This window comes from Amblyomma maculatum, chromosome 1, assembly GCF_055883805.1.
Source record: "Amblyomma maculatum isolate TAMU_Amacu chromosome 1, ASM5588380v1, whole genome shotgun sequence".
NCBI lineage: Eukaryota > Metazoa > Arthropoda > Arachnida > Ixodida > Ixodidae > Amblyomma > Amblyomma maculatum.
The window spans coordinates 435,778,170-435,850,258 of NC_139344.1; the positions used below are offsets into that span (position 1 = coordinate 435,778,170).

General features: G+C 47.5%; 1 protein-coding gene and 1 pseudogene across 1 annotated transcript; both read right to left on the minus strand.

The window, feature by feature from the left end:
* Nucleotides 1-30,815: 30,815 nt before the first annotated feature.
* LOC146209466 (uncharacterized) lies at nucleotides 30,816-31,599 on the minus strand (annotated as a pseudogene).
* Nucleotides 31,600-34,594: 2,995 nt separating this feature from the next.
* Nucleotides 34,595-46,590, minus strand: LOC146209467 (uncharacterized). Its single transcript, XM_084580387.1, has 5 exons — nucleotides 46,566-46,590; nucleotides 42,395-42,498; nucleotides 39,246-39,431; nucleotides 35,799-35,885; nucleotides 34,595-34,681 (listed from the first exon to the last, which is right to left on the minus strand). The coding sequence occupies exons 1-5, from the start codon at nucleotides 46,588-46,590 to the stop codon at nucleotides 34,595-34,597; spliced, it is 489 nt and encodes a 162-aa protein (XP_084436513.1).
* Nucleotides 46,591-72,089: the final 25,499 nt, after the last annotated feature.

The window sequence follows — 72,089 nt, forward strand, 5'->3', positions numbered from 1 at the left end:
ACAGGACACGCTGGAACATAGTAGGAAAAATTGAACCTGTCCGGACTGACAAGCATTCGGATAAGGCTAATCTGATTTAATAAATATAGAAAAATATTTCTACCTTTTTTTCATAGCTTGCGACAAATTGTTCTGAATCGCACTCGGAGCGAGGTTCCCTGGTTGTACAATCAGAAAGTATTTTACGTGACAGACCGAACATACTTTGTCTGGTTTGGGGATAAAAATTACGAGAGCACTGTGGAACATACACTGCAGATATGCGAAAGCCTCAGCGTTTCTGCTGCACTGGGTGCATCACGTTTGTACTCATGATCATTGTCAACGTAATGCACCGGCATTATCATTGCTAACGTCATCATTGTCATTATCACTAACTGGAGCTTAACTGTCATCGCTACTATCATCCTCCAGGTAGACAACGAGCGTTACGACGTGCGTTTCACTATCCCGGTCATGGCGCATTTAGTTATTCACTCGGTAGGGATGGAGGGTCGATTTCTCTTGGAGAGAAAATTTGTTTTAATCCACCTTTCTGACGGCACAAAATGAGAATTGTGATGTGCATTCTGGTTGATGACGTTATCTGATTGACAGCGATAGTGGGACAGGATACCCGACGTCGTAAGTATGAGGAATTAAATGCTTTCGTCTTAATATTCTGCACATTCATTCTGGCTGGTCTTCCCGAGAAGTAAAAAGCTGTAGTGTGTCTGTATCCCGTCTAGCTGGATTTCAAGAGTTTTGCGTTTTAACAGGCGCTGTTTAAATATGTCACACATTCTTTATTTGCTTAGCTAAGAAATAATTCGCAACTTATTTTACGCATATCTGCTTTACAGCTGCGTAGTTGCTGCACAGTAATTGATATTTGTATTGTAATCGCAAAAACGTCCATCGGGCTTTCCACTGCCTAAACCGATTAGGGCGCTCCTAAGCAATGTTTGGAACATTTAATTTCCGCTTGCTGGTTTAGCATCCTGAGTTTGCCAAAAGGTTGGCAAAGTGATATTAAATATTTTTATTTTGTTTGGGTTTGGAGGAACTCAAAGCTGCGTTGCAAGACTCACTTTTCGGTGGATGCCTACACTTGCGATTATTGGCAAATGATTGGATGTACGTATGTCGTCGGTTCAAATCCTTGCCGTAAGCTATGCCCCAGCTTGGCTAGCAGATAGATGTTAAAGTGGAAACTAAATATACGACAGCACCTGGACGCGGCACAAAGGGTGCTTGGGTGAGAGTTTTGAATGCAATCACGCGATATATTTATCACACATGCAAGCATTGAACTACTTAGCTAAGCTCTGAAGGTAACGGTTAGTGCTCTGCTGCTGAATAATGTGCAGCAATGGTGCAGTTCTTGAACAACATTTGACCTGGCATCCATATTCCACAGAGAGACTAGCTGTCCAGTGAGCAGAACAGATGCGGCGATTTCTTAGTCAATGCAGAATTGGAAAATTGAAATGCACAGCAGCCCGAATGTTTTAGCGATATTTTTATTCTAGATTATATTCGTCTATCTAATGCTAATTCTTATATCGGTGAAGTTCGCAGGGCTAAATGTACCGTCATTACACGAACGTGAAGTCACAGTGTACACTGCAAATCACGCCTCTATACATACGTTCCTAACAGTGGTTACAAGGTTTCATAACATGCACATCCAATTGATCGAGGTGTCTAAGTTTAGTACAGTCGTCTCAGTCACACGCGCTGCTTGTGTATCCAATAGCACTGCCCTGACTAAGTGTAGGGTAGGTAAACTTGAAGACAGTTCATTGTTTTTTCCGATTAAATGGCTCACCTGCTCAAAGGCGACCAGGATTTGAGCTTTTTGTGCCAAAAGATGGCAACATCTACGCCCCATAAGGAGAATACTTCTATTTCACTCAATTTCTGTAAATAGCACCATGACTCGAAAGCATTATTTCTTCTGATTGTTCAAATGTGGGCTGCCAAACTGGTCCCATCTGTTCAGTGTGAAAGTTGATGAACACCCGGACATTGTGAGCATCCACGTGTTTACGAATGCGACAGCAGACGCAATTGCAATAGGGTCAGCGAAAATCGGTTCCATTTTCTTCAACTAGCCACCTCCTCTTGGCATCGGGATTTCGCGCATGCGCACTAGCAAATAAATACTCTTTTAAATGAGGCTAGTCCGCGCTAGAAGAGCGCATTGCATTATTACGCTAGAGACTCATAATGCGCTTGATGTGGTTGAGAACACCATTGATTAGTTTGCTTGACAGGTACTTTTCCGCAAATGGGCACTGTTGTGCCTGGCCGAAGCTGCCCAGAAATTCAGCCGGACGCCAAACTTCTGCGGCTAACGCCTCCTTCACAAAATACGGATACTTCGGTGCAAAGCACCAGTGGACTGGAGGCGAGCCGTGCCAAAGGGAGAGAAGCGACGTGCTTCAACATGAGCTGAACATCCAGACAGCACGGCGCCGTGGCCCAGACGGTGAACCCCTTCTCGCCCCGCGGCATATTTGAAGCGAGAGCGCAGCAAGCTCTCCCATTGGCCCTGCGAAAGTGCTGCCGTCGGATTGGACCATTTTGAGCGTCATCGGTTCTCGGCGACGGAGTCTCAAGTGCTTCCGTTCGAGACTCCGAGTGTGAGTTCGTCACTAGCGTGCATCGGGAGCAGTTCGCCCCCTGACAGTGCGGACGCGGCGGAATCTCCCCGGCCGTCGCTGCGCGAGAACAGTCGCGTACGGCTATGTTAGGTTTCGGCCCCAGAGCCGAACACGTTGTTTAAATGCCTGTAAATAGTGTATAAAGCTTTTTCTTCATCTCACCAACGCCGACTCGTATTCATCGCTACCGCCCAGGGAGCTGACAGCCCTCGTTCACGAAACGGGTGACGAGCGCTGCGTTAGCAACTCCTTGGCACAACCCTGTTGACGGTGGGGTACTGTGTGATAACCCCACCGGCACAACATTGGTGGCAGCTGCGGGATCCACTGGAACAAGAGCACTTTATAAACTGATAATATAAACTACAGAGTGCGGTACAATGATTTTATAGACCGTTTTACCGACAGCAAGCAGGAGAGAAGAAAAATACTCTCTAACCAGATTCCTTGCGCCGGCCCATTGTTGCCAGTTAAGAGTGGGCTGTGCATTCGCACGCTTTATGCATAGCAGAGCTGCCTTGAACCTCAGTATATTGTCGTTTGAGAGACCTAAATATATTTCTTAGCACCCCTTTTAGTGGTAATGTCAGCGAAACAGTGATGTACGATCGTAGACTGCACAAAATATTTAAGAAATCGCAAGGTGAGAACCAAGATGACTCACAAATATGATGCCCATTTTACTCCCTCCGCTCTTGTAAACACGCACGCCGGGCAGGCCGTGCCTCCCGAAAGCACTCTGTGCCAACGATACGATGGATCTCTTCCGCCAGCGCAAGAACGTCCTAAAATCTGTTAAAACTTCAACACTAAGCCGACAGCAAAACGAATTCTTTCTTGCGGATTTGTGACCTGTACCGTGTTACTGATAATTGCAATACCAACAGGTTCTGCCACATAACTGCCGCTAGTGCAGCGAACGGCTCATCGTCTGCACGCCGGCGCCGCTGCTAAGGTGTCACCGAAAGGTACATCTTTTATTTTTTTCACTGACACAAGGGGGTCAGCAGTAAAACAGTTGTATGAGAGACTAGTTACTCTAGCGCTGAGCAAATTACAAAGCGCCGTCGGATGTGCCTTCACAATATAGGCCTAGCTACGACTAGGGAGTAGCGCTCGGCGAGAGTGCCGTTTTCCGCCACGCCAGCGGGCGACGCAGCTTTCGTAAGCGCCGCTGTATGTGCTGTGAGTTGGTCGTCTTCATTCATGGTAGAGCTGAGAGCGCTTTTTTCGATGTTTTGCTCAACAATACTTCACGCAAACGATGCTGTTACGACGTGCGGGACAGGGATACGATGTTTTTGTGCCGCAGCACGAACACTAAGGCTGCATAAAAACGTGGACAGACGGTACTTTAGACATTACTTCTATTATGTGCTGTTTTTGAACAGTGATTTAACTTGAGAGTATATATTATTGTTGAAGCAGGACAGTTCGATCGTATAGAGAAATGGGTCGCACTTCATGTTCAATCAATGTGGCGATGACTGGAAAGCATCTTTCATAGTATCTGTATTCGGCTTTCGGTAGATGTTCGTACGTTTCATTCGCTCTGTGCTTGTGTGTCAATTACCATTGCCATTATGAAATATAATTGAAAATACGTGCATTATGAAAGATACAACAGATACATCTTCACTGCTGAAGCGGTGCACAGTGGCCCGGTCGCAGACGCCACACCAAACAGCTGCCGCCATGCCAAACGGATGGTATACGGTTTGTTGGCGCGCTCGAACAAAGTACAAAACAGCACTAAGGGGTCGGATAGCGTTCAAGAGCACCGCGAAACAACACTTTTACACTTCCGCACCGCAGCATCAACACGCACAGCACAGCCCAAGATGGCGTCAAGAGGAGCGGGAGCGGGTTTTCGCAGTTTGGCCCATACAGGGCGCCACCATAAAAATAAGATGGCTGCTGCGAAACTAAAATCGCCTATTATTGGTGTGCAAAAGAAGTAATTGCTAGAGCAGCCTTCGAGAAAAATATTGTAACCAGTAGAAGGTGGAAACCCTTGAACGGATCAGTCTCACACACTTAGCTTCGTCCTCATTTTTTCTCGGTTCCGAGAGGCACGCGACATTGCTTCGTCCTCTTTTTTCCTCGGTTCCGAGAGGCACGCAGCAATGCTCCCCCGCCCCCCTCTTCAAAAGCGGCGACTCGACGCTGCGAGTGTCCTCAAACTAGATGCACAGAGGAGGAGGTGGGGTCACAAAGCCGCACAAGCACAAAAGATCACTGCCTCTCATAACAGGGTTTCATCCGCACTACTTGAGCAGTTTCAGCACTTGAGCGCCGCCGTATTGAGGGTCGTTGACACCGAGGAACAACTTCGTATTTCACGTTACTAAGACGCCAAATGCCCTCGTATGGCCCAAAGTAACGGCGAAGTAGCTTCTCGGAGAGTCATCGACGACGCACTGGTGTCCTCACCAATACAAGATCGCCAGGCTGGTAGTGAACGTCTCGGTGTCGGAGGTTGTACCGATTGGCATCGCGGTGTTGATGTTGAATACGGCACCGTTCGAGCTGGCGCGCTTCTTCGGCCCGCTGCATAAATATGTCGGCGTCCGCATGGGCGCCACGTCACCACGCATTTGACACCGGTCCACCGCAGTACCAGCCACCGCCTCCGAGGTGAGTCGCCAGAGTTCGGGCCTCTGTCCTGGACGCTTGTGACCACCATGCATAGATCGAACACGAACATTGTCGCTAACGGAGAGAGTTCACCCCAGTTTGTCGTCCTCCAGTCTGGAACGCCACCGTCCTTCCATGCTGAGCTTTATGAGGACGCTGATGACTGGCTGGACCAATTCGAACGGGTCACCAACTACAACGGCTGGGATGAGCAAAGCAAGCTGCACAATGTGCACTTTGCTCTCGAAGATTCGGCGCGGACGTGGTTCGTCAACCACGAAACGACGCTACCATCATGGGATCTCTTACGTCGCCAGCTGTTGGCGACCTACACCGCCAACGACCGAAGAGAGCATACAGAGTCAGCACTGCGATCTCGCTGCCAAGCCGCGAACGAAAGAGTTGGATTGTAATACGAGGACATGATCCGCCTTTTTAGGCGTGCTGATACAAATATGTTTCAGGAGAAGAAAGTGCGCCATTTAATGCGCGGGGTGAAACGAGACGTATTTGCTGGGCTTGTGCGCTATCCACACGGCACATCAGATTTTCTAGCGGAGGCCACCACGTTGGAACAAATACTTCAACAAGGGCACAGTACTATAAACGTGACGTGTCCGCTATGTAACAGGCAGTCTATGCTTCCGGCTTCAACGGTTCTGGTGACACCTTAAAGGAGCTTGTTCGATCCGTGGTCAGAGAAGAGCCGAAATGCATTCAGCTACAAGATCTAACCTCGCCTTCGAGGCTTCCGTCACTCGCGGAGGTCGTTCGTCAGGAAGTTAGGCAAGTCGTCCCGGAGCCGTCTGTGCCTGCTGTGCAGCCGCCGCCACCGAGTGAGTCTACGTAAGCGTCCGTACTTTAGCAGAATACCCTGTGCTATTCTCCGCGTCCATTTAGGATTGCTATTGCAATGCATCGCCCCGACGGAACAATCCGGTTACCACCTGCCTTGCGAATCAGCGGGCCATCCCAAGCGGTCGTTACATTTCTGAGCTAGGAGGCTAGCGGTCCGCTGATGACCGAATAGAAGGCTCTGGTGTCAACTAAGGTGGTAGCCGTGTGATCGTCGACAGATGCTTCGAACCCACTTCTTCGTGTTGTCGTATTGCATGCTGGCTTCTGTGTTCGATCTGGGCGTCGCCAGGAGTCGACGTCTTGGCTGGGGCAAGCCGTTGTGGTGGTGCTGGACACTTTTAAGTCTGGAAGCGTGATCGTCGTGATCGTCTTCATACGGGGCGTCGGCTAAAAATGGCGTCATTGTCACTCATGGTCTGCAGGGGAGGATCTTTGTGTTTTCGCCGTGAAGCAACTTCAGCTCCAAACGTTGCTACCTTTAATTTCCCCTACGAAGGGTAGAGGACCTTCATCGCACACTGTAAGCATAGTCGCTGTCTAGCTACGAAAAGCGGGTCCTGTACGGCGATGGAGACTTGAATCGCGGCTTTATGGCACACAAAAACTCTCCGCTGCGCAGATAGCTCTCAAGTTTTGCAGTCGTTCACCCGGGCGGGGCCGTAGGGTGTCAACGACGAAATCTCGGTAGCCAATTTGTCGGCACTGGCAGTGACGGAGTATGTGTCGAGACTCCCTACAGTGGAAACTGACTGGGCGGATGTTGATCTTTCACACCGCGCATCAACAGGTTTACCTTGGTCTTTTCAGTTATGCCGGGATCGGCACGGTTGGAGATACTCTTCATCTCTTCAACCTAAACCAGGACAGGGTCATTGGGAGCTGAATTCTTAATTGAAGGAGTGACGGACTGGGACATTTCTTTTCTGGCAGAAAGTGCAAAGTCCGTCAAAAACTTTGCTTTGAATGCATCCCAATCCTTCAATAAAGTCTCATGATATTCAAACCAGATTTGGGCAGGTCCTTGAAGAGCAAGTAGACTTGCTTGAGTCTCGCTGCATCGTTCCGGCCAATGGATTCTGCAACGCGGTCGAAGAGATTCATCCAGACTTCCGCATTTTCATTGGGAGTCCTTGGAAGAAGGGAGGCTCCCGGGGATGCACGAAGACAACCGTTGCTATAGGCTGGGCCATTGTCGATGTTGACGCCTTCCGGGGTCGAACGGCGCCCTGTAGAATGTTCGGGTTGGACCCCTTGAAGTCGGCGGCTGGTTCGGTGGCCTGTTGGCTGGTACCTAAGGGCGACAGGAACGGTGTTTTGGTCTTGGCTTGAAGGGGTAAACCTGAATGCGAAGGACAACACCTCCACCAGATGTCGCGTAGTGGTGGAGATGAATAAGTGCGAGTTGGCGGGCTAGTTGGTTTTGCATGGTGAAGGAACAGTGCAAAGTACGGGACACCTAAACACAAGGAAGCACAAACACAAGAGGCTGACTATCAATTGAGGTTTATTGCAAAAAGACAGCGATTATATAGCGAAGAGAACAGGGGGTGGCACATCGATAACGATTGTGCTCTGTCACCGGCCATCGTAATATAGTCACGTCAGGAAGGTAAAACATTGCTAATGATTGAAATTGTGGTGAAAAGCAGCCGTCGATGAAAATCAGGATTGAAGGCTCCGCCTTCTAGAATACGGGCTCGCGAGCGGTGGTCTCGCCCGACTAGTGAAAACCAAGTCTTTCTTAAAAGCACCGGTTTATTCCGGATCAACAGAAAAGTATAAAATAGAAAAGAAACAGCATTGGTCAAAACTGCGCTGGAAACATGCCGTCGAAGTTCGCGACAATGGACTATGAGAATAAAACGGAACAAGGGTCAGGGCTTCACAGCTACAACACAAAACACACTGCGGCGCGATGGGCGAGTAATAGGGCCAAAGCGTTGATCACGGTACAAAAACATTGCTACTCGCGTGGCAGCACTCACGCTAACACTCCTAAGGCTTCCTTGAAGGCGCCGCTTCCGTCTTCGCCTCGCAGGACTTCGCTCCGTCGTCCGTGTACATCCCGCCGGCTTGGGACGCTGCCACGCCGCCCTTCTGTAGCCGGCCTCCCGGCGAAAAAGCCCCGAGCCTTGCTTCCAACGCGCTTATCTACCCTCTGTCTCGCGCCGATAACATGCCGCCCCCGCTCCGGGCAGCTCGCTCATGCGTACTCGCGCTGCCCGGGCGGACACCAATACAAACAGAAAAAAGCACGCGCGGTTCGAAACGCTAAAAGGGGCTGTGGGGCCCCACAGGATAAACAATAGATTAACATTGTTGGCAGAAAAAGAGGAAATGCATAAACGGGAACATCTATAAAACGTAAAAGGTAAAAATCGAGGGGTATAAACTTAATGCCAGAAGCAATCGTAGGCGCCTTAATGAGGGTAAAATGTTAAAACGTCTTTTAAAAGTTTGGTTTCCAATCTTTTAAAAGTGTGACATTATGAGGCGCAAAATGCCTAGGGGTGAAGAAGCAATTAAAACCAGAAAACATGTAAATACAGCAAAGAGTCAGGCGATGAACAAAAGTAAAGGGACGGCTGTTTTTCACCACAGTTTCGATTTTTACCTTTTACGTTTTATAGATTTTACGGCTAATGCATTTCTTCTTCCATTATTGTTATTCTATGGTTTACCTTGAGTTCTATCGACGGCTGTTTTTCACCCCAATTTCAATCATTAGCAATGTTTGAACTTACTGACGGGACTATCCTTCAGTGGCCGGTGACAGAGTACTATCGTTATCGATGTGCCACCCCTTGTTCTCTTCGCTATATAATCTCTGCCTTTTTGCAGTAAACCTCAGTTGATAGTCAGCGCCTTGTGTTTGTGCTTCCTTGTCTCTCTGCGTCCCGTCCCTAGCGCTGTTCCTTCACCATGAAGAGGAAGTACGCATCACAAAAGAAGGAATGCACTGAAATTTTCTTTGACTGACTTGCGCCCGCAAAAGAACTAAGAAACTCGGCGACGGCGATAGCAACAATTGTGCTCTTTGGTCGTCGAACAAAGAAAGCCCATTTCATAAGTCAGCGCTCCATATAAAAATGGCGAAGAAAGATCGAGATGCAGCAACAAACAACGACTTGCGTACCCTAAAACATTGTAGAAACCCACACACGTGGTTCCAATCTTTCGAGATACATTTCAAAGCAACTTCAGCAACAAAGGCAAAAATAAAGCCGCTATTCGTGACAAGAAGCATGAGCATATAGTATATAATCGATCCGCGCGTACCATCACGGTGATAAGGTCACATGCAGGCGGCTGTCGAAAAAGAACAAAAATTTGAGTGGTTCGTAACGATACGCACCTCATCGTCCGTACATTTTAAAGCGAAAGTCTTAAATCTTTCAAGGTCATGTGGTGAAGTACAGAAAATTTAAGCGTGAGGTCTCTACCGAGGATGTGCCTTTTCATCTTGTAAAGAATTGTGAATTGATTCGCAGGAAACAAAAAAAGCGCGGTCTTTTTCACGCTATATCGCAAGAAAGAAAAGCGCGGTCTTTTTCGCACTTTGTAATGGAAGGGAAGAAAGTGCGAGTGAAAGCGGAAAGAGGAAAAGGCTTGTGTAGTGGAGGGTTCCAGTATAATTTCCATCGTGGGATATTTACCGCGCACTAACAACACACAGCACAAGACCGCCTTTACGTTTCGCCTCTATCAACATGCGGCCGTGAGACATCGTTTATATGTTCGCCTTCGTATTCCCAAGTAGCACACATTACATGGCCCACCGGGGGCCCGTATGGGCAAGTTGGGCTTGGGCAACCACAATAACACCCACAAGGGCCCGTTTTAGGGATCAAGCGGGCAAGCCCCCTGCTTTTTCCATTTGGGCATTATATAGGCGTGGAAAGGGCTAACTGAGTACATATTCCCACATCTGGCCCTCAAGGGTCCCGCTTGGGAAATTTTAGGGCCGAAGCAAATGAAATTTGGGCTTTGTGTAGGAAACGCATGGGCTGATCTAATTGGGGCTCCCCACTCAAAAGCCGAATAGGTCCCGCATGGGCCGCGGTGGGGCTAAATACGGGTATGCCCGCACATGGCCTACATGGGACCCTTGAGGGGTACTTGAGGGAAGGTCAGACGAAAATCTGGAATTCATGCAGAAAATTCCTGGGCTGCCCCAAATTGGACCACCAGCAAAAAACCTAGATAATTTCCGCATGGCCAGTATCGGGGCAGGCAATTGCTCCTTCCCACTTCTGCCCGCATCGGTCTCTTGCGGGGCAATTTAGGGCAGATGCGATGCAAATGTGGGCCTAAAGCAAATAGAAGACGGGCTAGTCCGATTGGGGCTGTCCACGCAAAAACCGAATAGGTCCCGCATGGTTTGCGGCAGGGCTGAAAAGCGACCACACCGCCACGCTGCCCACACGGGTATTTCTTGGGGCACTTGCGGGAAAATGCAACATATATTCGTAGTCCATGCAGTAAAATCAAGATCAGCCCAATTGTAGCGGCCCATGAAATGCCGCAGTGGGCCCCAAATTGGCCGTAGGCGGGCTTACCGCTCTGAAGCGTCTCCACCCTATCTTTAAGGCACCATTTTATTTATATAAATCATGGTATACCGGCTACTAATTGCCTCTTCTGGAGGTTTCACATAACTATCCTAAGCATACCTCTGCTATGAATAAAGACTATTTATTATTACTCTAACAACTACATTAATTATGCAGTGTCGACAGAAAATATGCAACAGTAACTGTTCCGCTTTACGAGTATGCACTGAACGACCTCTAAATGTTTCCTGCGGCATTACTATTCTACACACCACCGAGATAAATATTCAGGCCAACATGTTGGGGTTGATGTGGGCCAGCCCACATTATTGTAGTGTTGGGAATAAATTTCTGTCATGTTACTGAGTGTCGCACACAAGCAAAAAAAAAGCGCTTAATGTTTCGCAATTGATGATTATTGGAATTTGGGCAGCCCCGAAAATGCAGGATTCAACCCATCAGGGCAGCACGTGGGCCAGCCCGAAACGGACTGGCTTTCGCAAATCCCGCGCCTGTATAATTCAGGTATTGGAGGGATTAATCGACTTAAAAATTAAAACCATGATCAATGGAATGGCATTGCCTGTACAAATGTGGAACCCAATAATGATTCTGGTGTGCTGCTCACATTCGTCTACCTCGGCTGAATGCGGGCAGCCCTATTTGGGCTGCCCACACGGATACAGAATGGGACAGATAGGTTAGGCAGGAGGCTTTCTGCGATGGAGAGCGAGCGGAAACTGCTTCGGAGGGTGCGTTCTCAGGTTCTGGTCTAGTGATGGTGACTGTGGTGACTGAATATTCGTGACCGCATTTGGTTCAAAGAAAGCGTGTGGGAAATGATTCTGTGTCGTACGTGTAGTGTTTAGCTTGCTGAGTGAAGATGTCGCAGTCATTAAATGTTATATGTATTACAAACTACCGGAGCATCTACCGGACCTCGACTCAATAGGTGAAAGGCTGATATCACCAGATTCCATTCATGCACACCAGGTGGTTCGTGAACTACACTTCAGTAAGTTTGTCATGTTCGTGCATGTGGTTAATGCTCCCAGTACGCAGGTGAGAGAATGGCTTTAACGCCGAAACGGTCTAGCCAATGATAACGAGTTTCATATGAACCTAAAGCGCCGTATTACCTATACTTTTACTAGATACAAGGCACGGCAAATAAACTGTGTTCAGTAACATGGCTGCTGTATCTTAAAGATAAATATCTCTATGGATACTATGCAATTGAAGTGGGTATGCGTGCATTAAGCGAGATCTGTGGCAGCTCCATTCCGATATGGAATGCATGGTGGTGTTGTTGCTGGAGGTCACGGATATCTATGACACTTGATAACAGGACAATATCTAGGTCTCTAGGTAAAGAATATTTTATTGTGGATGATGATCAGTTGCTGGTGATGGCTCCTGAAAAGGGTAAGAGACCGCTAACCACACCGTATGATCAGATGGAAAGAATTCCCATTCCCGCTTATTCACAGCAGGCTATCTACACAATGTCCAGCGAAGTCATCGCTTTCACATTTTTAGAAAGTTCTATGCAAAGAAGGAAAAGAAACTAACACGAAACAAGCAATTTAATGCTGCAAACACAAACGTCTGAAGAAAAAGCGGTGATGTAATTTCTTTAATGTTTTTATCATTGGTATTACAATTGCTACGGACAGCCCTTAAAATGAATGACCTTTGTAGAAAGGGCACTGTAGTTCAACAAAGTTATTTGAAGGTAAAAAAATAGGTAACAAATTGAAAAACTGAAAACTATAGAGGGGTTCAACGCCCCTAAACGAAAGCGGCTGCGGAACCAGAGTACCCGGCTGCGAAGCCGACAGCCCACAGCTGCGTATCGGGGAAGGCGAAATGAAGAGGAGCTCGTGTGCTGTGCGATGTGAGCGCACGTTAAAGAACCCAAGGTGGTAGAAATTTCCTGATCCCTCCATTATTTCGCCTCTCAAAGCGCTTTGGGACGTTACTCATAACTAAACTAAACTAAGCTAAACAATTCAGGGTACTGGGAAGGCGACGCTTCTCCGACTAAACGAGTTCGCGATATTAGACTATTGCTTATATCCTTATACAGCTTGTTCGGCCAACAATCCATCGGCTTCGTGGCAGTATTAGTCGTAGCTACCTGTAACGCGTATCGGAAATTTACGGTTCTAGTGATTGTTGACTGGTGTGTGATAGGCGTTGAGAGCTTAAAGAAATCACTTTAATAAGTAATTGTTTTTTACAAATTAAAGAAACTAAAAAATGAAAAATTCGGAAAAGGGGTTTCACATGTGTCAAAATGCGCAGAATAAAAAGCAGTGCTTGAAGTTGCTGTTTAAAAAATTTAAAGGTTCCAGTTTATCAATTATTAACCTGAAATAACGAAAAAGATGGCACAAGTGGGAGAAGGGGGCGTAAAAGATGTAAAAATTCTCTAAATGAAAAGAACGTGTTCCATGGTTCAGTTTAGGAGAATTTGCACGTGCCCCGCCGGGGTGGTGCAATGGTAAGAAGCCCGACTATTGTCCGGAATACCCAGGTTCGAACCCGATCTCGGCGGCTGCGTTTCGATGGAGGCGAAACGAAGAGGCGTCGTGTGCTGTGCGATGTCAGCGCACGTTAAAGACCCCCAGGTGGTCGAAATTACTCCGTAGCCCTCCACTACGGCTCCTCTTTCTCTCTTTCCTCTTTCACTGCCGCCTTCGTCCCTTCCCTCACGGCGTGGTTCAGGTGTCCACAGACCAAGTGTGACAGATACTGCACCTTTCCCTTCCTATGAACCAATTATTATTGCTATTTATATGTTCTTTTGTCCATTAAATAATTGCAATGATTGAAGATATGATAAAATTAAATAAAGGGGTCTCAATTTAAAAATTCCCAGAAAAAAAAGACAGTGCTTGATTATTTAACGAAGCTGATTAAGAAGATATATAGTAGAAAATAATGAAGTAGACAATCAATTGTAAGCAAATAAAAAATTAGGGAAATTTGATCAGAGATTCCAAAATGTTGATGAAAAGCCAATATTTAATAATGCTAATTAAGAATTTCTAGAGTGTAGATTCAATAACATATTGAAATAATTAAAAATTAAACATCAAGAACGAGGGGACAAGTGTTTCATAATCCTCAAATGGTATTTTGATGTTTTCATATGCTAAATATCAGTGTATAAAAATAAAGAAATTTAAATCTATAAAACAAAAATTGAAGAAAGAAAAACGCATGACTTGTGTGCCTGCGAGATGCTATTGCTTCTAGGTCGAGTCCCCTGGTGTTGCACCAAATGCAAACTGGCCGCACCGGTGAACGCTGAGTGCGACGCAGGAAATTTCAAGAATTAGCATCTCAGCTTTGCGTTGACGCCATTGGCGAGCAGGCGATGTAAAGATTATAAAAAAGATGTACAAAATGAAAAAACCTCGTAAGTGTGAAATGCTATTGCGTCATATTCTTTATGGCGCAGCTTATCCAATCCTGTAATTTTATCCTCGCAATGTAAAAAAGTTCAAGGACTGCACTCGTTTCCTTACGCAATTCCTCGCAATTACGCAATTCCTTGCGAAATTCCTCGCTTAGCTTGTTATATGGATTATGGATTGTATTGTTGGATATAACTTTGATTACAGCTATGACGAACGTCCCAAGTTATTGTGCACTCCCATTAGGCATTATAGCTAATTAATCATGACTAAATTTTCTATTGGCTTTCTGTGGGTATTCTGGATTGGATACTTGGGTCTGACTTCGATTCGGGCTAATATTATTTTTTCAAGTCATTATTCAGCATCATTAAGGCATTATAGCCAATTAATCATACTGTATATGATATATATTGACTTTAATTGTGAATTCTGGACTGAATTCTTGGCTATGGCTTCGATTCTGGCTATGTTTAATGCGTCTAGTCGTTAGGTATTGTCATTAAGAAATCATAACCAATTAATAATGGCTGGAACCGATATGGGATTGTTCTGTGGATTCTGGATTGGATTATGGGCTAATACTTGAATTCAGGTTATGACTAAATTTGTAAATCATATGCATTGCCATGAGGGCATTATAGCCCATTATTCATGACTGGATTCGGTTTTTGCTTGTGAAGACGATGCTAGATTGGATTCTTTATTACGGCTTGAATTCGGGCTTCACAGTCCGAAGCGGGCAGGCAGGTCCCGTGAAGCCTCCAAAATGAAATCATAGGACGAACAACCTCGCAACTTTTCCCCGCAACTGCAGCTGTCTGCATATCCTTTCATTACAGACAAATACCCCATCAAACGCAAAATCATGACCACGGAATGGTCAGGGCCAGGAAGCTCCATAAATACTACCCATCGTCGGCCTCAGCTGCTTATGTAGATGCAGCAGAATCCTTTCACCACCCTGCCTTTACAGTGACGGTCTCGGATAATACCCACACTCCTTTGCTGCACTACCCTCATCCAGTTAACACAACCAATCGAGGGAGAAGAAGTCGTCATTGCTTTGTCAATTGTCCCACTCAGGCTGAATATATTTTCTCAGATTTCTATGCGCCTACTTACCGCATCCTCAAACGTATCCCACCTCTCACATAAACACCATCTGGGTTACAGCGCATTGTGGACAATCCGAGAATACAGCCACCGAAGAACACCGCCGATCACTCGTCAACCAGGCAGTGGACGGTCTACCTTCCTTTCGCAGCGCAAGGAAATGCCTACTCACCTCTCACGGAATTACCTTACACTACCACATATCGCGTCTGATGGTCTACCTTCCTTTCGCAGCGCAAGGAAATGCCTACTCACCTCCCACGAAATTACCTTACACTACCACATATCGCGTCTGAGCTACCTTGAACCTCCTAAGTAACTACCATAGCCCGAGCACGTCTTTTGCCACCGACTAGAAACGAACACTTTGGAGTTCCATCATCTGAATTCTTGAATTCATTCAGGTGACACTTGAGCCGATTGTCATCCCTACTCGAGTCCACGGGAAGACTTTGGTGGTCACCTATGTCGCAAATATCCCAACAAACGTACCCCCCCCCCCCGCTTTGAGGGGCGCAGCGACAGGAGCTGTGGGAGGCGGCTGTGGGCACCGCGCTGACCCATGGTTGTCGCCGAAGCCCATGGACTTTCGGCCACCGAGAGCAGCTTGTTGTACGCAGTAGGACGCCAGAGAGGAACTGAACGATGTTTATTGATGCACATCAGTTTTTAAAGCCCACCGATACTTGTGCGGTTGATAAGTGATAGCGAAGGAAATGCAGTGTCATGACGATGCGATAAAGGTACACTACTGTAAGGTATCGCTAGGCACCCCCGGATTAGCGGCTATGTACTCAGTACCTCGTGGTAGGTTTGCTTGTAGCATGAATTGGTGCTAGCTGCATGCAGACGAGAAGGCACCGCGAATCACCGGATAAAACAGGGAAAGTCATTAGAGTGACGAGTGTCACCGGGCGGCTGACAGGCGATCGAGCCCCAAGAGGGGGAAGTTAAGCTGCTTTGTGCATACCTGCAGTATGCTTTTCATATGAGCCGACACGATACCGCCGTCGCGGTTGAAACGTCCTTTCATAGACACGCCGCGTCCAGACAGAAAGGTGACATTCGGCGCCGGGGGAAGAGTGATGGGGAACGTTGAACAAAGGGGAAGACGTCCGCGGGAGGACCGATTGACCGGGCGTCTTTTCGGCGCGCCGCCGCTAAGCCGGAGGTCACGGACTTTACAAGTTCTAGGAAGAGCGGGGGCGAGAGACGGCGGCGGGCCGCTAACGACCCTGCTCATTTGCTTTGATGATCTTGACGCGAGAACGCGGCAAGGTGTACAGTGGAATGTGGATAGCATGTGACATTTTGTGTTTTGTGTTTTTCTTTCTTTTGTTGTGGGGAAAGGGTTTCACTCCCACTGCTGAAGTTGCACGTGGCCACGAACCAATCATGTTGAAGTTCGTGGCGATTAGACGCAACTGAAATGTGGGCTGGACACGGAGGGCTTAAAACCAAGCCCGAGAGACCAGTCTGATGTTCTGAGCTATGGCTTGATGTGTACATCTTCGGCTAGGCCGAGCTAGCCAGATCCATGTATATTTTGCCTAACCTTGCAGTAAATATTGTAGTTTTGTATATAAACTTCAGTTAATGTCTTCGTAACTCTGAAGTGTCGTTATCCATATTTCGTCGTCTCTGATCACCGTCTTGGACGGGGCGCACCGGTGGTGCAATTTGCCAGGTCTTCAAGTCACCGAAAAGAACCTAATTTCGAGAAGAACAACGAAAATGCACTGGCGCAGTCGACAGGATCGGTTGCTGAAACAAAGATCCCGAAGGGGAGCTGCAGCGGCGCGTCATCAGGACCGGCAGCAGGCATCGCGATATGTATGTATGTATGTATAACTTTATTAGGGAGCCGGCAAACGACGGGTTAACGCGTCGTGACGCTGGCCAAGCGTCTACCCGGGGTTAAGCCCTACTCTGCACTACCTCATTTGACCCGTTTGTGGTGGGTGTGAGGCTTGTGCTTTTCGAGCGCACCCCGGGCCTGCTGGACGGCCCATAGTTGCATGTCCTTGTCTGTATTCTGGACAGCATCTTGAAGTTCCGGCGGGTATGTCCTGGATGCAGCTTCTGTCGGGAACCTGGCACAGTCCCACATGATGTGCCATTGGTCCGCCGGACCCACTTGACATACACTGCACATATCACTCGTGTAGATGTCTGGGTGGAGGACGTGTAGCATTGCCGGGGCTAGTAGTGACCCGGTTTGCATTTGCCTTAGGATGACCGCCTCCTCCCGACTAAGTGCCGGGTGAGGCGGCGGCATTGTCCGTCGAGCTAGGCGGTAAAATTTTGTCACTTCCTCGTAACTGGTCATTCTGTCTTTTGTTTCGAACCACCATTCGGAACGGTCCTTCTCGGGGGCGCGGAAGGTAAGCGCTCGCGCCGCCGAATGGGCCGTCTCGTTGTGATTCGGTGAGGATGCACAATCTCCCGCGTGCGCCGGGAACCACTTGATGCGGATAGTGTTGCCGCGGTCTTGAAGCTGGAGCTTACTGATGATGGCGGCCGCCGGCGCGCACACTCGCCCCTTGGCAAAGTTGCGCACAGCGTTCCTCGAGTCGCTGAGCACGGTGCGACACTCGGCCTCCGAGATCGCCAGAGCGATGGCAACCTCCTCGGCGTGCACCGCACGCTCGCTGCCGTTGTTTTGATGCCGGTAGCCGCCGCGACGGCCACTGCCACGAATCCTTCTCGCTTGTATTCCGCAGCGTCCACGAACCGGGCGTGCGGGTCCTGGGCGTGTTGCTCGACGAGGACTTTGGCCCGCGCCTGCCGCCGTTCTTGGTTGTACTCGGGGTGCATGTTTTTCGGGATGGGGTCCACGTGGATGTGGGCCCACGCCTCATCGCTGATATCGCACGATTGCCGACTGGGAGCTCGGGGATTGTAACCCAGGGACGTCAGTATGCTGCGGCCTGTCTTGGTGGTAGAGAGGCGCTCCATTTGCGCCGTGAGCTGCGCCTCGGCTATTTCTTCTAAGGTGTTATGGAAGCCGAGCTGCAGGAGCCGAGCCGTACTCGTGGTCCCCATTAATCCCAGCGCCGTCTTGTAAACCCGTCTGATCAGCGTGTTTATCTTTGTCCGGTCAGCGGCCTGCCAGTTGAGGTAGGCCGCAACGTAGGCGATGTGACTGATCACGAACGACTGGACGAGGCGCAGAAGACTGTCTTCACGCATGCCTGCCCATCGTGTCGAGACTCGGTGTATGAGCCGGATAGCGTCCATTGCCTTGGTGGTGATCTTGTTGATGGTCTCGTCGTTGCGGCCGTTCTTGTTTAGTAGCAGGCCCAGGACCCTGATCTTGGGAACTTCGGGGATGCGCTGCCCCGATGCAGCCACGATCTTTATGTGATCGCACTCCCGAGGGGGAGCGCGTTTCCGTCCCCGTTGTAATGGTGTGAGGACGAACAGCTGGGATTTGGCGGGCGAGCACACTAGGCCTGTGCCGTTAAGGTGTTGCTCGATGGCAGTAACAGCCTCTTGGAGCTGCTGCTCAATGCTGGCGTCGGTGCCGCCTGCCGCCCACAGGGTAATGTCGTCGGCGTAGATCGTATGCCGGACGCCGGTCCCCTCTACTGCCCTCGCTACCCCGATCATGACAAGGTTGAAGAGCAACGGCGAGATGACTGAACCTTGCGGGGTACCCGTGCTTCCGAGCTTGTGTTCGGGGAACTTAAGGTCTCCGGCGTGCAGTTCCACCGTGCGGTTGGTCAAGAAGTCTTGGATGTAATTGTAGCTCGCTACCCCCATGTTGAGTCTCGATACTTGTGCTAATATGGCTGAGTGTTTGACTTTGTCGAATGCGCTTTGTAAATCAAGTCCCAGAATTACTTTGCTGTCTTGTGTCTTGTTGTCGATTATTTCTTGTTTAACTTGTAGCATGGCATCTTGTGTGCTGAGTCTGCGCCTGAAGCCGATCATCGTATCCGGATATAGGTTTTCCTTTTCCAGGTACTCCTGCCATCGGTTGGAAAGCACGTGCTCAAGCACCTTGCCCACGCAGGACGTGAGCGAGATGGGACGCAAGTTGCCGATATCCGATGGCTTGCCCGGTTTCGGGATTAGGATTGTTCTTGCCGTTTTCCACTGTCGGGGGAGCTTGCCCGAACGCCAGCATTCGTTATAGTAGCGGGTTAGGGCCTCGATCGATGCATAGTCAAGGTTACGTAGCATCTTGTTGGTAATAAGATCGGGGCCGGCTGCTGAGCGGGCGTTGAGCTCGTGCAGCGCTGCCCGTACCTCTGACATGGTAATGTCTCGGTCGAGCCACGCGTTCGGCAGCCCCCCGTATGGCGGGTGGGTTTCCGTTGGCGTGTGTGGCAGATACTTGGCTTCCAGGGCCTTGATAACGGAGTCTTTTCCTCGTTGTTGTGTGGCGGTGTGTATGAGGCAGGCCAGGCGATCGCGCTGGTGTGACTTGGTCTTAGTTTCGTTTAGGAGGTGCCGAAATAGATTCCATGTGCAACCACGATGTAGTTGCCCGTCAGCTCGGTTGCAGACTTCGTTCCACTGCTGACGGCACAGGACCTTGCAGTGATGTTGAATGGCCCTGTTTAAGTCGGCCACCTTCTTTCTCAATTTGCGATTCAGCCGTTGCCGCTTCCAGCGCGCCTGTATCGAACGTTTGGCCTCGATGAGATGGGCCAGACGACTGTCCATAGCTATGATGTCCTCGTCCGTTTCAATGGTCTCGGTGGCCGAGTGCACTGCATCGCGGAGCTCTGCCGACCAGGTTTCAATGTTTGTGATGTCTTGCGGTGTGGTTGGTCGTCCCTTACGGAAACCGTCCCAATCCGTCCATTTGTGTGTAATGGTGTTGCCCCGGAATTGATTGGGAATCGTAATTTCGAGGATGTAGTGGTCACTGCCCAGGTCAACGCCGGTGTTGCGCCACGTTACTTTGCCAGTGTGGTCGTTCTTGATGAATGTAAGGTCTGGTGTGGTGTCTCGTGCTACGGAATTGCCGATTCGGGTAGGATGATTGGGATCCGTAATCAGGGTGCAGTCGTGGTCCAGGGTATCCTGTAGTAGGTCCCGTCCCTTTGCCGTGTCTTTCACGTAACCCCACGCTCGATGGGAGGCGTTGAAGTCTCCTCCAATCAGCAAAGTGTTGCCTTTAGCTTGGGTGCTGGCTGTGTGTAGCAGGGTCTTGAATTTTTGTGTTTGGTGCTTGGGGTTACTGTATATGTTAGCTATGAACAGGCTGTTTTTCTGTTGTTTGCTTGGAATGATTTCGGTGAAGGTGTATTCCACCCTGCTGCGGCCGTGTCCGAGCTGATGTTCAATGAACGGGAGCCCTTTGCGGACGAATGTGCAGACGCCTCGTCCCTCCGCTGGGCTAACGTGAGCGCGATACCCAGCGAGGGTTGGGTTCGCCGTCACCGTTTCTTGCAGCAGAATGATGTCAGGTTTCTTGGTTACCGTGGCGATGTGTTGTTGCAGCACTGCTCTCTTGTTGTTGTAACTGTGGCAGTTCCACTGCCAGACCGTAAGGCCCGGTAGCGATCCTATTGTGGCTTGGGGCTGGGACATGGTTGTGATGGAGTTGAGGCTTGCGTCTGTTTTTGGAGATATGGGTGGTTTGCGAATTGCGCAGCAAAGATGGGGCTGCATACTATGGGCTTGAGGGTTTGTTCAATGAAGTCGAAGCGCTCCTGTATGGTTCCGTAGGACGTGGTGATTAGCTCCTCCAGCCGCGCCAGGCGTCGGTCCGTGACGGCAGCCGTGTCGGCATAGGTGTTGGTGAGCGCTTCAATTTTGGTTTCGAGCTGAGTTTCCAATTGGGTTAGGTCCTTATGTTGTCGTGATGAGGTGCGCGCTCGTTTCTTGGGGGTTGGGTCAGTGATTTTCTCCCCTTCGGGCTCGTCTTGCGATATGTCCATTGATTGTGTACCACCTTGATGGGATGGCGTGTCGGTGTTCTCGGGGATAACGGAGGGTGTAAGTGTCTCGGGTGACTGAGCTGGGCCAATGGTTGGCTGAAATCGCTGTGCTTGTAGTTCTTTCTTGACGTCGGCTAGCTCTTGGGTAAGCCGGCGCGTGGTTTCCAACAGAGTCGCGTTGGCGACACGGAGTTGTTCGAGTTCCTTGTAGTAGGGGCTGGTAGTCCATTCCTGCCAGCTGCTCTGTGTGCTTCGGCCAGTAGTGGCGCTGTTAGAGCTTGTGTTGCTGCTTTTAACTTCGCCCTTTGCTGCGTCCGCCCAACTGATTCTGTCACGGGAGCGCGAACGCTTAGCGTCGCGTTTGTTCCTGTGAGATGAGTCACGGTCACGCGACGCGCTGCGCGACGCCCTTCGGAATCCGTTACGGGAAGCACTGCGCGAGTGAGAGCGTCCGAGACGAGGAAACGCGCTTGAGTCGAGTGCATGCTTGTGATGTTCTTCGGCGTTACTGCGTTCGACTGCTTCCTTTTGCTGTTCTTCGGCGTTACGGCGTTCCCATCTCCGTCGCCGCACGACATATAGAATTTTGTATTTGGCTTTGCAGACGCGGTCCCCGGTGGGGTGTTGCTCACCGCAGAGCTTGCATTTGGGGACACATGTGTGGCCCTCTCTTGGATTAGAAGCACCGCATGCAAGGCACACACGTGCATTTGGTGTAGGACACACGTCGCGCCTATGGCCGATTTTGCCGCATACCTTGCAAACTTCTATTTGCTTTTTGTAGAGACTGCATGGGTACAGCGTGGATCCGTATCGCACATACTTAGGAACCTTGATACCATTGAACACTACGATGACTGTCGTCGTATTTCCGATACGCTTCGCACCCGCGGCGAGGGGGTTGTACTTGGTTACGACCTGCTGCATTATTTCAGCTTCGCTGTCTTTGAGTGATATGCCCCTGATCACGCCCTTGACTGTGTCGTGGGCGGCCGTTCCATAAGCACTCACTTGGTACGTGTTGCCTTGCACATTAATAGCTTGAATTCGAGCATACTTTTCCGCCCGCTCTTCGCTCGGAGTGCTGATCACCATTATGTTCTGTTGCGCATTGGGACACGCTGTATCCTCAGCTCGATGTGGCACCTCAATTCCTGCTGCCACCATGATGGCAGTAGTGACGCATGCAGCTCCTGCCTTGTAAATATCGAGCCCTCCGCGGGGACGCACGACGATCTTAATTTCTTCGGCTGGCATGGGGGGCATGCGAGCCGCCCGAATAACTGCGGCCCTAACGCTCTTGATGAATTTAGGGTTTTTCTGGGAGCTCGGTGTATCAGGTTGAGAAGAGCTCAATGTATCAGGTTGAGAAGTAGACTCACTCGGCGTTCCTTGCAGGCGTGGTCGGCTCCTGTGCCCGCCGATGTGCAGCCATCCGGGCGAGCGTTGAAATTCCTCGGGGGTAATTTCTTCTCCTGCTACTTGTACGCTCATCGGGGAAATCTGGATGTTATGCACCGAAGTGGTGGCGGAATCCTCCATGTCGTGGCTGAAGTACGGCCGGCTAGGCCTAGCGAGTCCTGGGTTCGCTTCGGCCTAGCGTCTCCTCTTGGCGCTGAATCAGGAAGTCCGCTAATTCGAAAATGACGCACCTTTGATAAAAGTCAGGTATCGGATGATGGCGGATACCTTCACGAACACGGTGGTATTAAAAGCTTCTCGATCCAAACTAATTAGCACTGCGAAAGCGGGAAAGCGGGAAAGGCATCGCGATCCTGATCATCGGCTACAAGAAGGCTGGAGACAACGACAGTAGGAAGGACAAGGGAGAGGCGACGAAGGTCGGAAGCCAACTTCTGCTCCGACAAGCGAGTGAGTCCTCTTTGCCCTTCATTTTGGCGTAAGCATTACTGTCTATGTTGGATTCCGAGGGGTGCATGAACACCCGGTTCGCACATTTAAACCCGGACAGGCGAAAGGCGGGAAAAATGAGCGCTACAGATGAGACGGTGCTGAGGGCAGTTTATCCGTAACTGAGATTCCCGATAGCCAGACGGCTATGGAGGTGAAAAGGGAGGAACTGAGAGTTCGAGCTCTCGAACTTAAGCTTGAGCTAGCAAAATTTTTAGCAAGTAAGGAAGAAAGCGCAGCGAAGAACGCCGCTGTTGTGGAGAAGAACGACGCTCGCGCTGAGTTCGGTCGCTACTCAAAATGGCTATCCGGTGCGATCCCGAAGTTCCCGGCAGAGGCAGAAATTCCGGTCTGGTTCGAGTCAGTCGAACATACGCTAGAGGCTTACGCGGTACCAAGGGACTTGTGGGGCCACATTGTATTCCCGCTAGTGGCGGAAAAAGTTCAGTTCCTGTCAACGCGCTTGACACCGGCACAGCATCGCGAATATGAGGTTCTGAAGAAAGTGGTTTTGGAAGAGCTTAAACTTTCTGCAGGAGAGTACCGCAGACGATTCATGGGGTCCAAAAAATTACCCAACGAAGGCTGGAAAGCGTTCGCAACCCGCCTGCAGAGTTATTTTAACTTCTATGCAGATGCAAGGGGAGCCAAAACGTTTGAGGAGCTGGCCGAATTGCTAGTGGCCGATCAGTTAAAAAACTCGCTGTCGGAAGACGCCCTTCGCTATGTAACCTTGCAAGAAGGTGAAAGGTGGAAGAAAGCACCACAGCTGCCACTTTGCTACAAAATTTTGAAGAGGCCCGAGGAAAGAATAGCGCGGTCAAAAAGCGTGAACCGGGAGGCGCGGGAGGCTTTGGCGGGCGAGAAGGAAGGCGAGATGCGGGCCCCCCTAAGCTAGAGACAGGAGCCGAGCAGCGGCCAGACGTAAAGCAGAAATACAAAGGGTGCTTCTCGTGCGGCTCAATGGGGCATAGAAGGGCTGACTGTCCACACGGCGGGGGACCAACAGTGCAGAAAGCGCCGCACACAAAAGGGGAAAAACTGTCGGCACGCGTAGCGACGCAGGACGGATTTGTCGCAATGAGCGAATTGAAACCGATTTCTTTGACATGCCAGAACCGACTGATTAACGCAATTCTCGACACTGGGGCCGAAATCACAGTAGTGCGCGAAAGTATAGTACCCCTACAGTTGGTTAAGCCGCACGGAACCATCGAGTTGGTATCGGCTTTCGGGAGAAGGTGCAGGCCAAACTTGCTATTGTCCCCCTCACTATAAACCGCGACTCGGGCATTTTCGCCGACATTAAAGAGGCAGTACCGGTGGTATGCGCCCTGACCGACAAACTTTTGTCGAGGACAGATTGCTTACTCTCGGAGGAAGCCTGGGAGTCTCTTAGGGCCGAATGTGATATGAAAGGCGTTGTAGCAGCGAGTAAAGTGGAAGCCACAGACCAGATGAAAGTCGACCTGACAGAACTGGTGCCAGGCGCGCAGGGAGAGGAAGCCTATGGGGTCGTTATCCCACAGGAAGTAAAGGCGGTAACCAGTAAGGAAACAAAAGGCGGTGCTCGAGATACTGAAGACACGGCTGTTAGTACAACCGGAGAAAGCAGCGCTTATGCAGTTTTCCAGAAGGATCAAGAGTGACCCCATATTGACAGGAGCTTGGAAACAAGGTATAGAAGGGAGAGGAGGCATGGCAGAGATAGATGGCTTGCTCTATCATAAGAAAAACTTGCTTGGACAAAAAGTAATGCAGCTTGTGCTCCCGAAATCCCGGCGTCCAGAAGTCCTAAAATTAGCACATGAAGCTAGCTGGGGGGGGGGGGGGGGGGGACACCTAGGAGTCCGAAAAACGCAAGCTCGAATTAAGTACAGTTTTTATTGGACAGGTTTGGAAAGCGACGAACGCGAGTACTGCAACAGCTGCCACGGATGTCAAACGAGGTCTGAGCGCCGGCAGAAAGACAATGTACCCATAGAGCCCTTAACGAGGCCGCGGTACCCGTTCGAGCAGGTTAACGTGGATATAATCGGGCCACTGGAGCCGCCCTCAGCGAGAGGTCACAGGTATGCGCTTTGCATCATCGACTTGTGCGCGCGCTGGCCTGAAGTGGTGTGTTTGCGCTCCCTCAGTGCTAAAGCTACCTGTGACGCCCTCCTGACGGTGTTCAGCAGAACAGGGATTTCTGAAATAGTGGCCTCCGATTGTGGCACCAACTTCACAGCTGAACTCACCAAGGAGTTTTTGAAGAGGCTGGGGTGTTCCCCGAGGTTTTCTACGCCAGGGCACCCGGAGAGTAACGGGGCGGTAGAGCGGTGGAATCGAACCTTCAAAAACATGCTTTACCATGTCATCCAAGAGGAAGGAAGAGAATGGGACAAGTTCGTTCCATTCCTTTTGTGGGCTTACCGAGAAGTGCGACACGATACGACGGGAGTTGCGCCATTCCACATGTTGTACGGGCGAGAACCAAATGGCCCATTATCAGTTCTAAAGCGTAGTTGGGCAGGGCGGATGAGCGTACCTGCAACACTGGGGCCGTCCCCATCACAGTATATGCGACAACTGAAGACGCGCCTAGAGCACGTAGCAGAGACCACACAGTTAATAAGCTCGAAGCAGCAGAACGCATACGCAACCCAATTCAATCGACGGGCAAAGGAGAAGTCTTTTGAGGTAGGCGACAGCGTGCTGCTGTTTGACGACCAGCGCCCTGGAAAAATGTTTCCTCAGTGGAAAGGGCCTGGAAGTGTAGTGGAAAAGTACCGCGAGCATTCGTACTTCGTGGATATGCCGGGAGGAGGCCGAAAACTGGTACACGCCAGCAAACTGCGACCTTACCAGAGGCGCGTAATGACGATCGGGGTGATATTTGATGATGATCGCGCGTTCGGTGAAGTGGAATGCGTACCCAGGTCAAGGGCAACACTCACTACGACTACGATCTTCCCCGAGGGGATGACTGCTCACCTAGAAGTAGAAGGAGGTGCCCTAATTCGCAAGGTGTTTGAGGGGTATCAATGACTGTTCGATGACAGACCCGCGATAGCTGACGTGGGGGAGCATAAGATCATCTTAGAAGAGGGATTTAACCCTAGACCAGGTAACCATTACCGCATACCTGCCAGCTTGAAAGGAGAAGTGGGGAAGCAAGTTGACGAACTGCTTCAATTTGGCCTGATTTTCCCCTGTGAAAGCCCGCACGCTCACCCTGTTGTTTGCGTCCCCAAGAAGGACGGAACCTTACGAATGTGTGTGGACTTTCGGAAACTTAATGCGGGGACAGTGGCTGATGCCTATCCTATGGCCCTGCAGCAAGAACTTATAATGAGCGTAGGAAGGGCGCACTATATCACCCTCCTCGACCTTCGGAGAGGATACTGGCAGGTACCGCTGGCCCGGTCCGCCCAGCTGCTCACTGCTTTCGTCTTCCACTGGGGGCAGTTTGCTTGGAAAGTCATGCCATTCGGGCTGAAAAATGCAGCTCAAACATTTCAGCGAGTGATAAACGCACTATTACTACCGCACTCTGCCTACGCGTGCGCGTACCTAGACGATATCGCTGTTTTTAGTGATACGCTGACTGACCACGCATGCCATTTGGGCGCCGTCTTTGGAGCACTGCAAAAAGCCAACTTAAAGGTTAAGCTAGAAAAGTGCCAAGTGGCGAGAGGATCTATACGTTATCTGGGTCACGTGATTGGTTCAGGAATCCACGCACCCGATCCCGACAAGTTGTCGGCGATTAAGGGACTGAAGGCGCCAAAAACGAAAAAGGAGCTTCGTAGCGTGCTCGGGTTGTGCGGCTACTACCGCGGCTACGTACCTAATTACGCCGAGGTCGCAGCGCCGTTGACGGAACTGACAGGGAAAAAGATACCGAACACAATCCCATGGTCTGCGAGAGCCGAAAGGGCGTTCCAAAATCTCAAGACGGCGCTCTGTGAAGCCGTTGCCCTCGGGACGCCTGATACGTGTAAGCCATTTTGGCTGTACACGGATGCCTCAGCTTTAGCAGCAGGAGCCTGTCTCGCTCAACGCGCGGAGGATGGCTCCGAGCGACCGATCGCATTCGCGAGCCATCGATTCTCTCCAGCCCAGGCGCGATGGTCGACTATAGAAAGGGAAGCATTTGCCGTGATTTGGGGGCTGGGCAAGTTTGACCTCTGGCTGTTCGGAGCCCGGATTACGGTGGTGTCTGATCATAACCCCCTCTCTTTTCTCACCCGCACCACCCCTCAGGGCGCAAAGTTGACACGCTGGGCACTGGCCCTGCAAAGATATAATGTGGTGGTGGAACACCGGAAGGGAAGCGCTCACGGCAACGCCGACGCACTGTCCAGGTTACCAAACGAAAACTGGGAGACAGACAGTGGTGATTGCGCCGGGATGCAGGGAAGGGAGGAAACCTCTAATGCTGACAAATCTCAGTGAGGTGCGACGTGGGGGACACTGTGAAACTGTGTGGGACACGTGATGGACATGCTGCATGCCCTACGATGCCAGTGTTTGACGTCGACAAGCGTGCAACCGAATTTTCTGGTGTTTCCCTTTATTACATGCACTTGAGTTCTCTGTGCTGTTCGCGAGCAGAACGGGTACGTGCGTGAAAGTGTGAACTGAACGCCGCGCACGAACATGGACTTCAAACAAGTGTCATATATTTGTGTGTGTGTGCATGCTATCTTCCGTTCTCACTCAGCAAGATTTGGTTGGAGTACATGCGTGAAGCGGTAACAGTGGTTACATTCTAGGGCTACCTTCCCCACCCTCAGGGGGGGTTCGTGACGTATGCCGATACATTTTGTTGGTTGTAATTTCAAAGGTGTCATTTGGGCCCCTTGTAAAATCTTGGGAGGGGCGTGTAAGGTATCGCTAGGCACCCCCGGCTATGTACTCAGTACCTCGTGGTAGGTTTGCTTGTAGCATGAATTGGTGCTAGCTGCATGCAGACGAGAAGGCGCCGCAAATCACCGGATAAAGCAGGGAAAGCCATTAGAGTGACGAGTGTCACCGGGCGGCTGACAGGCGATCGAGCCCCAAGAGGGGGAAGTTAAGCTGCTTTGTGCATACCTGCAGTATGCTTTTCATATGAGCCGACACGACACCGCCGTCGCGGTTGAAACGTCCGTTCATAGACACGCCGCGTCCAGACAGAAAGGTGACATTCGGCGCCGGGGGAAGAGTGATGGGGAACGTTGAACAAAGGGGAAGACGTCCGCGGGAGAACCGATTGACCGGGCGTCGGCGCGCCGCCGCTAAGCCGGAGGTCACGGACTTTACAAGTTCTAGGAAGAGCGGGGGCGAGAGACGGCGGCGGGCCGCTAACGACCCTGCTCATTTGCTTTGATGATCTTGACGCGAGAACGCGGCAAGGTGTACAGTGGAATGTGGACAGCATGTGACATTTTGTGTTTTGTGTTTTTCTTTCTTTCGTTGTGGGTAAAGGGTTTCACTCCCACTGCTGAAGTTGCACGTGGCCACGAACCAATCATGTTGAAGTTCGTGGCGATTGGATGCAACTGAAATGTGGGCTGGACAAGGAGGGCTTAAAACCAAGCCCGAGAGACCAGTCTGATGTTCTGAGCTATGGCTTGATGTGTAAATCCTCGACTAGGCCGAGCTAGTCAGATCCATGTATATTTTGACTAACCTTGCTGTAAATATTGTAAAGTTTTGTATATAAACTTCAGTTAATGTCTTTGTAACTCTGAAGTGTCGTTATCCATATTCCGTCGTCTCTGATCACCGTCTTGGACGGGGCGCACCTGTGGTGCAATTTGCCACGTCTTCAAGTCACCGAAAAGAACCTAATTTCGAGAAGAACAACGAAAATTCACTCCACATTCATTTCCCCCAAGATTATTAACACAATGAACTCACTGGCTACTCATTAATGCCGTAACGTACAACAGGTCGTCAAACGGCGATTTCTAAGTAGCTTGACCTAGACGTGCTTCCTTGTTGCTTCCACGGGGGCATGCGATTTCTCCGGCAGCCTGTCAGACGGCGTTAGCCTGACGTGGTGGTCCGCACTTGTGAGTGGGTCAGCTTTAGGCCTCGTTCAGGTTCTCTTCAACCGTTTCCTGTGCCTGTCATGGCGGTCATCGTTGTCCAACAGAACAGTGTACGATGCAGGGCCTCTCACAGCCATAACCCTGGCCGATTTCCAGCTTAGACCTGGACAAAAGCTTTTAACATAAACTGCATCACCCACACAAAAGATTTTAGTATCTGGCAGCGGCAGCTCAGGCATGTGTTGCTTATCCGAATAAGCCTGTCCAGCGCTGTGCTCAGTCTACGCCCAAACATCAACTCTGCCGGAGATTTTCTCGTATGGCATGCGGCGTCGTGTGCTGTTTAAATAGCAACCGCGAAATCTCGCACTGCATCGTTACATTGAAGGCCAGCCACAGAGTAGCCATTCATTTACGTGGATAGCGCTTTGTCCTTCTTGGCCAGCTTTGCAATCTCCGTCGCGTCCTCGACAGCTTCTAACAGCAGCACATCTGCGGGTGGTTGTGGCTAGTCTTCGTCTCCTGGAGCTGGCAGACGACTGAGTGCATAGGCGTTAGCATTGTCTTCTTCTCGTCTGTACTCCAAGCGATAGTTATATGCAGACAACAGCAAAATCCAATGAATCGTTCCGGCTCGTGGGCACCGGCGCTTGCTGGATGGCATCAGTCTTGCTTTGCTGGGGTGTATGCCTTCGTCATCAATATTGTGACACAAAAATTCAATGCTTGTTTTTTTGAATTCTTCCCACTTTTCATTTGCTATTAATTACCTTCTGAAGACTCTCTAGCATGGTCTCCAATCGCTCGGAGTGCTGCTCTGCATTACTCGCCGATAATAAGTCGCCATCAAGATAAGCTTTCACGCCGGGAATGCCTGCTAAGAATGTGCCGATGACGCTTTGAAACACTCACGGAGCCATTGAAATTCCTAACAGTAGACGCTTAACCTTGAAAAGTTATTTCATTCTGTTAACTGTGAGCACCTCAGCCGACTGGTCGTCTAGCGTAAGCTGTTTATCTAGCTTAGTAAACTACTTGCGTGAATCCAACGCAGTCAGCATTTCCATTGTAGTTGGCAATATGAACCAGCTGTTTTTTAGAGCAGTGTTTACTGTGCTGCGATAGTCGGCGCACAAACGCAAGGCGACGTCTTTTTTATTACCCCAACCAGTTGCGCAGCCCAGTTTGAGTATTCGACGGGTTCCCAAACGCCTTGTCACACCAAGCGATCAAATTATTCGGCCACGGCGTACTTGTGTGCCAGTGGCACTGGCCGACGTTTGAGAAACACCGGCTGGGCGTCGTCTTTTAATTCGATATAAAGTGTGGGTCCGTTGAAGTCAGGAATGTCCTTGCAAAACTCCTCACAAAATCTTGAAGGCACGTCTTCCACTTTCATTTGGATTCCTCGCAAGCCAATGCCTAGCGGAGTAAACCAGTTTCGTCCAATTAGGCTGTTCCCTTGCTTCTTTACTACCAGCAAAAGCAGCTTTGCCTTCCGGCCTTTGAATTCCACAGAATTTGCACGCCCCAAAAGAGGTAACGCATCTTCCGTAATCTTTCCGGAATCTTTCAGTGGAATTTTACGCCTGTTTCCCTCGATGGCTCGAAATGTGTCTTCACTTACAATTGAGCACGACACTCTGGAATTAACCTCCATCAGGAGTTCATGCCCTTCAATTACAACTTGAACAATGGACTTCTGGTCCTGCTCATTGACTTCGCAGAGTGAAAATAATGCACTTATTTAGTAAACGCCCTTGCTCTTATTTGCCCATTGACGTATGGTCTTCCGAACCTTTCTATTTTAGCCTTTTGAACGACAAGCCTTCGCTATGTGACCAACGTTTTTGCATATGAAGCTTGTCGCTTTTCTGAAACGGCATAAATGAGTAACGTGATTACCGTTGCACCGGTAGAAGTTCCAGCTCTTTCTCGTGAAGTCTTGCTTCGGGTGGGTTACTTGTATCACACCCTGGCTGTCCGTTGTCTCGTCTCGGCCTTGCTTCCGTATGTCTTGCTGTTGCTTGGCTGTTACTTTTGCTGCCGCGGCCAAGTCGTACGCAATCATAAATGTAAGATCGTCTTTTGCGAGTAGTCATTAATGAACTCCTTCGTTTTGGAGACGACATACAAAACGATCCCGCATCATGATGTCTAGTGGGAGTTGCCTTTCGCTGAACCCGCAGTCTTCGGCTAGCTTCCGCAGCTCCGTGACGTAGTCCACAACCGATTCCTCGGTTTCTTCTGTAGAACAAAAATCTTGCGTACAGCTCTGAAGGCCTTGGATACAGGTACTTGCGAACCGCTGTCTTAAGTTCGCCGTAAGTTGCTGTCGTCGGTCTTGCTAGCTTCATCAAAGTTACAATGAGCCCGTACGCTTCTTTGCCGCAACAACTGAGCAGGAATGCCCTTTTCTGCTCTTCCTTCGTTATCTAGTTCGCTTTGCAGAACATTTCCAGGTGCTCGACGTACTAGTCCTATGACGCGTTCGTGCCCAGACGGTACTCGCCGATCCTGACGACAGCCATCGCCGGCCGTCGCCGTCACCGCCTCGTCGCCAGCTGTTGTAACTAACTGACACGCCAGGGTGGAAGTGAACAATCTTTATTGTTGCACAGCTGCTTTTAAAGCACGAAAGACAAGTGATGCGTCCACTGCTACTTGCGTGGCTGATAAGTGACGGCGCAGGAAATAGTGTCATGACGATGCGATAAAGATACACTACACCTATCTTTTTCTTCTTTCCCCTGACTTCGGCCTCCTCTCATCTAGGTCAGTCAACAATTCCGAGAGCACTGTGGAATCTACACTGCAGAAATGCGAATGCCTAAAGTTGCTGGTACACACGGTGCATCACGTTTACTCTCATTATCACTATCAACTAAATGCGCCGTCATTATCATTGTTAATGTCATCAATGTTATAATCACTAACTGCAGCTACAGCCATTGCTACTGACATCCTCACAGTACACAAGAATTATGATGGGCATTTCAGGATTCCGGCCATGGCGCAGTTACTTAAAGCGCACAGCTCTGGATCAAAGAGATGTAGGTTCGATTCCCGATGGGGACGGGATTCATTTATTCATATGAACTATCTTCCTAACGATACACAACAAGAAGAAAGGGGAAGGTTGATGACATCATTTGATTAGGAGTTATAATGGGACAGGGCGCCGTACGCCGCGAGTATGCGCCTGTAACAACTTAATAAAATTGGGTTGGGTGGGTTGTGGGGTTTAACGTCCCAAAGTGACTGAGGCTATGAGAGACGCTGTAGTGGAGGACTCCGGAAATTTCGACCACCTGAGGTTCTTTAACGTGCACTGACATCGCACAGTACACGGGCGCCTTGCTTTTCGTCTCCATTGAGTGCGCTAGTGCAGAGATGCTTATCTGCTGTGACCCTGTGTGTATGTCACCTGAGTAAACATGTATTCTATATTGCTGTGGTTCAGCCTTGTTTCATAATAAGTGCATCTTATGTTGAATTTTTGAAGTCATATATTGAAAATTTGACTCCGCCCTTTCTGTTGCATTGTGCGAAGCGGCGCATGCTGACCGTCACCGAGATTTCTCGGAATTTATTCTTATATGAAGACCGCAGCGTGAAACAATTTAGGAGCCAAAACAATCCGTGATGCTTGTTGATCAAACATCTTGTGAAGAAGAGCGCAAACACGAGCACAGTTTACAAGAGTGAATGAATGAACCCTTTATTTGCAGGAAGGAATGGCTCTCGGCCGCTACTTCGGTAATTAGGGAGTTAGGAGGGATGGGAATATAGCTTCGTCTTCACGGTTCTTCAAGCTGTTGCTCGTTTCTTGCCATGCTGCCGATCTTAGCGCTGTAAGTCGGCTTTTCTTACACTACTCGAAGCAGGCCCCTCTCACTGCCGTATGTAGCAATGGAATTCTGTATTGCGGTGCTTGATAGAATGTTATCTGCTAGGGTGGGCATGTCGTCATATGGAATATGCGTGATTTTGTTTCTTCCTGGTGAAAACGATGGACATTGCCATATAAGGTGTTTAAGGTCTGCTGGACACGTTCCCGACAGTGGGTGCATATGATGTGTTTGAGTGTTTCGTGTCTTCCAAGAAACCACTTGTCAAGTATGTGTGGTGTGTAAGCTGAATTCGCTATTACTTTGTTGAGAAATATTTATTGTGGTGGAGGGAGCCCTTTCGTGTTGCCAAACACCTGCGTTAGTGTTCCTTCATATAACGTAAGCTTTCTGTAGTGTTTTATTTTGGTGCGTACATAGTGCAATATCTATCTGCCGTGGGAGCCTTTAGTGAGCATTGTTTGGTAAAGATGTAAGTCTATCGGGTTCACATGGATTTGGGCTGTGGGGCATTATACCTTTTAGCAAGCTCACCCGCTTGAATGGCGGCCGCTTGCGCGGCTGCGTTTCCCCCCATATCGTGCCAGTATATCCCGGTGTCCATATAATTTCAATTTCTTTTCCAACTTTCCGAATTTGCTTTAGCCTCTTTCTGATGTCCTTGGCCACTGCGTCGTCTGTAGTTGGTGCCGCCAGCTCTGCAATCGCTGCGTATGAGTGGGTTAAAATTCGATATCTATCGAAATTATCTTTTCTGGCTGCAGCTTTCGTAATGGCTCCCCACATAAAGATCGAGGAACACGACGCTGTGTGTCCCTCTTGTCTAGTGTGGTTGTCGGTTTTTGAGTTGTTTTTCAGAAGCGTTTGGGGACATTGATCAGGCTCTCGCCATTGCTCCCGAAACGCGTCTACCATAGTCAGCCATTTAGAACGCAAAACGAATTGCCTAAACTTTTGGTTTCACCTTAATTAGACGCCAGAAATCGAGCCCTGAAAGTTAGCTGGCGGTGGAACCGCAATGATTGGAACAGACTGAAGTGTGGGCTGACATTGCGTGGAGGGAAATGGAGAGCCCATTTCTGACATCATCTTTGAAACTTTAAGGATGTAAAATACCTGTAGAAGTGAAATGAAAGTTACGCCTAGACAGGTTAGCAGTGCTCTTTGCTTGCAACAACATTCGTAGGTTATGTTGGTATTACGCTGTCGCAGGTAAGCCGCATTTTATGTCCTGCGTTAATGTCGTCGTTGACCAATTGGCCATCATCACTTTAATTTATTTGGTGTTAGAGTAAATTTCTTCTTGCTCCTATGCTCTCGTTTTCTGGTGACATATACAAAATTTTTATGCAGCTGTAGAGAAACAAGGATTGAATATGACGTGGCGCCATTACGTGGCGCCATTGACCATCTTGTCGGATGTTTCAGTGAATAACTGCAAAAAATGCAAATGTATGTCTTTTTCACATGCCTAAATACAGCTAACCTATTTATATATTTTAAATTCATACCCCAGTCACATATTAGTAAATCGTGTAACGCCGACATAGGAATACAAATTTTAAAATATTAAGCACAAGCAGCACAGTTTATGATTTCCTACCAACTGACGATGCTGCTTTTAGTTTTCGTGTGTCCTGATGTGAATAAGCTAGGTCATCTTCCAGGCAGGCCTTCAGTATCCCCTGGACTTGAAGTAGTGGTCGTTGAGGGTGAAGCACAGGTGGGCCGCGTGTACACCGCCCGTGAGTACAGCCACCGTCTGCGAATGTAGAAAGCGCATTGCAGGTTCTCACAATTTATGTGTTTAAAGATTGTATCTCTGGCTCCGTAGATTTTACTTTTCGAATTTACAAACGTTTAGCTATCTTGACAGCTTTATTTTTCTGATAGTGATTTCATCAGTTCAATCAACTAGCCGGAAGCCAGACATTTCTCTAAGATACAAATGAATCCGAAGAAATCAATGGAAATAATGTTCCAAACATTAGGGACATCTTCCATTCAACTTCCTGTGTAGAGGCACCTGTATAGAGACACTAAGAAGAACACACGCATTGTCTTGTTTTTAAATAAATCGAATCCAATGGCAGATATTGCAATACCGTGCGAACATTGTTCAGATGATGACAGGCTATCATGGACATTACATTTGCACTACGCAAAAATGGTTATTGCAAGGCACTGTGATGACAGTTCCTAATTATTGTTATGCAGTAAAAGGTAAACTTTGCTTTTTCGATACCTATGTTCTCATTTGCTCTGAAAAAAAAAATTGTTAGATTTAGTGAATGAAAGTTTTTGACAAGTTAAATGCATTCCCCGGGCCAGCATTTACATATAAACTCACAACCTGAGTAACAAATAACCTCGTCCCTAAGAAACGAAATAATAATAATAATAATAATAATAATAATAATAATTATTATTATTATTATTATTATTATTATTATTATTATTATTATTATTATTATTATTATTATTATTATTATTATTATTATTTTCTGATTTCTTGGATTTCTAGTTAATATGCCTCAAGTCTTTCTCTTAAAGAACATGGCTCCAATCAATACTTAGAACCTTAAATGTCCCCAAAATGCCCTAATATGAAAACGATATAGCTAATTGTAGAGATTGAGTGAACTAGAAGGAAAAAGACCGAGAGAGAGAGAGAAGAATATGCATTAAAATAAATAAACGATAAAGAAAAATGCAGAAGAAATTCCTGTTAGATCCTTACATACTTTACGTTTACATCGTGCTAAATATTCAGAGCGCATATTATATTTTCTTCAAAGCAGAGGAACAACGCCCAGCTAGCTTGCATTTAGGAAACCGCATCAAGCGAATCTTAAGGGGTGCGGAACCCTAATACTCACACCCGCGAGCTTGTTTGCGTTGTTTCCAAGCATGTAGATTCCGCTTCCGAGGATTAGGATCGTGGCTGTGGCTTGGAACAGCAGGAACTATCAGACGTGAAAAAAATGTTTTTTTTTTTATAATAAAACGCGTTAGACAAGATTATAAATCAAAATATTTTTTAATATTTTGAAATGTTTCTATGGCAAGCAATAAAACAAAGCACTTTGTGAAAAGAATCCTATATTTCATAATATTTGCACTTAGTATCAGGTCAATGAAATATTTGACGAAAATTTTAGGTCTAAGTTTGGAGAATGATGATTCCATCTTCCCTATTAAATGATCACATCCTCCCGGAATCTCGACGAAATCTTTTATTTTGGGCAGTATTTACTATTCATGCAGTGTCACACGTTTGAAGCTAAACTGCTGACAGAGTTACGAGAAGAGTGAGAGCTAAAACGTGCTGAAAAAAAAGATGTAATACAAAGCTGAGGACTTCAGGAGGTTAAACTTTGTTATCGGCCTCTCCAGTTCGCCTCACAAGTAGCCTAATTTCACATTCAATAATATGAAAGCATTTCTTCTTTTGTGATTTGTGTTACCAGAAAACCTTCACACTGACACCTGTATAGGCTATGTATGGTCTTGATCGCATGGCCCATGTCATATAATTCACTAATCGGTGCTACACTCAAAATGTTTGAGATGAAGTCGAAGAGCGAGAAGCATCCCTTTAAATCTTTGACTGCAGGGTTTCGTTTATGTACACTGTTGCGTTTGGTGCCTCTCATTTCTTGCAAAGTGGCCCTCCTTCTTGTCTGGTAACGTTAAAGGACGCCGGCATCGGAGCTCAGCGAACCTCATGAGCATGCATGTGGCTAGCGATTGGTGGCACGGCTGGAAACTGGTTGATCTGAGTGCTTTGTGCCGAAACGAAGCCATACAAAATGGCTGAGTTGGCATGGCAGGGACGGCCATGTCTGGTAGCCCAAATGAGGTGTACGGACATTTCGGAATCAAAAAAGAACACTCGGCTCTCAAGTGAGGTGCACTATTTTATACTGCACGCTGACACGTTTGCATGGTTAGATTTGAATTATGAGGGATGCGTGAGCTCTGCCTTTAAGATCAGGACGCAATACTGTACTCTACCAACCGACATATATAACGCCCTGCTTTACACAAACCGTATGAAATTTCATGCGTGGCCTAGGGATAACATAAATACAAGGGTCCTGGAAGGCTGATTCGGAGAACCCCTCCCATATGAAAGGAGAGACAAGAGTTGGCAGCTGCTGCGAAACTCCAACGTGAAAAAACTCTACATCCAATCAGTGTGTGGCCATTTCAACTGGCAGCGCCAGGCTCGTGATTTTGTAGCAGGAGCCATATTCGGCTACCAGTCGAGCAGTTCGCTGTTGAATCCCACTGGAATGTATGGGATGCGCCACGGAGTGGAGGAGTTGGTGCGAGGACGTGACATCATAGATGAAGGGAGGGGCCGCTATTGCCGCGTGCGACGTCACGCAGGTGCCATGTGATAGCTATGCGCATAACTGCGCATGCACAACTGCGTTTATAAACAGAGGAGCGACACGGCGGCCGCAGTACAGCAGTATTATATGGAGAAAGAGAGTCGGGCCGCCCTCAGTGGCGGTATCGACAGGAAAGGCTCAATTCCTCGTAACTAGTATTCGTCGCCTGGTAAGTGACCATTCAGCAGAGAAAGAATAACGAAAGATCAAGCAAGCAGCACAGACGCCTGAATAGAGAGAAGAACGTCTTGCCAAACGGAAACGCCAGGAGAACGTAACAGGCGGTGAACAGCAGCGTAGATGGAGCCTTCGGAAGATTAAGGGCAACGTAATAGAGTAACAGAAGAGGATGTAAAGGCCCATCTTGTTACTGTTCATGTCATTCGACTGTCTGAAAGTTCATCTGCTACTGGTACGTTGGAAGCATACTTCGCAAACAATACGTTTCGGCTCATGTGCAGTGCGTGCGAAGGATTGTGGCCCGGTTTTACTATACTGACCACCGGGCCGTCTGCCTTTGTGTGAATGAAATAAAAAAACGATATGTGAAGACGAATGTCTCCTCATTGATGATCAAGTATGTTTTGTGTGTGCGTGTGCTCATCATAAACCTTTCTGTCAATCTTGCTCTTGCCATGTGAAACACGCCTCCATTGTGATTATATTTATGTGATATTTGTATGTATTATTTACTTTTCACCTGCTTGGGCCGAAAATTTTGGTCTGCAGTATTGTATAAATAAAATAATGAAGAATAAATATAAGCTCAACAATAGGCTAGGAAACATGCGGAAACCAGAGGAAAGAAGCTCTCGCTACGTATGTCCAGCTGGCGTAGCTGAGCTATACCATTGGCGGGTTTTCGCTCACAATGCAGACAATGCCTACAACACCTTTGCCGGATTTCGTACTGAACGCCTTTAAGGCTACCAAAATAAAAGAGCTTGATATCTACCTCAGGTAAGCTTGAGCTAAAAAGGGATCTCACGATAGTATGCTGATCTGTATGTGTGAAATACCCTTGGTGGAAGTTGTGTGATTGGTGCCTAATCTAGCGCCAAAGTGAATGTGCGTGGATAGGACACTTAAAGGCAACCACGGACGAGTCATTAAAGCTGTCGTGCCATTGCAGTAAAGGCAAAGCTTAATGTTTCATTTAATGTTTGTAGCTGTATAAACGTCAAATCTCTAGCCGAATAGAGGATGCAGCACAAGCTTGTACATACAGCCTTGAAAAATTTCTTAATTTGGTCTTCCTGACGATAATAGGCCCCGCACACCAAAACACCGGCTTCGGCGGCCGTCCGCCGGCACTGGCGTTGAGAGCGAAAGATCACAAGCATGGCACTGGCAGGCAGTAGCTGGAAGCTGAAGCACTGAATGGACATAGGGTTGCCTGACAATACGTTTGGCAAGAGCTGCTAACTCAGGCCTCTCCTTTCATATGAAAGGCTGATGTCACAGTCAGCCTGTCAGGACCGTCGAATTCACTTACCCTTATAGGCCACGTGGGCATGTTCAAACGTGTTGGTTAAAGCGGGGCTTTTGATGTAGGCTGGTAGCCCAGCTTTCGCGTCATAACCCAATAGACGGAGCTTAAGAGTCCCCATAATTTTTGATCACCCCGAGCGGAAAAGAGAAGCCGGAATCGGATGTAGCCGCAATGATTCATGCGGTGGAAAGAACCTACTACAGCCCCAAAATAACATAAAGCACACCAACGAAGACAATTTCGTTTCGCGGCGCGCCCTGCAAGCGGATGCGCATGTGTATGGTTTGGATGCTTGTGAAACATTCAGCTTGACACTCTTGGTGTTCGCCTCATTAACAGCCCGGACGAAGGAGAGAACATTTTGCACCGGTTTGTGCTCCATTATATTTTGAGGGCACTAGTAAGTCTTTCGCAGTGATTGCGCCGCCACTCACGTAGAAGGTGGCGTGCAGCAGGAAGTAGGTGTTGTCCGAGAGGGCGGCCGAGAGCAGCATCTGGGCGCAGTGCAGGCTGCTCTGCAACGACGCGCACTGGGCGAGCCACAGCGGCCATGGCTCCGGCGATGACACCCGAAGCGACCACGGGCTGTACAGCAGAGACAGCAACGCCATGTTGCCCGCCTGGCAAAACCATCGGACATAAAGCATGTTAAGCAATGTCCCACAGCTCAAGGAAACAGTAATAAAAACTGACAAAGAGCTTTTACGATATATGAAGTTTAGCACAATAGTTACTTTATGTTGCAATCCAGAAATTAGGTACAAAAGCTAATCAGTTTGGGAAAAAATCTCTTAAACCTTTTTCTTTCCAAAGAAGAATGTAAAAACAAAACATGATATACTATGTGAATTCGAACCAATAATCAAACAATTTAGTATATCACCAGTGCTGCTCAGAATGTCAGCTATAACAAAGGAAAAGTTACGACAATGTCTCTTTTGATTATGGCATCAGACTTTCAAATCAGTTCTTAAATTCAGCCACAGTGGCGCCTAATAAGCCTCTCTCTCTAGGTTGTTGAAACTCTGAAGAACAACATGCAAAAACAATAGCGTTCAAAAGATACACTTAAAATAGCGAGGCTCACCTGTGAGCACCCTTCGCAGTACCTGCTAAATTAGCGAAGACTGGCTGTACGAATCAAACTCGGATCAGGCTGCACAACCACTAAGACCCTTTGCTGTCACATCCAAAACTTTTGGTCAACATCCAGCGAATAATTCAACTTACGCGCTTTGCGTTTCACACCCGGGAGAGAGCAAGACGCCATTTTTGCTCATAAGGCTGTGTAAACGAACCCAAAGTGTACCTCTGACAAAGCACCTCGCTGCGTAAGTGCAAAAGCAACAACAAAACGAAAATATAAACTAATTCTTCAGCTACTCGCTTGATGACGCCACGTATTCATGTTGGTCACCTTCATCCCTTTTCACACCGCACGAACTCATCCGATGTGTGTGCCGGATGTCTGTAGCCGTAGCGAAGAAAAAGTTTACTTGACCGCCATCTTGTGCAGCGCTCTAAACCACTTTTTTATGGACGTTAGTCAACTCGAATCGAATCAATCTAGCTCAAATGCCTCTATGCGTGACCTCATTTAACCTTTACGTAAACCTGTTACGTTGCTGCATAGGTGATACCACAAGAAGTAGCTCTTCATATTTGTAAAAAATAAAAAAACTATGCTTTGGAGGGCCATTACGAAATCAAAACTATACTGTTGAAGTAAGTATCGGTATCAGTATTGAACCTTCTAGCTTGTATTATAAACCTGCCACTCACTACCGTTCTATTTTAGGAGGAAAGAGATATGAAGTCACAAAGTATCGACCTATCTCTGCATTATTTTTGTTCTCGAAGTCATTCAAAAGAGCCATTATTAGCAGATTGGAAAAGGTTATCTCTGTTCATATTGTTATCGACTCGCCCCAGTATATCATTATAAAAGATAAACTGACCAAGCAAATTTACTCTGTGTTAAAGAGAAAATGATTGATAATACCGGCTGCCAAGGTTACACATTTGGTCGGAATCGGACTTCCAAACCTTTTGATTCATGCTGCATGGAATCATCTTGAAAAAACTTAAGGGGTGTGGAATACAAGGAACTCCCCTTAATCAGGTGAATGTTTATTGAGCAACAAAGTTCAGTTTGTGAAATGCAAAAATTGTGATTCCAATAGCTTGTGCGTTCCCAAGGTTTGCCACAACTGCAAATGATTATTTAGTAGAATTGCATGCTTGAATGCTGGCGAAAAAATTAAGCTGAAACGTGTGCAAAACCATCTCTATTATTTTTAGACATCTCATTGTCCCAATCCATTACGCGCTTTCCATAAGGTATGCTGACGAACATATACGCAAGGTAATGACTCAAAAATATGCTGGTATCCGCTTCAGTGACAACGCATTCAGGTAAACACATATTTGAAAACTTGCCGTGGATCAAAGCAAAACCGTTGGCTGGCTCTCTCTGCAGGATCAATGACCTCTTTACCGATTTGTGTTTTTAAATATTTACGTATTGTACTCTATATTTATAAGTTATCTAATTGTGCACTGCGTGGGCCATCACAACTTCAAGTAGTTATAAGAAGCTATTGATTCGGCAAAACGGCACTCCTAGCTATTAGAGTTGTAAAGACACACCGGCAAACTTACCAATGTGACTGTATGCCAAAGGCATAATCTCCTTAAAGTAAACCGAGTCTACATATACTGCTTGTTACACATTATAATAGCAATAGGCTGTTTCCCATCACTATTAATCGGCTTCCTAGCAAATATGTCCTCTGGCAACACAGCAACATGGTTCTTAAAACAAACACAAATTACTGAAAACAAAAGTTTAATTACCAGATTCCAGGCTGCTCTCAATAACCCACCCAGAAACTTCATGTTTCATCTTTGTAAAAGGATCCATGGTAGATGAGAGAAAGAAGATGGCTACAGGGCATGAAAGACTTCTGAACAAGGGTTGAGATGATGCCTGAGTTCGCAAGGCAGTCCCCAAGTCCCCTTGTCGGAACGTTGGTTGAGCATGCGAAGTGAAGCATCCCGTCAACCCTTGTTGAGCGCTCATTCATCTCTAAGGGAAAATTTAAACGAGATAAAAAAAGGAATTACATACTGGTTTAAGTATTTAGCTGCTTTGTTTTCTCTTTAGCAAATGAAAATTTTTGTCATCCCATGCCGAATGTACGACTTGCTTTAGTGTTTTGTGCCATTTTTGTTGTTTCCTTTGAGTGCATGGTGTACTCTATGTGCGTCTGATTTCTCTGCTGTTACACTGCAGTACGTTATAAATGTGCCCTTTTCTATAGTCTGTTAAAATATCTTTTTTGCGCTGCTCACTGCTGCTGATTGTTTTAGGGAACTGTGACCTCATCACGACTAACCGCCTTTTGTCACAGTTCCCTCGTTCATTCTAAAAAGAGAAATAAATACAATAAAGTGAAATAAACCACAGGAGATGTAAGCTGAAACTGGGGCTCAATCTAACGCCGATATTGTACGAAATGCGAATATCTGAACTGTTGTGATAATGGCCCCCATCGGCACTGAGCGTTCTTTAAATTAGCACCATCTCGAAGCAGAGGAACCAGTTGTGTGTCTTGGCCGTGCTGTATCCGAAGAGGGAGCGCTCCACTTCGGGGACAAAAGCAGACCCATTCTTCACGGCCAGCACTGAAATGAAGATTATATGAAATCAACAAATGTAACTGGGTCTGCTCTTTGTTTTAGCTGGCGGCACTAATGGTATATTATGTTCCTCTGAGCTGCTTCAGCTGTGCAATAGAGCCTGATGAAAAGGGAGCTAGAGGCCGTCTTGCGGAATATAGGTACTTTTCGAGGGATACGCCAGAAAACTCGCATCTGCACAGAGCGTGATATGCCTGTAACCTTTTCTTGGTTACATCTGCTCTTGACGACTGGAGGGGCAGTAAGTTTTTTTTCTCTGCTTGATTCCCCAGTTTAACTCTGAACTATTATTGCATTTCTAACTCTAATAGGAACTTCTGCGACGCACCTGTTGTGTTGAGGACGAAAACTGACGCTTTTCATAACCTACTTCTCAAGCTGAAGTCCCACCTTACTTGCAGATCTCAGTAGGACTTCTTTCTGAAGCTCATTGTGCACGATCAACCCCGGCACATTCGTTGTGATTAGCGGGATCAAGAAATGGCAGAAAATTTTCTCTTATTTACCTATTTCAGATCCATTCCAGGCAAAATGCGAGGTGCTTTTAAATGTATTCAATACAGGGACCATGTAGGCGGCTGCATTTTCAGCTCCCATTGCCCGTCATGCCGTTACAGTTCTGTCTACCAAGGCTACAGGACCTCCCTATTTGCGCTGCAGATTGTCAGACAAGTTTCGAAAAGTGAGTTGTCTCGTCGCTGTAGGTATTAGTCAAAGAAAGCGTGAAAGACTACCAACATCGAACAGGCTTTTCTTACTACCTTCAATATAAATATTGCAATGGCAGATGATTATTAGTCTCAGGGACTTTTTAGCGTGGGCCACCTTAGCGCCAAGGAATGCCGCCGCTGCTCAAGATGGCATTGTCCACATCGCCTTGATCTGCCCTCGGCACAGTATGTCGGTCACAGAGGGCGCCACGCTCCAACAAAAAAAAAAAAAAACTTTTCTCCTTAACCACGCCCGTAGAATGCAAGGTTAGTTCACACTTTAGCAGGAGTGCTGCGGCATGTATAGACGAGGCTTGCCAATTGATGTAGAGCAGTTCGTTGGTTGTCACTGGGCGGTGTGACTTGTGTGCCCGTGGGTGCGCGTGTGGACATGAACGGCTGGGTCACTTTTTTCCAAAATGTTTTTGTATACTTGCTATACACTGCAGCGTTCTATCTTTCCCAGCTATACGTTTCTCGCTACAAAAGATTCAGACACAACTACTATCACAATGGGCAAAAATCTAACATTCCGTGGCCAGTGAGAGCGTATGCAATGGCTGGTGAAAATTGTGTAATTCTCTAACCCGGCACTCATGCTTTAACGTTTTCGTTCTGGGTATCTAACTTGATATAACCTCAAAAAAATGGCGTTGTCATTGGTGGAACATTCCGCGAGTACTACTGCCGATCGATCGCCTGTCATCATCATCATCATCAGCAGCAGCCTGATTATACCCACTGCAGGGCGAAGGCCTCTCCCATATTTCTCCACTTAACGCGGTTCTGTGCTAGCTGCATCCACTTGACCCCTGCGAACTTCTTAATCTCATCCGCCCACCTAACTTTCTGCCACTATCCTGCTACGCTTTCCTTCCCTTGGAATCCAGTTTGTTACCCTAAGCGACTATCGGTTATCCTCTCTTCACACTACATGTCCTGCCCATGCCCACTTCTTCTTCTTAACTTCCACTAGAATGTCGGTAACTTGAGTTATTTCTCTGACCCACTCTGCACGCTTTCTATCTCTTAATGTTACCCCTACCATTTTTCGTTCCATAGCCCTCTGGGTTGTCCTCAACTTAAGTAGAACTCTCTTGGTTAGCCTCCACGTTTCAGCCCCATAGGTGAGTGCAGGCAAGATGCAACTGTTGTATACTTTCCTCTTGAGCGATACCGGTAAGCTGCTAGTCATAATCTGCGAGTGCTTGCCAAATGCGCTCCATCCCAATCTTATTCTTCTTGTTATTTCCTTTTCATGGTCCGGATCTGCGGTTACTACCTGTCCTAAGTAGACATATTCGCCTACTACTTCCAGTATTTCGCTACCTAATGTAAACTGCTGTTCCTTGCCGAGGCTGTTGAACATCACCTTAGTCTTCTGCATATTGATTTTCAAGCCTACCTTTCTACTTTTTCTGTCTAGGTCATCAATCATTATTTGCAGTTCATCCCCCGAGTTGCTTAGCAAGGCAATGTCATCAGCAAATCGCAGATTACTGAGGTATTCTCCATCTACCCTTATCCCTAACTGCTCCCATTCCAAGTCTCTGAATACTTTCTCTAGACAAGCTGTCTGTCGATCGCCTGTGTAAATACCCATATGCATTCCTGCAGTGAAATAATCTAGGTGCACCACAGAATAGACCGGATTTTTTTCATTACGGTCCCAATAGCAGATTTTAGGGCGGCAGCTATAGAAGGCTATTGCTGTTGTCGTCTAGTTTGAAGGAAACAACTATTTTTGGGGTATTAGTGATCAAAATCATGAATCCCTCCTATCCACATTTGAAATAGGGCGCAGAAAACAACGCTGATAATGATCCCTACGTGATGTTCAGTAAAAACAATACTGATGAGACAAATTAGAATCCTAACATCAAAATAATCCAAGGATATATCCTCGGTATTCTCTATATTGTCACGGAAGTGACCTAAGAACCTCTTCCAGCGGATACTGTGGAGCCCTCGCATCGACAACCGCGCTCCGAAGTGGTGCACGTTGTCCGCATGAAGTCTTATTTCAAGCGGTAATGTGCAGTGTACTATGCGCGTGTTTCGTTGTTGTGTAGGTCACCTTACCCCGCTTTCGTTTTCTATTTGGTTTCTGTGTCGATCGTTTTGTTATCGCTTGCATCGCCCATTGCTCGCGCTTAAGCTCTGCTTTCGGTTTTTTATAGGAGGGGGAGTAATGCCAGCTGGCGTTACCGAGATTATTAGGTGGCGTTTTAGGAACAAAGGATGCTGAAGTCGGCTCACGCGCTCTGTGCAGAACTCTGGCTGTTGGTAATGCTCCAACCTGTCTTTTAGGCACATGTGGCCCTATTGTCCATGACTTTACATAACTATTGTCCGTGATAGTTATAACTTAAAACAAAAACTTTGACCCGGGGATAAAAAATCACTTTCCGGATTCCCTAAGCAGCTACAACGCCACATGTTTTCGTGACTCGCTCACGCCCTCAATATCGTAAGCGGTGGTGTCGGGGCATGTAATAAATAAAATGGTCGACAGTTACGACGACAGTTATACGCAGTAATTACGAGGATGTCTTCTCGGAGGAATTGGGCCTGATGAAGGGACCCCTAGCCAGCTTGGTGCTGAAGGACGGTGCGGTTAGCAAATTTTGCAAGGGCAGACCGCTTCCGTATGCGCTCCGTGACAGAGTGGCAAAAGAGTTGGATCGGCTAGTGACGCTAGACATAATATCGCCCATAAAATATTCGGATTGGGCGACGTCCATTGTACCAGTGCTTAAAAAAAGATGGCACAGTACGGATTTGCGGGGATTTTAAGGCCACTTTGAATCGGGCTTGTGCACTTGAGCAGTATCCCCTTCCGGTGAATGAAGACCTGTTCGCGTCGTTGAGCGGTGGTGAAGTTTTTAGTACACTTGACCTGAAAGATGCCTACAACCAGGTGCCGCTAGACGAAGCTTCACGCAAGCTGTGTGTGATTAATACACACAAAGGGCTGTTCTGTTACAACAGGCTGCTGTTCGGCATTTCTACTCCTGCTATATTTCAAAGGAAGATGGATACCATTCTAGCGGGCTTGCCTGGAGTGCAGGCATACTTAGATGACGTGTTGATGTCTGAAAAGGCTTGCAGACAACGGATCTTGGCTGAAAACAGTGTTGCCGCGATTTCGAGAGCACGGGTTAAAGCTGCGATACGACAAATGCAACCTCAGCCAGCTTTAGGTTTCTTATCTGGGACACCGTATCGATCGTCTCGGTCTTCACCCGACGGAAAAGAATGTGGAAGCTATCATGAAAGCACAAAGCCCTAGTAACGCGAGCGAGCTGCGTTCTTCTGTCGGAATGCTAACATTTTATGCACGGTTTCTGCCGAACTTGTCAACCATGTTGTCCCCATTATATCAGTTACTAGAAAAGAATGCGCGCGATGGCTATGGAACCACCCCAGCAAACTGCGTTCGTCAAGGCCAAACAGTGTCTCAAGGCTGCCGAAGTGCTTGCCCATTTTGAGCCGTTAAAGGAGCTGAAACTAGAGTGCGACGCTTCCCCACACGGCAGTCGTGCAGTACTGTTTTACACAGTAGGTAGCGTCAACAGACCGATCATATTCCGTTCAAGGACTTTCAAGAAAGCTGAGCCGAATTACGCACAGCTGGAGCGTGAGGCCCTGGCCCTAGTTTTGGGGGCCACGAGATTCAGAAACTATCTGTTGGGCCGTGAATTCACCTTGGTTACAGACCACCAGCCTCTCCTCGGATTGCTGAGGGCCGGCCGCCCGACACCCTTTATGGCTGCAGCCCGCATTCAGCGTTGGGCGCTCAATCTCGGAGGATATCGTTACAAACTTCAGTACACTCCCAGAAGGCAACTGTTGAACTCGGACACCCTCGGCAGGCTTCTACTGCAATAACTAGGTCCTAGCATGTAGCCCCAAGAGCCGCAAGAGTACGTGTTGTCTTTGGACAGCTTGTACGAAGGCACTGTCACTACACGAGAGCAGAAAGACCTTATAGCCATCGACTCGACCCTAGATCGCGTCAAGCATTACGTGCTACGAGGTTGGCCTAGAAGCTCGAAAGACCTTGAGCCGTGTCTGGCGGCATTTTTTTCACCGCCGACTTGAACTCTCCCTGGCACATGGGTTAATTTATTGGGGCCATCGAGTGGTTATACCTGCCGATACGCGAAAACGATTGCTGCAACTGCTGTATGAAACCCACCAAGGGTCTTCGCCGATGAAATATATAGCATGATCGTTGTTTTGGTGGTCAGGCCTAAACCGAGAGATTGAGGAAATGTCGGCTCAGTGCAAAAATTGCGTCGACAACTTGCCAATGCCGCCAGCCGCTCCACCAGCGAGCCGGCCACAAACGTTTGAAAAATGATCACGCATCCATATGGATTTTGCCGGGCCGATCGAAGGCAAGATGGTGCTTGTGCTAATCGATTCGCATGCCAAATGGATAGAAGCGCTCCCTCTGAAGCAATCAACCACAACAGCTACAATCCACTGTTTGCGGGACATATTCAGCCGATTTGGAGTGCCCAGAATTATAGTTTCTGATAACGGAACACAATTCACTAGTCGTGAATTTGCAACATTTGTCGAGTAGAACAACATCTCGCACGTTAGGACCGCCCCCTTCCATCCGCCGAAAGAGCTGTCCGAACGGTGAAAGATGGTCTCCGGAAGTTGGGGGCAGGTAAATTGGAGCACAAACTTATGCTCCTACTGCTCAATTACAGAAGGACGCCCCAGAAGAGCAGGAAGTTTCCATCAGAGATGCTTCTAGGATACCAGATTTGATCACGCCTGGATACGTGTTTCCCGAAGGGTAGCGGAGACGCACTATTGGATAGCCAATAGTGGCTGCCTCAACTAAAGAGTCGTGTACATGTTCACAACTATGGAACAGGAGACAAATGGATACCAGGGGATGTGACATCTACGCCTGGGACCAGAATGGTTACAGTAGAAACGCCTGGAGCAATTGTCCGGCGGCACGTGGACCAGGTACGTCTTCGGCCTACAGAAACACAGTCACCCGACACTGCGGAAGACGCGCGCCTGGACGGTGCTATATTCAGGCCAGAGGAATCTGCATTGCAGCTGGATGCCAGACTCCAAGAATCTGCTTCGCCGCCTGCAGTTGAGGACCATCATGCTGACGGCGCCTTCCCGTCACTGCCGTCATCCGGGGCAGTAGTGTCAAGCGAACCCGCTCAAGTGCTATGACGCTCGACGCGGACGAGGAAACCAGCTGACCGATTTTAGGAGGAAGAAGTGTTATGTCACAGCGCTGTGTCAAGTGCGGGCCACACACTGCGCAAGCGTGAAGTTTTCTTGCTATCTCGTATGTCCCATTTCCATTCTCTCTCTCCCCTGAATTATATATCATCATCATCATCATCATTATCAGCCTGACTATACCCACTGCAGGGCGAAGGCCTCTCCCATATTTCTCCACTTAACGCGGTTCTGTGCTAGCTGCATCCACTTGACCCCTGCGAACTTCTTAATCTCGTCCGCCCACCTAACTTTCTGCCACTATCCTGCTACGCTTTCCTTCCCTTGGAATCCAGTTTGTTACCCTAAGCGACTATCGGTTATCCTCTCTTCACACTACATGTCCTGCCCATGCCCATTTCTTCTTCTTAACTTCCACTAGAATGTCGATAACTTGAGTTATTTCTCTGACCCACTCTGCACGCGTTCTATCTCTTAATGTTACCCCTACCATTTTTCGTTCCATAGCCCTCTGGGTTGTCCTCAACTTAAGAAGTCTCTTGGTTAGCCTCCACGTTCCAGCCCCATAGGTGAGTACAAGTGAAGTATATATAACCACCCCCTGTTGCAATAAACGCCGGGTCTTACTTGCCTCGTTCCCAAGCATGTACGTGCGTTCCGTTCTTGCCGTGGCCTATCGGCCGCGGCTATGCTACACTACGAAACATGCAAACAGATTTGAGGTCGAGACCTTGGGCTAGCTGGTGCCCTCTGTAGTGACTACTGCAGTGAAAGCAATTAGCAGCACGGCATAGGAAGAGTATACGCATAGGTTTATGACTGCATCTGGCCTCTATAAGTGATGCTGCAACACACGTCTATACGCCTAAAATCGTGGAGCCACCATGAATGGTGCCCATAACCCCAGAGAAACTAAAATATAATCAACGTGATTCTGTGTGAAGCAATGTTTTAACGCATTTGGGCTTAGCATTCATACCTAGTATTTGCTGGTATTGAAGCACGAGGTGCAGGTCTTCATTGTACAAGTTTCTGGTACTGTAATGTGCAACATTTCTGCGCCAAAGCAATGAACGTCTCGGGATTCAGTGGTTCTAGACGCTTTGATAGGTTTTTAGTACCAAGCACATACAACACGCAGCCGCATGAAGTCAGTCTGGGCGCTGTTCTTTCCACACTCACTCAGAACCTTATTCAGAAATAGCGTTCTTTTTATGCTTTACACATAACACTTGCCCCCATATATGAGTCGAAGCTTTGTAAATAAACGCCTCCCAGGCCAGACTAGCTATAGGGTTGAAGCATATGCAAAAGATCAACGATGCCTTACCAGTAAAAGCAGCGTCCATGATAAACAGCGGCGTAGAAAGTCTTCTTTGTTGTCCTCTCTGCACGCGCGCAATGTATCTCTGGCACTGCCTCGTGTATAATGATGTCAGATGCGCCGCAAATATTTTCGGCAAGGCTTTAATTTTCTGCCGCTACATTCTATCATTTTCCTTTTTTGCTAATAAAACATCGCAATTTTCTTACTGGCGACATAAATAGAAAATTTTAAAATCTGCTGATAGGTCCATTTGCTTGATGGACACATTTTTAACATCTTTGCTTATGCCGCCAGGCTGTCAAAGGAACTGTAAAAAAACATAGCTCTGGTTTACCTTCAGTTAAGCCTAATGCTGGAACCCGCGACAGTTCCACTGCCAAATTTTCTTTTCACGCGCGCGCATTGCCATTTTGAGGCGGCGTACTCGCTTGCTCAATATTTTAGGGCCACGCGCTTATTTCTACCATTACGTTTCTAGGTCTGCATTTCCTCGGCCTGCTTCTGCACATCCGCAAGTACCGCCTGCATTTGAACATTCATGGGGTTTATGAATTCGTTCATCTTTGACTCAAAGTTTGTAAGGTTCTCTACCTTCTTTTGCAGTGCTTCGATGAGATCTGCGTTATTAATTTTTCGTTTAACCGGAGGTGGTAGGGACGCCTTAGTGGCCATTTTATCCTCTCCCTGTCGAGGTTGTTGCCATATGGGTGTCTGCTTCTTGACTGACTGCTGCTGCGCATGGCACGGCTGTTGCTTCGAATTTCTGAAATTCTGATTTTCAGAACCTAATTATTCGACGATGCCCGTTAATTTTTCAACCAGTTTTCTTAAACTTTCAGCTACCTCATTTTTTTCTATCCATTTTTGTTTCGTCTGAGCGATCCTGTCAACAAAACTCACTGCCCTGCGTCCTTCGCTGGCGCTCCTCTTCCACGGGTTGGTGGAGTTTCTTGAACTCGAGCGCCCTCTTGAATGCCTTCTTTTTCGGGATCCGGAGCGACCCTTGCGTGATGGTTAGAGTCTTCGCCTGGCTGTCAGTGGCTTCTAACTTCGGCAATAATCCTACCGGAATCGGAAGTCTTCTCTTCACTTCGGCTCACGTCGCCGGCTCTACGTGCTTCGCCGCCAGATGTCACGTCTTGTTTTTCTAATTTCTTTTCGCACTGCTTCTTCCTGACTTCGTACGTAGTACTAAATAATTCTGGACATTTCCGGTCCCCCAGCACGCGGGACTTCCCGCACAGTTGATATTTTATCTCACATTGGTGGTTCTTTGGTGGTCTTTCATATCCGCAGCCGTGGCATTTGGTGTCGTTTGGATCAGGGCACACGTCCTATCGATGGCCAAGACGGCAATAAGCGGAGCATATTTTGTACATTTTACGGTATAGCTGGCGTCGATACGATTCGCCGTTAAGATATATATATATATCTTGGCTCTGCTTTTTCCGTGAAGAGAATGAAGATCAACTTCGAGTTTTTGCTCAGTTGTCTGACTCCCCGTAACTCTGTGTTGTCCTTCCGGTCTAGTCGATACAAAACTTCTTCAATTGAGTATTGCAGAGGCACTCTGTGGATGACCTCCTTGCCACAGTGTTCTGGAGTGGTCACGTAGGCAAAGTACGTGTCCACCCGTTTGTCATGAAACATGATGTGCTTCAGACTGGCGTATTTCAATTTCTTTTCCACGCTCGTTGTTACGACGAGAATTGAATGCTGTTTCATTTGAGGTTGATGAGATCCTCTTCCTCGTCTCGTGGGTTAATACCAGCCGCCGTCATCTTGATAGCGTCCGTGAGGAGGGCCATGCCGTATTTTGTGAGCGTGACCAAACCGCCACGTGGTCTAAGACCAATCTTGTTTTCGCCGTCGGGAACACGCGTGATTTGGCATTCTATTGACTTCATTTGGCCATCTTTCTTCCTGCTTACTTCCCCAAGGCCTTTTGTCTCGCAGATCCTTTGTCAGTCTTCTCGAGCGGCACGTATTTCCCTCGCTGTCTTACGTACCATTGTCCCGGTACCTCAAGTTCCTCCGACCCGACCGGTGTACCCTCCAAGATTTCCATGTTTCTAGTTTTCACCGGCTTTACGAAGCTAGGTTGTACCCTGATGGGGCCGCCGCACGCGTACGCTAGGCCTCACTCCGCAACCTTTTCTGCCGATCCCAAAATGCTTGACAGAAGACGAAAAAAAGAGTCCCACAGTCAAGTTCCGATAGTGGTTCTTCTTCTCTGTGCACCAGTGGTGCGCCGTCAGAGACGGTAATGTGGTTCAGCGGATGTTTTTTTTTTCGCCAGAGGCGTCCCGTCAGAGACGGTATGAGTGAAGACTTGAAGGCAGGGGTTGACGAGAAGAAAAAAAAACTGAATATTTATACACACACCCAATATTTACAACATTTACGACAGAGATGTAAGGTGGAACCGGCAAAAAGGGAAATATTCCCACCTCGGCATAGCCGACGATGCAGAGCATCAAAACCTCACCCGGAACGCTGGACCGTGCCCTCTGGCTTGGTTTTAAACCCCTTAGGTTCATCCCTAAATTCTGTTACAACCAATCACCACAAAACATCGACAATATTGGTTGGTGGTTGGTTCTCATGTCCAGCCCCCCCCCCCCCCCCCACGTAACTTTAAGATGACTAAACCCACTCTCTCATAAACAAAAAAGGAAAGGCAAAACTCCTCGGGTAGAGTCCTTCTACTGGGCGCTTCATGAATGACGTCTGACTTCTTGCCCACTAAGCGAATAAAATGCAAGCAGGATTGGATGTCAGGTTCTAAAAATATGCCCAACAGTAGGGAAAAGATGTCGACGAAAATAAGGGCGGTAATGTCGAGATCTTGAGATGACCGTAGCGGCCATGAGCAGGGGGTGTGCTCACCCCAGACGTTCGTTTTAAGAGGCGGAGCAGTGACAGCTCGTTTTTGCGTCTTCAGACCGACAGCCTTCGATACATATATTATGGTGAGGCTACCCAAAACTAATAAAATTAATATGCCTCATAAAGGGCTTACAGTAACTTCCTTGTAGCAGTTCAACGCATCTGCCCTAGAGCTTCACTATTCTATCCGCCTGTGTTTCGCACCGCAACCAGACGCCAATGACACGGGGTGAAGTAAATGAAAGGCGACCACTGTCGGGGAGCCCGCTTCACCAGCGTGGGTGACAGCTTCTGCCGCATGAAAAACTGCTGCGCCAGATGCGATCGGTGGAAAGCATGAATGTGGTGCTGCTGCGACAAAGCAAGGTATCGAAGGCTAAAAAAAAAAAAGCTATTGTTAATCCGATGCTCGTGCCTCTCTCAGATGACGGTATCCAGACGGCATTCTTGAAGTGGGCCTTTTGGCGCGCGTTCGATCTACTGTTCAGACTTCATGCAGTCACGCTAGCCGGGACTGCATGGAAGAAACTGTACAGGAATGAAAGTAATGTGCGCTGTCGAGTCATTCGAAAAAACGAATACAGCCCAGAAACACCGTGTTTTAATGAGGCAATTTTTCGTGCCGTTCACAATTTTTCCATTGTACTATAATGATTTGGAATACGTTGCTTGCTCATTGAACGTTATCGTCTTTTTCTGTAATCCACGTTAAGGTGAAGGTGATTGCGAAAACCGTCTGTGTGTTGCCTGATGCCACAGCGCATCAGGAACTCGACGCGTACAAAAATGATTCTGAATCATTCATTGCTGTGTCTGTCACCGTCAATTTGCGAAGTCGAGACAAAAAATGACCGACGAAATACTGTTACCGCTGAAAAATGATGAGAACGAAGTGGTGCGCTCGTTTAAGGAAGATTAAGAAAAAGAAATGCGTCGAACTGGGGCCCTCATTTCCTGGCTCCTTAGCTGTTTCTCAATGCATATATCTTTAATCCTCTTTTGAAAATATATTTCTCCCTGTTACAATAATATGCAAAAATATAAAAACCTTGAACGATTCACAAATTCCATAGAACTTCAGATCTGCGTGTTGCGCTATAATTGGACAAAGGCTTTATCGAAGTGGCCATAATTACTAGCGCAACAAAATTATCCAAGGTGTTTTTAATGATTTTGAAAGCTGATGTACTGTAAAATAGGTGGAAAAAGTTTAAACATTGTTAACTGTTTTTTTTTGTCATTTTTCTAGCAATTTTCAATGTTCGCAGTTTTCTGTAAATTAGCGCAATCGTATCACTGTACTCAAATGTCATAAAAATATAAGCTTTACCAGTTTCCGGATAACTATGCTGAGAACGGAGTGTGGATTTATTTCTGCTCTACCATGAATCTTTTCTGAAATAAAGGCCTGCAAATTAGGGAAATTTCGTTTCTTGGGACGATCATGAGAATTTTTATAAAAACATCTACTCTTACCCGAATAGCTAAATTAACTGAATACAAATAAAAACATTTATATATTCAGTCAGATAATTTTCAGCTAGCTAACTTGAACATAGTTTGTGTAATCTATAACTAAATTTGGCCAGAACAGCAGAGAAGCTCGGAACTCCGCCTCTTCGATATTATTAATCAGTCATCATGCAACAATATATAATATTTTGAAGTAAATATAAAAGGTCGAACGACCGTCTTTTGTTTGATCATAGGTGGAAGCGGGAGGGGAAAGATGACGTGCGCGTTTGTCGATGCACCAACTGTATAGATTTACGCAACGTTGTGGATGGTAGATGGGGAGGCTTTCTATTTTTTTTTTAGAAAATGTTATGTCCGCGGTTGGCCTGAAGAAACAATGCTTTTGCGAACAGAAAAAAACTATTTATTAGACCTCGACTCGAGCGGTGCGCGCTGGCGGCCGCTCATCGGCACTGACCGAAGTCATCCCTCTCTAAACACGGTTGGCCGGTGAAGACAGGAGATGGCTGGGTAAAGAAGGAATGGAACGTCGAGAGGGTCATTGGTCCTTCGTTCCCACGCGCAGCCCTTGTGAACACAACACCGCGGCGGGAATCGCACACTGGTTGAGCAGTTCATTGTTGGACCTCGTCTACGCATCCCCAGCTGCGCGGATGTGCGGCCTCCTCCCGAAGCGTTCATTTCAGAGCTTGATGAAGACGCTACAAGACTTGTGACTGCTTCTTAAACCTTTCTTTAATTGCTTCCCTCATTAATTTTCTTTTTCATTGTGGTGTGCATAATTTTCTTTTGCGCCTATATATGTTACATGTGCTCCGGTTTGTGCTTGCTACATATCTGTGAATAACAGAGCTGTGAAATGTCGCCGGAGTACGGATTACAGCAGCGGCGGGAAACCATCGGCATTGTCGGACTCACTGAATACCGTCATCTTGGACCGTGAGTATATATCTTTTCAGCATGTCATTGCTTCATAATTGGTTCTATATAATCTCTTACCAGTCCCAAATGTTCTCGTTTCGGATTCTCCTCGCAACAACTGCGCAAGCATGACTTCAAGAACTAAACGAGTTTTCGTCCGGGCTACATGCAAGCAAGTGCGTGGACTCATTTGCTGGCTGCGATAGGAACAAAATTTGCACCGAACATGGAGAAGCCGTGCGTAACAGGTGTGTGTGCCACCAACGCGTGACAGAACACTGCAGGAAGCCATTTGCGCAGTTTTGTGACTGTGCAGCGCGCCGCAATCAATTAGCAACCGAATACTACGCGCCCGGCTTTGTACATATATTTTGGACAGCGTCTTTTCTGCGCGCAGGAACCCATGCTCGCTCAGTTTTTGGATTTTGTTAAGAGTTAGGGGCAGTTTTTTGTTTTCCGATCTACAGACGATGCTTTGAAAACTGTCCGTGCGGTCTGAGCAAGCGAATTTTACAGTGGGGCAGACGTTATGTGCGTGATACCGCTTGATGGTTAGGCTATATTTTAGTCATAATGAATCCCGACTCTAATAATGGTTAATAATAATATCGAGGAATTGAAAGCCGTGAACAGCGCAAGTAAGCCCCTTTTCAACATTTTCTTAATCGACGCCCCCCTTCTGAGCACGCGCCTTCAGGTGAGGGTGTTGTCAGGAAGCGGCGACAATAGGAGAGCGGTTTCGCAGACGCGCTTCGAAGTCGGAGGAAAATAACAAAACAAGCAAAGAGGCGCATAAGCCTTGTGTGCACTGCGCCCCTGTCACTTCAAAGTAAACAACGTGCATTGTACAAAATCTTGTCGGCCGGTATATCGCTCACGAAGCATTTGATCAAGGCGCGCACTTTTTGGCGAAATGGGACAGGACGTCAGGTCCGCCTGTTCGACAATTATAGCTCTTTGTGCCTCACGTACTGTAGGCATGAAGTGCACGTCATAGCCATTGTACAAAAATTTTGAAACCGAAGCAACGATCCACGTATTCTAATTCTATAGGATCATTTGGGAGTAGAAAAGAGCAATTTAATAAGATGTCCATGGTTTTTAAATGAACAATGCAGCTGACAGCGCCGCCCGTCCGACGGCGTACGCACGTACTCTCAGGCGATGGGCAAGACATTGATGCGTGGGGTTCAGCTGTAGTAAACTAGAGGCGCAACACGGATGTCCGCACAACTCTATTGACCTTTCGGTGCCCCATCTTACTGCATATAAAAGGCTCTTCCGTCAGACGCTCGTCATTGTCTCCGGAAGCCAACGTCCAGGGCGAGCAATGGAAGGAGCTCGCCACCGTCACTGGTGAGCTCACCATTAGTCGTGGAATGCGCACCTCAACTCTTCACTCGGTAGACTCCGAAATGTGGTTCAGTCATCCGGTGACGACTTGAAATGTGTCCGGGTACAGAAGGGTAATACAATAATTAGTTACTGCACTGGTCTCGGCGGCTGATCACGGTTATTCATGCTTGACGTGAGGGGCAGGGACAGCAGGAGGCTAGTCACGGCCGCGTACGTAAAACGATAATGTGCCAACAGTTCCGCGTCACTGTCAGTCTCAGTCGATGCTTTAGAGTAAGGTTTGGTGCATCCTGGTTGTATCTATTTTCGGTAACCGCTAGATATACCGGTAGCACGAAATACGCACAGCAAGGTAACGATGTGACATTCGCCATGTTTACAAATGGAGTGGTGGTCGAGGAGCGTCTAAGGTAGCGTCGTTGGCTACACGAGATTCTCGAGAAAACTCGAGTTTCTCCGAGGCCGGACGTCCGATTCCAGCGGAGGTTGCTTTCTGAACGAAATAAAGGCCTGTAGGGCCGCTTGGAGCAGGCGTTCAATAGAAGCCGTGTTTGTAAATATGGCGCTAAGAAACTGTAATTACCGCCTGGTCATGGTCAATCCCCACTGTGGGTATACGCCGTTTTCATGAGGGCAACAACAAGATTCGGCAGACATCATAAAACCGCGCGAAAAGACAAGGAATAGAGAAGAAGGCGACTGGTCCGCGCTTTGTCTTGTCGCCTTCTTCTTTGTCCCTTGTCTTTTCGCGCGGTTGTATGACGCATTCCAATACTAGTCACCAACTAGCTCGCCTCTGACTATTACGTTTGGCAGACACCAAGAAGCGCCGAATCACAGATCTCACCATACGGTTTGCAGCTAGTGCATTGGCGGCGGGAACGTTCCAGTCGGACTTTGTGAATAATCCGTTTGCTAGCTCTGGCTCGCATATGAAGGCTTGACCCTGTTGAGCCGTGATCAATTTTATTTCTCCTTTCGTGTCAAAAGCCAAGACCGCGAATTTGGCAACGGTTGTCATTTTTCACAAAGATACAAAGTGTATGTACGCAGTATATATTGCACAGTAACGTCTTCATTAAGAACGCGGGTCGAATTAGACGCCGCAGCAGCTGCAACACGTCAGTAGTGGAGGTAGCGTGTGCATCGAGCTTGTTGTAAGCATAAAATCTGTTTCGCATGCAAGCGGAAACTCTGGTGACTTTTTGAAGAGGATAAGCTGTCGATGTAGTTGGTTTTCCATCGTTTGTACAGCGCGTCGCCGGACAAGGATAAAGAACGAAGGAACAAATGGGAGGCACATGCACTGAACTGCAATGAAAGTTGCAGTTCAGCGCCTGAGCGTCCTACTTTTTGCTCCTTTCTTTGTCCTTGTCCAGCTACGCGCTGCAAAAACGATGATGATTTCTGCCGCGGCGACACAAAAAACCTGTTTTTAGCTGCCGCGCCGGATTGAGCGGCCAAATCGACGCAGTTTCACCAGGTTTCAAAATTTTCGCTCTCTCGCTGCCGTTCGCCGTGGTGCTCGCCCAATCAGTTGCATGTGAACCGCACTTCATGCACTTTTTTAGTCTTGCGTAAAAAAAGTGAATATATTCTTCGCGTTAAAGAGCCTCAGCGAATATATTTCTTCCGCTTTGTATAAAAGGCGATATAGCATATTGTAACTAAATAGCCTTAGAATTATAGAGTTTAGCAGCAGTTTGTGTCTGGCGCGGCTGAGTGTTTCTTCCTCTAAATATTTAGTTTGTATTTCGAAGCAACGCGTTTTACGAATTTTCGAAAGGGTCACTGAAACACGAGAAATATAAATAAATATTTAGAGGAGCATGTAGTTATGCAATTTATAAGCCCCAAAAATTACAGTAGGACGCAGCATAGCACAGATACTTCATGTAAGAGGTCTAAATGCAGAAAATTGCGCTTTTAGTTTAGTCGCTTGCCCGTTGCACAACTCGTCATCGCCGATGCCACTGATTTTAAAACTTCTTCAACACTCTAGCCCATAAGTCCATCGCTGGTCCTTCAAGCAGCAAAATCTAAACGTTCCTGCTTTGGATACCACTTGAGTGTATGTATATAATTTTACAGACAATGGCATGATTTGTTTCCTAAACATTTGATAATTTTATAGCCTTCTGCAGCATCCGAAGACATTGAGACGGAAGCACGAATCTGATCGAATTTTCGTTCCGACTCCATTCAAGTGGATGTCTTTGAGAACGGCAGAAATACGAAGGTATTTTTTGGATATAAACTTCCAATTCGTGACCAAACTGACGCTGACTGACACTTCGATTGCTTTCTTCAAGCAGAACAGGTATTCATTAGAGAATAAGGTTGATTTCTGGAATATTTAGTTTGTGAGCACAGAAACGTGTCTTAAAATAAAATTCTCGGGGTCCAATTGTCTAATTCCGGGCAGCAGGATAGAGCAGCGTTCCTTTTTGCATAACGTAACCTGTTGCCAGATCGTATACCAGGTTTGGCATGCAGGCAGATAATGTTGCTGTTGCGAAGAGTGGCTGCTTTCCAGTGCTTTTATTTGTGAGCATATGCGCGAAACGCAATGAATACAAATAAACGATAAATTTGGGATCGCATAAATATAGGTAGAGCTGGCACATTCGAAATAGCTGCGATGACTGCGCTAAGACGGGGAAATTTCACGACAGCGTTTAGCCGCATGAAGTTAATTTTCATGGCTTGTACGACTGAAATGAATGCGGTATAATAAAATTCATTGTTTTGTTCCTCGATTACAAAATGTTTGCTTACCAATTGCGCACTCGTTTCAATACCCGGTCTCAACCGAAATTGTTTCCTGCAGGATGCACAGCGGGTGCGGACCATAGTCCGGATATTACAGCAGCTTGAACTGCACGCACCATTTCGCTAGGAACAAAATCACAACAGAATAAAAATAGAAAGCCTCGGATAACAGACCAAACTTTGTTCACTCGGACTGCTCAGAAATGCTACTGCTGTTATTTCTGGCGCTGCTCATCAAGTTAGACATTTCAAGCTGTGAGATAGAACAAAAGAACAAGTTTGCTTAAGCTTTGATAACTGTCCATCATAAACAAATCGCTACCCAACAACGGCCCCGGAATACTAATGGATGTGCTTTTAAAACATATGGGCATGTTCACTTTGTTCGAAACCAGCCAGCACCTATTCCTCTTCCCGCACCTACCACAGGATCGACACCGGGTCTGCACACCCGATTAGTCAGATGCCATGCCGCGTCTCACCTTAAGAACATAAAAATAATTAACGAACAGGTTCGTGATACGATGCAACAAGGAATTATTCACGAATCATCGAGCCCGTGGACCACCCCTGTGATTCTCGTGAAAAAGAAAGATGGCCCCTGGCGATTTTGTGTCGACTATCGCCGCCTCAACCCTGTCCCAATGAAGGATGTTTACCCACTCCCGTGTGTTGTTGATACCATTGACTACCTCGGTTCAGCTTCCTACTTTTCTTCCGTTATTTACAGTCCGGATACTGGCAGATCCCGATGCATCCAAATGACAAAGAGAATACTGTTCGTAACTCCAGATGTGTTATATGAAGTTAATTTGGTGCCTTTTGGGCTATGCAACGCTCTGGTTACCTTTGAATGGTTTATGGACACCCTTCTGCGTGCACTGAAGTGACAAATTTGCATGTGTTACCTAGATGACGTAGTGATTTTCAAGACCTTCACCGATCATAACAGCGTTTTTGCTGTTGTCCTTAACTACATAGAGAAAGCCGGTGTCATGCTCAACTCCAAGAAGTGCCGCTTCTGCGAATGCCAGATCGCTGTGCTTGTGTATTTTGTTGACAAAGACGGTGTTAGGCCCCACCTACAGAAGACTGAAGCTGTCAGCTGCTTCAAAAAGGCCGTCTGTGAATTAATTCTGGTGCTTCTTGGGACCTAGCTCTTACTTTTGGCGCTTCATCCCCAAGTTTTTTAACTTAGCCTACCCGCTCACATGCCTCTTTCAGAAAGATACTCCTCTCACATGAGCCCCTGAATATTATTCTGCGTTACGTCAGCTCAAGTTTCTTCTTAACTGGCGGCCCATACAGCTCCCACTGAACTCCACATTGACGCCAGCGGCATCGGCGTGGGGGCTGTACTCATACAACGAATCCATAGCGGGAATCAACTACTCGCTTATGCAAGTCTTACCTTGAGTTAGTCTGAACGCAACTATACCGTAACGGAGCAAGAGGGCCTTACCGTCGTGTTCAGAGTAGAGCGGTCGCGCTCGTACCTTTATTACAGTCATCACAAATCATCATTCACTCTACTAGCGAATGAATCTGCGCGACTCATGCGGTCAGTTCGCCCGCTCATGGAGATTAAGACTTCAGGATTTCAACTTTACTGTGTCGTGCAAACGTAGTTCCCAAAGAGCCCAAGCTGCCTCCCTCTTGCGGCTCCCTCTAGCGACTGCACTTTTCGAGGACAACTTTGACGACTATCTTGCCACCGTTTCCGTACAATTTCTGGATCTTAGCACTTTGCAGCAGGAAGAACGCGAAGAGCAAGGCTTGGTACCGCTTTTTGAAAAAGCTCGTGATCCAGCATCTGAAAGCCCTTTCAGCGTTCGCGACATTGCGCATTTTTTTTTCTCATCATTCCGGCTAGCCTCTACGACTTTGTTCTACACGTAATGGGGGATAACGTTACAGCTGGGCACTAGGTGTTTGCCAGGACCCTTACTGAATTAAGGAATATTTTTACTGGCCAAATATGCGTGGAACGACTAAGCGTTACATGACCTCCTGTGTGCAGTGCCAGTAATTCAGCTTCCCAACACTTCCCCGCGGACCGCTTACATCGGTTGACAACATAGACCACACTATATGATGAAGTAGGTTTTGACCTGATTATGCCCGTTTCGCCGCTCGTACAAAGGCAACCGCTGGGTCATCATATACGTTGATCATATCTCACGTGTTACTGCCACCATCCCTTCCGCTACCGCCCCTGACTTCTCTTCCTTTCTGCCTCACGCTGTTGTCCTTCGTCGTGGGCTTCCTCATGTCATTATTAGTGACCATAGCCGCCAGGTTTGCGGCAGATGTTGTAGAACAGCTTCTGAGCTTTGTATTTTCTAATTGTGTCACTCTACACTGTACCACCTCCAGGCAAATAACCTCGTTGAACGTACAACCGGACACTGATAAGCATGCTTCGAAAGTCGACATACGTCGCCTTTCACCATATGAACTTCGATCATGCGCTTCCCGTCATTACATAAGCCTATAATACCTCAAAGCATGAAACAACTATTTATTGTCTATTTTCCTTCGCTATGATCGTTCGCTTCATGTTCTCTCGACATTATTGTACCGATCTCTATCGACACCGAGCCTTCTGTTTCGAGGTCTCGTGGGGCGGCTGGACGGAGGTTGCGTGTTGGAGTCCTTCGGTTCCTTGGGGTCAATCAGATCTTTGGTCTGATCTCGTCTCTGGTCGTTTCGTCTGTGCTCTCTGTCTTCAGATCCGGGCTCAGGGCGGAGCGGCGGTAGTTGCGGCTGGTCGGGTCTGGGCAGGAAGGGCAGGGGCGCAGCTGCATGGCAATATCCAGGGTCTCTAGGCCGATAGTCCCAGTGTACGGGTGGAGTCGAGGCTCCAGGGTCAACTTGGGTCTCTCGTTTCACATGAGACGGTTATGTCTGAATGAACATGCTAGGACCTTGGCATTCACGTGACCCCTATAAGCCATTAAGGCACGTTCATATGGGTTGGTTTAGGCGGGGCTTTATATGTGGGATGAGGAAGAAGAAAAAGAGAAGAAGAAGAACGCTCGGTCACCCGCAGCTAATGCTTTCGCTTAATATTTGGTTCAGCAGCGTTGAACCCTTTTAATTCTTTCCAGTCGAATCCACTCAACATTGATGAGAGTTTCTGGAATTTTAATTAAAGGACATTCAAGAAGTCATATCCCAGATAATCAAAACACAAATCAAAGGCAATTGTGGTGGTGCGTTTACAAAATAGATTTGTAGCGTTTTAATAAAGCATATTATAACGTGCACCCTATTTGTCTAACCCAGCAAAGCTACCCTCGGCACAATGCAAAGTGGCATTGTATAATGTTACTTCTCGAAGGAAAGCATTTTAAGGCGAAAACGTTTCTAGACACATGGGGAAAACCTCGAGTTAGCGAGATGCGTTCGCAAGATACCGCGAGAAGTCTGCTAGACGTCTCAATATGTCCTGCCGCCGACATAAGTTTCACTTTGAGGTAGTTTGGCCTCCATTCTTGCATATCGAGATGAGGAGTCTTGACATGTCGATGTCACCGTAGCAGGCACACAATTAAGCGCACAACGTAGAGATAGAAGTAAAGAGGGAGAAGGAAGAGATAAAAGAGAAGGGGAGGGTAAAGGCTACAACTGCAGCTAAAATTACAAGCGGCATCATGTAACGAAGCAAATTTAGGCCCATAGAATTCAACGCACACTGCAAATGAGACAAGAGAAACCGAGCCTCACCTGCAAGGAAGGTAAATAGATTAGACAGCGCGATTCCGAACTTTCATCTACAGGCTCCTGCAGCTACTTATTTCTCCTGTATGTCAACGAGGTAAATAAATTGTGGGGTTTACACATGGATTCAAACTAGTGACCGAGCGAAAGCTGTGAATGTTAGAGGGAATTTTTTTGCGGAGACCTGGATTTATTGTACCGAAGTCATAAAGTTTGAACGAACCTTCTGTCCTAGTAACTCGTTGTTGTCTTTCGCCTCTACCAACTACCGAGTTATCTATCCTCTGATTCTTTTTCGTCTTTCTCTTCTACTTTTCCTTCTTCATTTTTTTCCTCCACGTGACAGTTGCTAGGTAATGGCGCATGGCACATGGTGTCATAGTGCCACGCTGAAGGCTTGAAAACCTAGTGCAATGTAACTTTCGCTACAACATTTGATTCCGCAGCAGAAATGGGTCTGCACGCAACCTAAAAGCAATACACTATCTTTTAAGATGCGAAATAATTATGGAAATAGGTATGTAAATAATAATGGACTTAAATATCATCAGCGCTGCCACGACCTAGCAATTGATGTCGCGTCTGGCTCCTTCACGGCTGGTTTTGCGGCTACTGGTAAGAGAAAAGAACGCATAATTCAACCAAAAGAGGAACAGACACACATGGAATATTTTAGTAATTTGCAAAGTAATAGTGCCAATTTGCAAACATTAACAGTAAGAATTATGTTTTAATAAATGTATTTGAACGTGTTCAAACACGTGGCGTTAATCTATTCTCATCGCAGAAGCTTTTTTCTATATTTATTGCGCCCAGACCCTTCGGAGGAATAAAAATTAAACTAGCTCATGCCTTATCTCATCTAGCTGCCTAATGCATGGCCGCTAAAACCAAATAATTATCCGCCATAATAAATGCCAAAATCGAAGGAGGTGCAAACGCCCATCGAGATGCGGTAACGAACTAGGTGACTCTTTGACAGAAACCACAGGAGCGACGCAAACAGCGGGATTTGATTGTGCTCTTCACAATTTTAAGGATATTTCTGCTATGTATCGTCATGTGACGCCATCCAAAGGACCCTGCCACACTTTCAAAAAAATTAGGTGGCAGGGGTAGGTATGTTGATACACCAAGGAACAAATTGGAAAAGAATAGAATAACTGAGCAAAACACATTTTGATATCAGGAACAAACACCGCTAGAAGGATATGGCCACCTGTCATTTATTTCGCGACAGGCGACAAATGCAGGCAGGAAAGCAAGGATCTGGGTAAATATTTCAGTCAAGGTAAAACCCGGTTTGTAGATAATGTCGATATTATGCTATTGGGAGACTTCAACGGCCAGCCACATCGAGGATTTGGATAGATACACTGATTGCAACGGTGCATTAATGTGCACTTCTGTACGCGACATTATTAAACACCGAAACTAAATGCGATGGGCAAATGACGTGAAAATTCAGAACAGTAAGATGACCATTGACTAATAACCAACGTCGCAGGAAATTTATGGCAAGCTCGCGAAGATTGAAATGACGAAGAGGGTCACTACACTCCGGCAAATGGTCATAAATGTTTTATTCTGTAGTTAGGGGCACTATTTAATACATAAATGCAGGAAAGACAAAAAGCAACCTGACACTTAAACGACGAACAAATAACGATTATAGCAGCCCGTATTTGTGAAGATGTAGAAGAGCGTCCGATAGCAGAGAGGGATTATAATCAGATAGAACTACTTATAAATAGGAAAATTAAATATATAGAAGTAGCAAATCCCTTGTACGGTAGAGGAAGCTACGAATCTGGTGAATTAAGAAAATTAGGGAAGTCATCAAACAACGACGGGTACTTGCATGGAACACCATAAGGCAAAGAAAACGCAGCTAACACGGGAGGAAATACACAAAAATGAAAATCGTATCATTGAAAGAAACGGCTTGTACAAACCCTCGTCCAAAGAAACATAAAGCAGTCCACTAATCCGTGGAAGGGTGAAATCCGCGATGTATCCAAGAAAATTCTTCAATCATTTAGGACAGCTATGTACAAACGATCCGAGCGATTCCGAGGGAAAGTGTTTAGAGGAAGACGACACTGTAAACAACATTATCAGTTCGCCGTGAATTTGTGAACGCGTCCCTGTTTAGTTTGTAGTATTCACAGATCTCGTGGTAGGTGTTTAACCTCTCGGAGATCTGTGAATACTACTAACTAAACAGGGACGCGTACATAAATTCGCGAAGAACTGACGTAATGTTGTTTACAGCGTCGTCTTCCTCTAAACTCCTTCCCTCGGAATCTGAATCGGAAAAAAACATTCTCCACTCCACATTGTGGGATTCGGGCTTGCTACGGCTGCCCTTTGCGCAGCCGCCGTCCGCTTCCCAGTTGTTCTCCTCGTTCTCTTTCTCCCGCCTGAGGCGGCGGAGAGAGGCTCGGACGACTTGTCACTGTCGTTCGGGCCACAGCTCCGCCCTGGCGTCCCAGTGGCTGTTCCCATTGGCGCCTTTTGGCGGGAACACGGCACCGCTTCGACGGCCGCGCTCGCGCGACCCTCCTGGCGGGGCCCAAGGAGAAACCCCTCCGAGACATCGCAAGGTGCGTACGCTACTGTTCCTGTCTGCCGGCCTTTGTCCGCGCAGACCAGTGTGCACTCGAGTTCGTCTGCTCCGGGTCGTACCTGAGAGCGAAGCTCGAGCCTGTCGATCGTGATCCAACGATCCGCGACAGGCGTACCTTGCGGTGGTTGCCCACTCTCTCTCAAAAGAACCCTTTGGTCACTGCGAGAGAGAGATCACAGCACGCCCTTGCGTGCTTGCGGCGCGCACTCCGTGTCACTTCGTGCGCGCAGGGGAGCCTTGCTCCTCGCGCGCTCCCTTGACACGGTGACTGAGTATGTGTGTGTATGTGCGTTTTGTATACATGTGTATGTGTGCGTGTGTGTGTGTGTGTGTGCCGCTGGAGGATGGCGTTTCAATAAACGTCTCCTTTGTGAACTTGGAGGTTTGTGTCCTTGCAGCGAAGTGCTCTCCTCCCGGTGGAGGTTGAGTGCGCGCTGCGGTGTTTCAGTGTGCGCGTGGTGACGGCTGATCGGGGCTTCGGCTCGCGCGACGCTCGAACCCGCGGTGGTTGGTGGCCTATGCCCACGTAGAAACCACAAAATAAAGAGCTAAACATCGAAGAGGCCAAAAGTCTTCGCAGACTACAGGCCAGAAATTACCCCTACCCGGCATGGTTGCACCATTTAAAAGTAGATGACCGACAACACTAAAACTGTAAACACTGCTGACAGAGAGGTACAAGAGATCACATAATCTGAAAATGCCCCTTATCGCCTGGGGCAGTGGCCAACATTCATGAGACGGAAGCTTAGGAATCCCTTCTCCAAAGCGAAACACTTGAGACCCAAAAAGAAGTGAGGCTGCGAAGAATCAATGTATCCTTGCACGCTTCTAGTCGCGGAGTCCCAGCCACTATTCGGGTCTGCGTACCTGGCTGGAAGGGGAACCTCCTGTGTCGGCGGCAATAAAGTTTTAAATAAATAAATAAATAAATGAACGCGTCCCCAAATGCAAGAGGGGAGCCCTGCGCGAGCCGATTCGAACAAGATCACAAAAAAAAAAGAAACAAAAGCGAAGCTGTTTTCATAATTTAAAGCTAGGACGTCAGTAGGAAGTCACACTTACAGAAAAACACAAACAAAACTTGCACACCAGTAGAAGTAACTTGAAAGCGTTCATCGTATGAAGAATGTCCAAGAAAAGCAGGAATACCTCCTACCCAGGGCGGACGCGATTGAGTGAGCTGCATCGAGTCGGTGGTGCACCGTTCAAGAATGCTCTACGAAGAGCCAGGTGGAAGCAGGTGCAGAGAGGACGCTAAGGAGACCTGTGCACTTACGTCGGTTGCCCCAGGAACTTGGCAGTGGCAGCGTACCCAAATATGAGACCTGCGCCAAACCCGTGGATGGCAGCCCGTCATGCTGCAGGCTTAATCAGGCCAGCTTTGCAATGATGATCAGAGAAGCCTCTTCGCCGCACAACCTGGACATCCGCTAACCTCTACGCTTTAATGCCCCTCCTTTATTCTTCTCCCTTAATTCTTTGATATCTCGGTTTCCCAACACGTCACCTCTCCGCTCCTTGTGCCCGGAACGCGCTTTGTTCTCGGCACTCGCGCGTAAACTCACACCAGCTTCGCTCCGCCGTCAGCGCACCACCAAATCCAGCCTTTCACCGCGCAGCACTTCACATATGCCCCCATTTACAAGGTTTCTAGCCAGAGGTACACTATGCCAGCCGCTTTGCCTCTTCACTGTGATGTTTTGGTTGGCAAACATTTATTAAAAGAGTCAAGGGGCAGAAGGCCACATCTTGCTGTCGGCCAAGGCTCCTTGGAACCTGGCAGCCTCAAGAGCGAGACCGAGGAGAGCTCGTTGATCGTCCAGGGTGGAGCTGCGCAGACATGCCTCCCAGGTATGTTGTGTGTGTGTTGGCGTGTGTTGTAGTGGACTCCAGGCCTTATGAAGGAGAACTTCTGGAATATTGCAGTATTTACACATCGGCATAGACCTTTAAGGAAATATGAAATCTTTTGGGATTGGGAAAGTGTCCCTTTGGAGTTGGCGCCACATGTAGGACGAGGAGGGTGACATTACCCTAGAAGCAATGACCAATAATTTCAGAGATATTATTACTGATTGTGTGGTAGAAGTAGGCGGTAGGATAGTTAGAGAGGATACTGGTAAGCTGTCTAAGGAGACGAAAGATTTGATTAAGAAACGCCAGAGTATGAAAGCTTCCAATCCAACAAACCAAATCGAATTGGCCGAGATATCAAAGCTAATCAATAAGCGCAAGGTGGCCGATATAAGGAAATATAACATCGAGAAAACTGAGCATGCTGTAAAGAACGGGGAAAGCCTTAAAGCGGTAAAGAAGAAATTGGGCATAGGCAAAAACCAGATGTATGCGATAAGGGACAAGGCGGGCAACGTCATCACGAAAATGGACAAGATAGTCAGGTAGCCGTGGAGTTTTATACAAATCTCTACAGTAGCCAAAGTAGTCAGGACCGTAACGAGATTAGCGGCGGGGAAAAACAGTCAAACGTTCCACCAGTGACGAAGGACGAGGTCAATAAAGCATTAGAAACTATCAAAAGGGGGAAAACGGCTGGAGAGGATCAGATAACTACACATTTGCTAAAATACGGGGGAGGATACCGTGCTAGAAAAACTGGTCACCCTGTATACGCAATGCCTGGTGTCATCGATGGTATCGGAATCATGGAAGAATGCAAACATTATCCGCATTCATAAGAAAGTAGACTCTAAGGAACTTAAAAATTACAGAGCAATCAGCCTACTGCCTGTTACGTATAAGGTATTTACTGAGGTAATCGCTAATAGAATCAGGAAAACCTTAGACTGCAATCAAGCAAAGGATCAAGCAGGTTTTCGGAAACGGTTCTCTACTATCGATCATATCCATACCATCAATCAGGCGATAGAAAAATGCTCGGAATATAACGAGCGCTTATACATAGCATTCATTGATTACGAAAAAGCATTTGACTCAGTTGAAACATCGGCGGTGATGCAGGCATTGCGAATACAGGGGGTAGACGAGCCGTACGTGAAAGTGCTGGAAGATACATATATAGTCGCTGCATAGCAACCATAGTTCTGCATAATGAAAGCAACAAAATTCCCATAAAAAAAGCCTTGGCAAGGAGGCACAATCTCCCCAGTACTATTCACAGCTTGCTTAGAGGAAGTATTCAGAGACTTGAAATGGGAGCAGTTAGGGATAAGGGTAGATGGAGAATACCTTAGTAATCTGTGATTCGCTGATGACATTGACTTCCTATGCAACTCGGGTGATGAACTGCAAATAATGATTGATGACCTAGACAGGAAAATTAGAAACGTAGGCTTGAAAATAATATGAAGAAGACTAAGGTAATGTTGAACTGCCTCGGGAAAGAACAGCAATTTACATTAAGTAGCGAATTACTGGAAGTAGTAGGCGAATATCTACTTAGAACAGGTAATAACCGCAGATCCGTACCATGAAAAGGAAATAACAAAGAATAAGATTGGGATGGAGCGCATTTGGCAAGCACTCGCAGATTATGACTAGCAGCTTACCCGTATCGCTCAAGAGGAAAGTATACAACAGTTGCATCTTCTGTACTCACCTATGAGGCTGAAACGTGGAGGCTAACCAAGAGAGTTCTACTTAAGTTAAGGACAACCCAGAGTGCTATGGAACGAAAAATGGCAGCGGTAACATTAAGAGATAGGAAGCGTGCAGAGTGGGTCAGAGAAATAACTCAAGTTACCGACATTCTAGTGGAAATTAAGAAGAAGAAATTGGCATGGGCAGGACATGTAGGGCGAAGAGAGGATAACCGATGGTCGCTTAGGGTAACAAACTGGATTCGAAGGGAAGGAAAGCGTAGCAGGGGGCAGCAGAAAGTTACGTGGGCGGATGAGGTTAAGAAGTTCGCAGGGGTCAAGTGGATGCAGCTAGCACAGAACCGGGTTAAGTGGAGAAATATGGGAGAGGCCTTCGCCCTGCGGTGGGTATAGTCAGGCTGATGATGATGATGATGTAGGCCTCTGGCTTTGTAAGAGTTTGGAGCGGACCTGGATAGAGTTAGCGAAAAAAGCGATAGTGTTTGCGTATGTCGCGTGAAATGATTATGGCCTCCATCCAGACCAAGACGGGCATTCTGGGGGCGGGATGATAAGCTGCTCGGAAAGTGAGCCCTCGAGCTAGCTCATGTGCTCCCTCATCACCCTTGAGACACATGTGGGCCGGACCCCATAGCAGGAGGATCTGGTGTTTAGGAGGACTTGATATGACTATTCAAAACACTTCTACTGAAATACGGCCATGAGTAAAATTAAGAACGGCACCCTGTGAGTCACGTATGACCACTTTGGCTTCAAAAATGGAGAGCGCGAGAGCAATAGCTAATTTCTCCGCTGTAGTGATATGTGCAGTGCGCAAGGAGCAGGAGGCATAAGAGTCATGTTCTCATCAGTGGCAACCGCTGTTGCAGCAGTCTGAGTAGGATCATCTGTCGCGTCTGTGTAAACTACGTCAAGTCGGTCAGCAAAGTTCATGTACCTTCGCAGCGCACAGTCAATATTCATTCCTGCCAAGGACCTGTCACGAGTGGAACCACCTGCCTGCGTCTTTAGTTGCTATCACCGACACCGATCGTTTTCGCAAAGCACTAAAAAATATTTCAGAAAGTGAGTTTATTTCTATATAAAACTGTTTTATTTGTTAGGTTTTGTTTCTGACTTTCTTTTCTTTCGCGTACCGTAAGCTATCTGTTTTTGTTTGTCTATTTTGTTCAATTGCCATATTACTTATTTGTCGCTATTTTGCCGAAGCAATTATGTTCTTCACCTTGCTTGTATTTCATATATATAATGATGTGCAAAAGCCCCTCCCCTCTATAGCGCTTCAAGTAGGCCCTGAGGGTACAAATAAATTATTAAATATCGCTGCTATAGCGACGTGGCCCAAGCTTCTCTGCGATATTGACGATGAGTTGGATGCATGTTGCGAGGGAGAGAGAGAGTCTTGATGTTGGCCCTAATGGCAGGTGGGAGATTGATCACCGAGAATAGCGGACGGAGGGGAGCGATGCGAAGTTCAGGGATACAGCGACCTGCGGAAATTAATCAGAGGCGTTGGCACTGGGCTAGGAGGGTCGCCTCAATGAGCTCGTCATCCTTGTTGGAGACGCCAAGGGCGAGGAGCTTTTCTTTGGGAGTAGAGAGAGGAAGACCAAGGGCTGTTTTGACCCCGCTGAGAACTGTGCAAGAAGGACCCCAATGTGCAAACCCAACATAAGACGGTTGTGATTACTGATCTCGAGCCGGGCATCCTGAAGAATGAAGTTGAATGGGCCTTAGCCAGCCTTGCTAAGAACAAAGCTAGCGGAATTGATGGCATTCCAGCTTAGTTGCTTCAAAACCTCAACCTTGACGCTGTTAACATTCTGCATACATTATGTCAGAAGATTTGGACAACCCTGCAGTGGCCACAGGATTGGAAGAGGTCAGTTTACATCCCCATTCCAAAGAAAGGCAGTGCCAAAGATTGTTCCAACTACCGCACGATCGCGCTTATTTCGCATCCTAGCAAGGTGATGTTGAAAATCCTCCAAGGTAGGCTGCAGCAGTATGTGGATCGGGAGCTTCCGGACGTGCAAGCTGGGTTTCGCAAGGGCAGAGGAACTAGAGACCAAATTGCCAACCTTCGCTGGATCACGGAAAAAGCAAGAGAGTACCAGAAACCCATCTGCTTCTGCTTTATTGATTATGCGAAAGCGTTTGACTGCGTAGATCCCAGCAGATTGTGGCAAGCTCTCCAAGAGATGGGAGTTCCAATTCACCTCACCTGTCTCCTCAGGAACCTGTATGAAGGGCAAGAGGCCACAGTTAGAACTGGGGAGTCTTACTGAAGACGTACTTTGCTTTGGGCTAGTTGGTTCATGGTTCAAGTGGATTATGAAGACGGTTCGAAAGGGACGTTGAAAGTTGGCGCCTGTCCTGTTATTTTGGTGTTCCTTCCTTGCCCTCGTCCCTTTCGCGCCGTCTTCATAATCCACTTCAATGGTCTTACTGGTTGGTTTCCGATTGAGAAAGGAGTGAGGCAAGGCTGCATACTGTCGCCCTGCCTATTTAACCTATTTTCAGAGTGCATCATGAGGAAGGCCGGTCTGGACGAGTCTTCAGCTAGAGTGAAGATTGCTGGAAAACGTATCAACAACCTTAGATATGCGGATGATACCACTTTAATGGCAGAAAGTGAAGTGGAACTCAAGAGACTTCTGCTGAGCGTACAAGAAGAGAGTGAGAAGTTTGGGCTTAAACTGAACATTAAAAAGACAAAGATCATGGCGTCTTGCCCTATCAAGTCCTGGAGCATCAAGGGACAAGAAGTGGAAGCTGTGACAGATTTTCTCTTCTTGGGCTCCAAGAGTACCTTGGAAGGAGACTGCAGCCATGAAATTAGGAGACGCCTGCTTCTGGGAAAGAGAGCAATGGTTAGCCTTGACCGACTAGTAAAGAGCAGAGACATTAGTCTGCCAACCAAGTTCCGTATACCTCGTGCTATGGCCTTTCCAGTTGTGATG

Bases quoted from the DNA above. Each gene is read 5' to 3' on its own strand.
- LOC146209467 (XM_084580387.1), bottom strand. From the start codon at position 46,590: ATGGTTGACAAGTTCGGCAGAAACC. The intron at 42,499-46,565 runs GTGCATAAAATG...TCTTCATTTCAG, and splicing joins TGACAAGTTCGGCAGAAACC to TGCTGGCCGTGAAGAATGGG. The intron at 34,682-35,798 runs GTGAGTATTAGG...CTACATTCGCAG, and splicing joins ACGCAAACAAGCTCGCGGGT to ACGGTGGCTGTACTCACGGG.